Below are 60,948 nucleotides of genomic sequence, written 5' to 3'. Positions count from 1 at the left end.
ATCCATCCACCCACCCACCCACCCACCCACCTACCTACGTACTTCTATCTATCTATCTATCTATCTATCTATCTATCTATCTATCTATCTACCTACCTACCTACCTACCTACCTACCAGTCTATCTATCTATCTATCTATCTATCTATCTATCTATCTATCTATCTATCTATCTATCTATCTATCTATCTACCTACCTACCTACATCTATCTATCTATCTATCTATCTATCTATCTACCTACCTACCTACATCTATCTACCTACCTACATCTATCTATCTATCTATCTATCTATCTATCTATCTATCTATCTATCTATCTATCTATCTAATCTACCTGCCTGCCTGCCTGCCTGCCTGCCTGCCTGCCTGCCTGCCTGCCTGCCTGCCTACCTGCCTGCCTGCCTGCCTGCCTGCCTGCCTGCCTGCCTGCCTGCCTGCCTGCCTATCTATCTATCTATCTATCTATCTATCTATCTATCTATCTATCTATCTACCTACCTACCGACCTACCGACCTACCAGTCTATCTATCTGTCTGCCTGTCTGCCTGTCTACCTACCTACCTATTTATTTATCTATCTATCTACTTACCTACCTAGGGAGGGAGGGAGGGAGGAAGGAAGGTAGAAAGAAAGAAGGAAGGAAGGAGGGAGAAAGAAAGAAAGAAAGAAGAAATAAAAAAGGAAGGAAGGAAGGAAGGAAGGAAGGAAGGAAGGAAGGAAGGAAGGAAGGAAGGAAGGAAGGAAGGACAATGTGAGCCAAACGGCTCATCCCTTCCCAAGAACTAAGTAACCCTTGCTCCTAAGTGCCACCCCCGGCATTCCAGATACATTCATCCTCTGGGATTATATCAGCATGGAAGAAGCTAAGGCTTAAATTTAGGAGCCACCTCATTGTCCGTCCCTTCGGCAATCCTGTTTCTCACAAAAGGCAAGAATTGTGCAAGGTTATCTGCACCGCACGGAGCAACGTCCTACTAGCATGTCCATCTGCAAAATCCATTTTTCTCCGGACCACCCCGGCTTTCCTCTGGAGCGAAACTGATTCAGCCAGTAGCTCCTTAGGGCTAAAATTAGTTTAATTGCTCTTTCTCTCTCTGCTCCACTGTGAAAATGAGCCAAGATGACTCAAAAGGGGGGTTGAGAATAGAAACACAGAAACATAGAAACATAGAAGATTGACGGCAGAAAAAGGCCTCCTGGTCCATCTAGTCTGCCCTTATACTTATATCTTATTCCTTTATCTTCTCTTCTATTCTTTCTTAGATATGTTTTACTATGAGTATATCCTCTATAACCTTCATTGTGTATTTTACTATGTGTATACCCACTAAAACCCTCATTGTGTATTGGACAAAATCAATCAATAAATAAATCAATCAATAAATAAAAATAAATAAATACTATTTCCTGTATTTTATCTTAGGATGGATATACGGTATATTTGTCCCAGGCATGTTTAAATTCAGTTACTGTGGATTTACCAACCTAGTCTGCTGGAAGTTTGTTCCAAGCATCAACTACTCTTTCAGTAAAATAATATTTTCTCATTTTCCTTTTGATCTTTCCCCCAAATAACTTCAGATTGTACTCCCTTGTTCTTGTGTTCACTTTCCTATTAAAAACACTTCCCTTCTGAACCTTATTTAACCCTTTAACATATTTAAATGTTTCGATCATGTCTTCCTCTTTCCCTTCTGTCCTCCAGACTATACAGATTGAGTTCATGAAGTCTTTCCTGATACGTTTTATGCTTAAGACCTTCCACCGTTTTTGTAGCCCGTTTTTGGACCCGTTCAATTTTATCCATATCTTTTTGTAGGTGAGGTCTCCAGAACTGAACACAGTATTATTCCAAATGTGGTCTCACCAGCGCTCTATACAGCGGGATCACAATCTCCCTCTTCCTGCTTGTTATACCTCTAGCTATGCAGCCAAGCATCCTACTTGCTTTCCCTACCGCCTGACCGCACTGTTCTGTTTCTTTTTCTAACCAAGCTTCTTGGCCTTCTTCTTTGTGGGATAGATGTCATGGTAACAAGGAGACCACCGGTGGCAGCGGAGTGTGTAGCCTCGTTCCATTGCTGCAGGGAGGCATGCACTGTGCATGCGCAAGCAGAGCGATTCTGGCAAAAATGCGCGGAAGCAAAGAAACAGGCAATTTTTGCTGCCGGAAGGATGTCCAAGCATGAGATTTCGGCTGCTGCACATGCGCAGCAGCCGGAATCTCGCTGTGGCACCTAGAGCAGCTGCTGGCAAAAGCAGCCTGCCCAAGCTCCGGCCACGTGCCTGCTTTCTCTCGGCGCAGGAGAGAGATGCCTGAGGTGCAGGAGAGCACAGGGCAGGCCGCATAGCCGGAGCTTGGGGCCACCAACCCTGTATGCTCTCGGCGCCCCGGAGCAAGGTAAGGGCCGGGCGTGCATGTGGGGAAATGGCGGTGAGCAGGCGGTAGTGTAGCAGAGTGGGCAGTGGGGGAGGGAGGATCAAAAACAGGGAGGGAAATCAGAAATTTTACACACACATTTTCTTGAACGATTCGTCTTCTGCGCACGTGCGCAGGGTGCAGGGGGCAGGGCATGCTTCTGGCCCATTCTGATAGGGTCAGGAATGGTAGCCCACCCCCTACAATGACTATTGTAGCATCCCCTTCCCCGGTCACACGATTTACATTGGGATGCTTGACGACCGACTTACATTTATGACAGTTGCAGTGTTTCCTAGATGGGATCTCCTTTTGCAAACCTTCCAACAAACTCAGTTACAATGTTGTTACTAATGTAACAATTGTAGTGATTCTTAACAAATGTGTCCAAAAAAAAAGTCGCAAAATGGGACAAAATTTAATGATATTCTCAATAACATAAATTTTGAGCTCAGTTGTGGTTGTATGTTGTATTCATGAATGGGTTATTTGGTTATTTGTTATTTATTAATTTATTTATTAAATAAATTTATTTATTAATTATTGGGGTTTTAGATTCTTAATTAATTAATTTGATTCAAAATATTGTATACTGTGTATTATATGTTGTGAGCTCCCCCGAGTCCTCGGAGAGGGAAGCATAGAAATCAAATCAGATAGATAGATAGATAGATAGATAGATAGATAGATAGATAGATAGATAGATAGATAGATAGAAAGATAGAGATAGATAGATAGATAGATAGATAGAAAGAAAGACAGATATAGATAGATAGATAGATAGATAGATAGATAGATAGATAGATAGATAGATAGAAAGAAAGATAGAAAGATAGAAGATAGATAGAAAGATAGAAAGATAGATATAGATAGATAGATAGATAGATAGATAGATAGATAGATAGATAGACAGACTAGATAGATAGATAGATAGATAGATAGATAGATAGAAAGATAGATAGAAAGATAGAAAAATAGAGATAGATAGATAGATAGATAGATAGATAGATAGATAGATAGAAAGAAAGACAGATATAGATAGATAGATAGATAGATAGATAGATAGATAGATAGATAGATAGATAGATAGATAGATAGATAGAAAGATAGAAAGATAGATAGATATAGATAGATAGATAGATAGATAGATAGATAGATAGATAGAAAGATAGAAAGATAGATATAGATAGATAGATAGATAGATAGATAGATAGATAGATAGATAGAGATAGAAAGATAGATATAGATAGATAGATAGATAGATAGATAGATAGATAGATAGAAAGATAGAAAGATAGATAGATATAGATAGATAGAAAGATAGAAAGATAGAAAGATAGATAGATAGATAGATAGATAGATAGATAGATAGATAGATAGATAGATAGATAGATAGATAGATAGATAGATTTTTATGCCATCCCTCTCTGAGGACTCGGGGCAGCTTACCACATATGTCCATGCATTCCCAACTTTCAATATTTGTCCTGACAGTAGCATTTGTTTTCCAGGCCTAAAAATCTCCATTTGATGCTCTTTTGACCACAGCTGAATAATGTCCACCTCCTCTTTTCTCTTTCTTTAATGGTTTCCAGGAAAGGGATTCTTACTGCAGGCTGATGTCCTCTTAACACGGGTTAGACCTCAACTCCCACGAAAAAATACCAGTTGGGAAATTATTGGTGTTACAACCCAGAAATCTAAAAGGACAGACCCAGGTCAGACAATCCATCTGGAAGAGCAGCAGAACAATGCCTTTTCATATCAATTTGACCAAAGTTATTTATACCTCCCAAATATGGAATTTGGTTTATCCCAACGAGTGCCAAGTTCTGGATATTGGCGCGCTGTTGCAATAACTTGGAACCGAGATGGAATCATCCCACTAACTGTTTGTAGAGTCATAGAAAATAAGAAAGAATTATAGGGGTTGTGCTCTCAAACTCCTCTTGAATTTATGATAGAAAAATTACACACGCAGACTTCAGGCGAAGACAAGTTTTTGTGAATTGTCTCTAACTGGGTCAAGTACAGTACAAGCTGTACCTTGTTGGTTTTTATGCCTCGAGTCAGGCCAATTTTTACCTGTGGCAGAAAAGGAATATTAAGAGGTTGCTTGGGTATGAGAGTCGCTTTCATAACTGGCATCCAGCTGGGTTTGGAAAGGACGATCTATGCAGTGGAGGGCTGCAAACATTTTTACTACCATACTGTGGGCGTGGCTTATTTTGTGGGTGCGGCACGCTGGCCATGTGGCCAGGCGGGAGTGGCTTGATGATCATGTGACTGGGGGGGGTGGCTTAAAGATCATGTGACTGGCTTAAGAGTGGCCAACTTGATGTCACTCACGTCACGGGTTTGGGTTAGGGTAAAGGTGTCTGGCCTCTCCTTGCCTCAAAGAGATACAATTTCCCTATCCATTTACTATTACTGAGCATGCAAAATATACTCTTTAATTCTATGTAGATATGCCATATGTTTATATACATTATTATTATTATTATTATTATTATTATTATTATTATTTATTAGATTTGTATGCCACCCCTCTCCGTAGACTCGGGGCGGCTCACAACAGTGATAAAAAACGGTACATAGAGACAAATCTAATAATTAAAATCTAAAATAGCAATTATACATATAAAAAATCTAAAAGAACCTAGTAAATAAAAACATACATACAGTCATGTTGTGCACAGAAACTACATAGGCAAGGGGAAGATGTCTCATTTCCCCCAAGCTTGACGACAAAGATGGGTTTTGAGAAGTTTACGAAAGGCAAGGAGGGTGGGGGCAGTCCTAATCTCCAGGGGGAGATGATTCCAGAGGGTCGGGACCGCCACAGAGAAGGCTCTTCCCCTGGGGCCCGCCAAATGACATTGTTTAGTCGACGGAACCCGGAGAAGACCAACTCTGTGCAACCTAACCGGTCGCTGGGATTCGTGCGGCAGAAGGCGGTCTCGCAGATAATCTGGTCCGGTGCCATGAAGGGCTTTATAGGTCCTTCCGGTCAACGACTACTTCAGCTTCAACGGCAACAACACAAGAGCACGCAACAGATTCAAACTTAATATTAACCGCTCCAAACTTGACTGTAAAAAATATGACTTTAACAATCGAGTTGTCGAAGCGTGGAACTCATTGCCGGACTCAGTGGTGTCAGCCCCCAGCCCCCAACATTTCTCCCTTAGACTCTCCACGATTGACCTCTCCAAGTTCCTAAGAGGCATAAGTGCACTGATGTGCCTATCGTCCTCTGTCCAATTGTCTTTCCTTATCTCATATCTCATATATCTTCTCTCCTTCCCTTCTACTTCTCTTCTTTCTTACTTTCTATCTTTATATATATTACTAAATGTCTATTCTCTTTCATATGTATTGTATATTGGACAAAGAATAAATAAGTAAGTAAGTAAGTAAGTAAGTAAGTAAGTAAGTAAGTAAGTAAGTAAGTAAGTAAATAAATAAATAAATAAATAAATAAATAAATAAATAAATAAATAAATAAATAAATAAATAAAAAAAAAAAACCAACACTTTGAATTGTGACCAGAAACTGATCGGCAACCAATGCAGACTGCGGAGTGTTGCTGTAACATGGGCATATCTCGCAGCTGCATTCTGCACAATCTGAAGTTTCCGAACATTCTTCATACATATTACACACAGGCACACAGAAATATACATTATCTACCATATAAACTGTATGTGTATGTACACAGACGTGCACCGCTCTTATAAAATTATACACATTCAACCTCATTTATTGCGATAAGAAAAACATACCCAGAGCCCAGAAGGGGGGGAAAAAAATCAATTTTTTTCTACTGATTCTGTGTACCTGGCTGGGTACCCGTAAGAGCCCGTCACAGGTTCTATGTAAATGCAATTGATTAAAAAAAAAACATCTTTTGCAATCGAAACTGGTCAAACCCAACTCACATGTTCATGCAGATCACCTGTTTGCTCATTGCAAGTTTGACTGAATCTTGGACAAAAGTGATTTGGACTGACAAGGGTGGATCAAAGAATATAGAATGAACTGTCTGATCCTGTGCAGAACGGAACATTTGTTTGTCCACCATCATCACTAAGCGCTATAAGAGCTCAATCTTAGCCTTGTATGAATGTGCGAGAACTTTTTAAGAATGGGAAGAAAATGCCCCGCCCCCACCGCGTATTTCTTTTATAGACCATGAGAGTTACTACCTTTGAAAATTCCTAATTAAGAAGAGAAGCAACCTAGAACTAAAGAGAAATTTCCTAATAGTGGGAACAATTAACCAGTAGAACATCTTGCCTTCAGAATTTCAGTGTACTTTATCATTAGAGAATTTTGATAATAATAATAATAATAATTTATTAGATTTGTATGCTGCCCCTCTCCGTTTCTTTCTTTAATAAGAAGAAACTGGACAGCCACTTTCAATCAATCAATCAAAATAAAGCTGCAAGGGATCTTGGAGGTCTTCTAGTCCAACTCCCTCCTCAAGCAAGACACCCTACCGGTGAAACTCAAAAAATTAGAATATTGTGCAAATGTTCATTTATTTCAGTAATGCAACTCATTGCATGCAAGGCAAGATAGTTCAAGCCGTGATTGGTCATAATTGTGATGATTATGGGGTACAGCTCATGAAAACCTCAAATCCACCATCTCAAAAAATTAGAATATTTGATAATTTGTACAAACAAAACATTAGATAAGTAATGATAAAAAGTAACAAAAGGAGACAATAGGACAGGGACGGTAGGCACAATGGTACGCTTATGCACGCCCTTTACAGACCTCTTAGAAAGGGGGAGAGATCAACTGTAGATAGTCTAAGGTTAAAGGTTTGGGGGTTAGGAGTAGAAACCACAGAATCAGGTAGTGCATTCCAGGCGTTGATTACTCTGTTGCTGAAGTTGTATTTTTTGCAGTCAAGTTTGGAGCGGTTGACATTTAGTTTAAATCGATTTCATGCTCGTGTGCTGTTGCGGTTGAAGGTGAAGTAGTCATTAATAGGTAGGACATTTTGGTATATGATTTTATTAACTATAATTAATATTACGTGCGATCAATAAAACAAGGATTGTACATAGAACAATATGGGGCCTCTGAAAAGTATAAGCATGCATATGTACTCATTACTTCGTATGGGCCCCTTTTGCAGCAATTACTGCCTCAATGCGGTGTGGCATGGAAGCTATCAACCTGTGGCATTGCTGAAGGGTTATGGCAGACCAGGAAGCTTCAATAGCGGCCTTCAGCTCTTCTGTATTTTCAGTCTCATGCAGGGATAGGCTGCTGCCCAGACGGGAGGGGGGCGGGAACGCAGTGGGGTAGTGAAAATGGAACTCCACCCCAGAACATCCAATTTGCATTGAAAGGTGTTGAAAGAAAATGCATAAGCCACGACCACAGTATGGTAGTAAAAATTTTGGCAGCCCTTCACTGGTCTCATGTCTCTCATTTTTCTCTTGGCAATGCCCCATAGATCCTCTATGGGGTTCATGTCAGGCAAGTTTGCTGGGCAATCAAGGACAGTAATCTCACAATCATTGAAGCAAGTATTGGTGCTTTGGGCAGTGTGGGCAGGTGCCAAGTCCTGCTGGAAAATTTAAGTCACTATCCCCATAAAGCTCGTATGTGGATGGAAGGAAGGGCTGCTCCAAAATCTCCTGGTAGGTGGCTGCATTGACCCTGGACTTAATGAAGTACAGTGGACCAACACTAGCAGATGACACAGCTCCCCAAATCAACACCGACTGTGGAAACTTTACACTGGACCTCAAGCATCTTGCAGGGTGTGCCTCTCCATTCTTCCTCCATACTCTGGGTCCTTGATTTCAAAATAAAATACAAAAGTTTCCACAGTCGGTGTTGATTCGGGGAGCCATGTCATTTGTGATCAAATAATCTCAAATAATCTTCAGAAAGGAACCAGACATGATATTCGTCCATCATGTTCAAACGTTGACATCTAACAGGCTGCCGACCATGTGTCTGCAAGTGGCTGCTGAGGCCTATACATTCGCCTCTACTTATGAACATTTCTAGATAATAACCAGATGTTCAAGATTTTTTGCCTCTTCTCAAGAGCCATTTTCCACTTACAAAACCAAGCCTCCGAAACTATAACCGGAAAAGGCAGGGAGAAGCCTCTGTGCGGCCTCTCTAGGAATCTCCTGGGAGGAAACAGGGCTGAAATAGGCAGGGAGAAGCCTCTGTGGGGCCTCTCTAGGAATCTCCTGAGAGGAAACAGGGCTGAAATAGGCAGGGAGAAGCCTCCGTGGGGCCTCTAGGAATCTCCTGAGAGGAAACAGGGCTGAAAAAGGCAAGGAGAAGCCTCCATGGGGCCTCTCTAGGAATCTCCTGGGAGAAAACAGGGCTGGAAAAGGCAGGGAGAAGCCTCCGTGGGAACTCTCTATGAATCTCCTGGGAGGAAACAGGGTCTCCACCCTCCCTCTGGTTTCCCCAATTGCATGCATTATTTGCTTTTACATTGATTCCTATGGGAAAAATGGCTTCTTCTTACAAGGTCACAGAATGAATTAAGTTCATAAGCAGAGGTACCACTGTCCAGGCATGAAATGTTCTGACACATGTTGGGCAGACATGTGTGAGCACCATTGTCGCAGCATTTGCCTCTCTAAACCAGACATAAAGCACCTTTGGAGTTAAACACTTGGTTAGAGAAAGCCTTTGCATAAGGAGGCTTGCAAACTTTCAAATCAAAGTTAGCTTGCTGCCCACCTCTGCTTCTCCCCCCTTCTCTCCCCCCCCCATCTACTTCAAACTGTTCAACTTTCATTGCACAGAGCTTTGGACGGGAAGTGTACTGTTGTTTTGGCCTGAAGTCCGTTTTGGACTTTTCAATGCCTGTGATCGGAAAGTGATTGTCCCAGAGGTGCTCTCTCATAAAGGTTGCTCTAGAACAGATCTGAATCCCTAGTCATTAATTTTCCTTATCTCTTTGGATCACTTTTTTTTTTTTTTGCTTCTTGCTCCCCTGTTTCCATTCTCCTCCGCAGATGTTCCGTACAAGGGCCATCCAATAATTGATTTTGCAAAAGGGAGTTACTTTTGTTTCACTTTTTTGGATCCAAGACGTTCAATCATCTCCGTAGGAGAACATAAATATGTCAATTGAACTTCAAAGCATTGGGTTGTGTGGTCTGTTATGTCCATAGTCTTACCAGATGTATGTATGTATGTATGTATGTATGTATGTATGTATGTATGTATGTATGTTTATTTTTTATTTTATTTATTTATTTTGTCCAACACACAATACATATTGAAGAGGATAGCAATGAAGTATTATATATAAATAAAAGATATAAAAGTAGAGGAGAAGATATATGAGAGGAAGAAAAGATATATGAGATATGAGATAAGGAGAGACAATTGGACAGGGGATGAAAGGCAAGCTAGTGCACTTATGTATGCCCCTTACTGACCTCTTAGGAACCTGGAGAGATCAATCGTGGATAGTCTAAGGGAGAAATGTTGGTGGTTAGGGGTTGACACTACTGAGTCCGGTAATGAGTTCCACGCTTCGACAACTCGATTGCTAAAGTCATATTTTTTACAGTCAAGCTTGGAGCGATTAATATTAAGTTTGAATTTGTTGCGTGCTCTTGTGTTGTTGCGGTTGAAGCTGAAGTAGTCATTGACAGATAGGACGTTGCAGCATATGATTTTGTGGGCAATACTTAGATCGTGTTTTATGTATGTATGTATGCATGCATGTATGTATGTATGTATGTAACATATTTTGCTGATAATGAAAAGGAAGGAAGACTATTTCATCCAAAATAGATCTATAGTAGTCTCCCTTCCTTTTCATTATCAGCAAAATACAGTATGTTACATTTATAGATTATGGTTATCAGCTATTAAAAACAAAACAAAACACTTATCTGCTTTGGAATATGGCCCCTAGCACAGCCGAGAGGCAAAAAGGAAGCTGTGATGCTCCTTCAATATACTAGGCTGACTCAACAACAACAACAACACCAAAATCACAAACACACACACACAAGTATGTATGTACGTATATGTGTCACATATTTTTGCTGAATTTGAAAAATAAGGAAGACTAGGATAGATCTATTTCGGCCTCATTTTGGCCTCATCATATACATACATACATACATACATACATACATACATACATACAAACATACATACATATATTATAATGTTATGTTATGTTATGTTAATTAATTATTATATTACATTACATTACATTACATTACATGTGTATCTATCTTCAGAAAAGTTTCCAAACACTCAATATGGATACTTTTAAAATGTTGCCATACAAAATACTACTTCAAAAATCTTGAATAGACAAAATTATTTTGTGTTTCTTATTACAGCATCTTTTGAAGTTTCCTGTTATTATTCAAGTGCATGGAGGAACCTCAGTAAGAAAAATTCCCGATCGATCACTCAATATAGGTAGTCTATACACAAAACCATAGAAATGGTGGTAGACTTTAGGAGAAATCCTCCCATTCTACTGCCTCTTACAATACTAGACAACACAGTATCAGTGGTAGAGATGTTCAGATTTCTAGTTCCATTATATCTCAAGACCTAAAATGGACACCTAACATCAAAAGTGTCATTAAAAAAAAAAAAAAAAGAATGTTCTTTCTGTGCCAACTCAGGAAGCCCAAGGAGTTGCCCAAGACAACAGTTCTACAGAGGAATTATTCTCCCATTCGCACCTCTATAACTGTCTGATTTGGTTTTGCAACCCAATAAGACAGACACAAACTTCAGAGGATAATTAGAACCTGTATACTTCATGAGTCAAAAAGAGAGCCATGAAAATAAATATTTTTTTTATTTTTATCATATCCTGGACATAAGTTATTTCAAGAGGACAGAGAAGAGAAGACAAGAGAGAGAGAAGAGAAGAGGAGAAGAGAGAGAGAAGAGGAGAAGAGAGAGAGGAGAGGAGAGAGAGAGAAGAGGAGAAGAGAAGAGAGAGAGAAGAAGAGAAGAGAGAAGAGGAGAGAGAGAAGACAAGAGAGAGAGAAGAGAGAGAGAAGAGAAGAGAGAGAAGAGAAGAGAAGAGAGGGAGAGAGAGAGAGGAGAAGAGAAGAGAGAGAGAAGAGGAGAAGAGAAGAGAGAAGAGAAGACAAGAGAGAGAGAGGAGAAGAGGAGACAAGAGGAGAAGAGAAGACAAAAGAAGAAGAGAAGAGAGAGAGAGAGGAGAGAGAGAGAAGAGGAGAAGAGAAGAGAGAGAGAAGACAAGAGAGAGAGAAGAGAGAAGAGGAGAAGAGAGAAAGAAGACAAGAGAGAGAGAAGAGAAGAGAGAGAAAAGGATAGGGGAGAGAATATCTCAAAGTGCCCCCATCCTTCAATTTCTCAAAGAAGAAAGTTCAAAGCCAGACAGCAGGAAAAACATTGCCAAAGCAGACTATCAGGATGCTGAACTGCCTTTCCCCAGGGCTTTGCAGGAACAACAAAGGACATTAGCATCATAAAGCAAGCCGTTAAATTACCATAACAAACCCCCTAATAATTAATTACTGCTAGCACAAGTTAAACTTTCTATAGGAGACACACAGACCAAATTTCAGGGGGCTCCTTTTGGCTAAAAATAGGCTGCCAGCTCAGAGTCAGGTGATGCAGCTTTTTTGATCCAGGGAAAAACACCCTCATGTGGTTTTTTGGGAGGGCTGGATCATTGCAATTTTGTTGTCTTGATTGCATTAGCAAGGTTTACAGAATGTCCAGCGTCCTGACTAGGTTTCTTAAGCTTAAATCTGTTCTCCTATCAAGGGTTCTTGCCTGTTGGTTGCAATTGGAGGCTAAACATGTTTCTGGCTTCGGTTGGTGAGTGTATTGATTGATGGTGAACTTTTAACAGAATTGTAGCAGTGCAACAATAACTTTGGCAAAGCCTTCCCGCCTGGATGGAGACTCTTTGGAAGGAAAACCCAGCCTAGACGGAATACACAGGTTGTTCTGTTTCTAATGTGAAGGGAGCTGTCATTACACACCCATTTGGAAACAGGCTTTTGAAACGTGCGTTTATTACTTTTGGCTTCCTGTATCCTTTTGCATCGGCAGCCACCGGTTGTGTCTCTGAGATCATTACAGCAAAATAATAAAACAAATATATACTGCATATATATTTGTTTATATATGTGTATATATCTATATCTATGTTTGATTTTCTGTCGAAATATAAAGCAAAAATATGTAACCATGTAAATTATAATATGTAGCCATCTATATCTGTCCGTCTATCATCTACACATCTCTCTCTCTCTCTCTGTATGTATATACAGTATGTATCTATCTATCTGAGAGCATGGGCACTAAAGACAAATTCCTTGTGTGTCCAATCACAGTTGGCCAATTAAAAATTATATTCTTTCTTTCTATCTATCTATCTATCTATCTATCTATCTATCATCTACATCTGTCTATCATCTACATCCATCCATCTATCTACTTACCTACCTACCTATGTACCGATGCATCTATCTATCTATCTATCTATCTATCTATCTATCTATCTATCTATCTATCTATCTATCTATCTGTGCTATCTATCCGTGCTATCTATCCGTGCTATCTATCTATCTATCTATCTATCTATCTATCTATCTATCTATCTATCTATCTATCTATCATCTACATCCATCCATCCACCTACCTACCTACCTACGCATCTACCTACCTACATCCATCCATATATACATTTAATGGACTTCAGAGGATGGTAGAGGACAGGAAGGCTTGGAAGAACGCCCGAGACCACGGAGAGGGGCGGCAAACAAATCCAATAAATAAAATAAATAAATAAACGTTGTCCACGGGGGTCAGACACGACTTCTCAATTAACAACAACAACATATTACAAAACAAATGGTCCCAGTCCAACACCCCCTTGCTGTCTTCCCAGACTGCAAAGATACATAATTTCCTCCCCAGAACAGGCCCCGAAACGCGACTTAGCGACCTACAGATTTGGAAGGCTGGCTATGTTCCGCGTTTAATCGGTGGTGCTTAAAAAAGCTCCGGCGGAGCGCAGGGGGGGGGGGGGAGCCAGCAGCTTCCCGACATCTTCCTTTAACTGTGGAGGGTCCTCTTTTGCCGCAGGGATTCTCGCTCAGTTCCTTTCAAATGTCGCCTCCGCTACATCCAGCAAGGAAGGAAGGAAGCAAGAAAGAAAGGTAGGAAGGAATCAAGGAAGGAAAGAAGGAAGCAAGCAAGGAAGAAGCAAGGAAGGAAGGAAAGAAGGAAAGAAAGAAAGAAGAAAGGTAGGTAAGAAGGAATGAAGCAAGGAAGGAAGGAAGGAAAGAAGCAAGAAAGGAAGGAAGGAAAGAAGCAAGAAAGGAAGGAAGGAAGGAAGGAAAGAAGCAAGCAAGCAAGCAAGCAAGCAAGCAAGCAAGCAAGCAAGCAAGCAAGCAAGCAAGCAAGCAAGCAATAAACAAACAAACAAACAAACAAATAAACAAAGGAGTGAAACCCCCGGGAGCCCTCCGTCCCTTGAGTGAGGGGGCTTCCTCTCTGCCACCCAGAGACGAGGGGGTCCCGCAGTCCCACGTCGCGGGGCAGGCCAGCATCCCAACCGCCTCGCCTGCTCTCTCGCTTGGCACCCAGAGCGCAACCAAGAGCCGCTCTGACCCCTTCCTCCTTCCCTCCTGTCCCACAGCCCGGGGTCGGGGAATCCCAGTCCAACTCTCCCGGGAAGGACTCAGACGTCCAAAAAGGCGTCCCGGACGGAGGCCAGCCAAGCGGGGATCCCGCGCAGCCTGGCAGCGCGGAAAGTGAGCTTGCTGGCGCGGCCTGCCCTGCCCGATTGCCGCTTCTTCTCCCAGCGGAGGGCGGCCCGGCCAAGCCGGAGAGGGGGCGGACTGCTGGCCCGAAGGGAGGAGCCGCTGCCCAGCGCTGGGGTGGCGGGAGGGGAAAAGGGGAGGGTGGCGGCCCGCCTGGCAAGAGGGGGCGCTCTTGGCCCCTCCTGCTGTCTGCCAGCCAGCCAGTTCACCAAGCCAGCTCCCCCCCCTCCTCCTCCTCTCTTTCCCAGCGCTGGGAAGGGCGGGGCGCCGGGCGGGCCTCCTCCTGGGTGGAGGCGCTGAAATAGAGGCGGGCGGGCACGCGCCGGGGTCCGCCAGGAGGGAGGGTGTTCTCGGCCAGGTAGAGGAGCCCGATGCGCGCTGGTGGCGGAGGCAACAGCAGCAGCAGCAGCTTTCAGCAGGAGCAGGAGGCGGAGGGCGTGAGCAGCGCCAGGGCGGGCCAGGCGCCTTCTTCCCGCGGAGCTGCCCTCGCCCCATGGCTACTACCCGGGTCTTGAGCATGAGCGTCCGCCTAGGGCCCGAGGAGCCCGTCTTCGCGCAGCTCAAGCCGGTGCTGGGCGGCAGGGAAGGGTCCATCTTCGCGCCGCCGGCTCCCGAAGAGCTCAAGCCGCCGCTGGCTCCACCGCAGCAGCAAAACGCTACCCGGATGCCCGGCGAGGAGATGGTGCAGGTGAGGAGGAATCCGCCTCGTAGGGATTGGCGTCGGCGTCGGTTCTGAGACGGAGTTTTCCGGGGCATGGGCAAAGGGCGGGTGGCAGGCCCCGGCCGCTGGGCTGCTTTGGGTGTGTCCCGGCCTCGGGCGAGCCTCGGGCTGGGTGGGGCAGGCGGGCGAGCGGAAAGGAAAGGGAAGAAGGAAATGAAGGAGGGAAGGAAAGAGAAGAGGAAAGGGAAGGAAGAAGAGAAGGAAAGGAAAATAGGAAAGGGAAGAGGAAAGGGAAGGAAGAAAAGGAAAGGGAAGGAAAGAATCAAAGAGAAGGAAGAGAAGGAAAGGGAAGGAAAGGAAAGAAGGAAAGGAAAATGAAGGAAAACGAGAGGGAAGGGAAGGAAAGGCGGGAAGCAAGGGAAAAGAGAAAAGAAGGAAAGGAAAGTTAAGAAAAAGAGAAGGGAAGGAAAGAAGGAAAGTGAAAGAAAAAGGGAAGGAAAGGAAGGAAGGAAAAAATGATGTCCCTTCGGAGCCCCTCTGGTCTTCCGCGCGTACAGGAGGCTCGTTCCCCCACCGAGCAGCGGCTGCTTTCCTGGGCCTCGTCCCCAAAAGGGCTGTTCGGGGACCCCCTCCCCCCCACCCGATCGGGCAGCGCGCTGCGCCAGGCTCCCTTCTCGAGGATGGCCGGACGGGGCTTTCCCTCTGTCCCATCCTAGCCTCCCCTCTTCCCCTCTCCGTTCCAGCCACTTTGGGACCTGCGTGGGCAACCCGCCAGCGCGCCCGGGCTCCGCGGCTCCTCTTTACGCACGTGGCCGGGCGCGCGGGGAGCTAGCTGGCCGGCTGGCTGGCTGGCAGGCGGGCCGGGTTTCCCCTTCAAGCTCGGCCCGGGCCGAGTGCTGTCGCTGGCTGCCCCTCCCTCCGGCGGGCGCGGGCGGAGAGAGCGAGCGACCAAACGGCAGCAGCTGCCACCTTGTGCGCCCGGCTTGGCCGAGCGAGGCAGAGGCGGAGCGCGGCTCCCGTGCGCCCACGCAAAGAAGTCATTTTAGACGGGGCCGGGGGTGCGAGCGCTTTTGGAAGCGGATCCCCGGCTCAACAGCTGCCCGGGCTAAAGTGGGGAAAAAAGCCGCAACCCGCCAGGGAAGCTTTCCACTCGCAGCGCCCGTTGAGGAGTTCCCCACCCCCGGCTTTCTTTCTGGAGTGGGTGACGGGACCCCGAAATAGTTGCGGAGGAATGGACAGAAAAGCCATCGGGTTGCTTGCCTAGCGGTGCCAAGCGAAGAGGTTTGCTAACTTTTGTTGGACACCCCCTTCCCTGCCCCTATGAATAGAATAAAATAGAAGAGAAGAGAAGAGAATAGAAGTAATAGTAGGGCAGACTTAGTAAATAGTTTGACAGTGTTGAGGGGATTACTGTATTTGTTTAGCAGAGTGATGGCGTTCGGGGGGAAAAACTGTTCTTGTGTCTTGTTGTCTTGGTGTGCAGTGCTCTGTAGCGACGTTTTGAGGGTAGAAGTTGAAATAGTTTATGTCCAGGATACGAGGGGTCAGTAAATATTTTCCCCGCCCTCTTTTTGACTCGTGCAGTGTACAGGTCCTCAGTGGAAGACAGGTGGGCAGCAATTGTTTTTTGGGGGTTTTTTTTGGTTTTGCAGTTCTGATTATCCTCTGAAGTCTCTGTCGGTCTTGTTGGGTCGCAGAACCAAACCAGACAGTTATAGAGGTGCAAATGTCGGACTCAATGATTCCCCTGTAGAACTGTATGAGCAACTCCTCGGGCAGTTTGAGTTTTTTGAGCTGGGAGAATCGTGCTCGGGGTGGGCCACACGCTTTCCTATTTTTCTCTGTCTCCCACCCCCTTCCACAAAATAATACCAACTTTGCTGGAGCGGCGGAGGACGGCGGGTGGTCTCGGGTCGGAGGGAGAGGGAGCCGCGAGGAAACCCGAGGCTCGGTTGTAGTCCGGAGGGGGGCGGGAATGCGAGGTAGGACACCCACGTGGGTTCGTCCATCGTTGCTGGCTCTGCGGGTCGCGCCGCGCGTGGCTGCGCGGAATCTCTGGATCCGCGCAGCGTCTTGGAGTGGTTGAGGACACGAACTTTCGGGAGCATCGGAAGTTTGTGTGTGTGTGTGTGTGTGTGTGTGAGAGAGAGAGAGAGAGAGAGAGCCTCTATCCCTCAAACGGAAGGGAATGTAGGGACCCCCGTGGGCACCCTCTTCTGAAATCCTGGTCGTCTCAGGCTTCGGGATCTCTTCCGCCCGTTGCGCGTTCTTTCTCTGGAAGCTGAACCCCCCAAGCCCGCAGGTCTGGGAGGGAAGGAGGCGGTGTGAAGAAGGAGTCCTCCCGTCCGGGGTATCCCGGTGGGTGGGGGAAATCTCCAAAAGAGAGCCTGCTGCCGCGCGGCACCACCCCTGTCCTGGGCCGTCGTGGGCAAAGCGAAAGCTTCTGGATCTCGGTGGCATGCGGTGACCTTTGGCTTAGCATTGTCTTTAGTTCTCTCGAACCAAAATGTTTGGAGACTGGCGGATCCACTTGTTTTGGCGAGATTTTCACCCATGGCTGTTTGCCTTTCTCCCTGTGGGAAAAACGCAAGACCCCCGCCCATAAAAAGTGACCCAAAAGTAGTCCTACCTCACTCCCGTGTGTTCCTATTTGATTTTATTTCTTCTTTCCTTCTCAGATATAAATCATCTCTCTCTCTCTCTCTCTCTCTCTCTCTCTCTCTCTCTCTCTCTCTCTCTCTCTCTCTCTCTCTCTCTCTCATCCTGTCTGTCTATTGTCTACCTACCTACCTACCTACCTATCTATCTATCTATCTATCATCTAAATATTTATCATCATTGTCTATCTAACCTCATACAGAGAAGATAGATGAGAGAGAGAGAGATTATCATATGTCTGTCTATCTGTCTGTCACTCTATCTATCTTATCTTTCTTTCTTTCTATCTATCTATCTATCTATCTATCTATCTATCTATCTATCTATCTGAGAACAAAGATTGTGGGGGCAATATGCTGGCTGTGTTAAAAAGTGCTATTGCTAACATGTTGCAAGCCACCCTAAGTCTAAGGAGAAGGGTGGCATAAAAATCAATCAATCAATCAATCAAACAAACAAACAAACAAACAAACAAACAAATAATCTATCTATCTATCTATCTATCTATCTATCTATCCACCTGTCCATCTAGCATCCATCCATCTGTCTGTCTGTGCCCCCCCTTCCCGTTATCTATCATCTATCTATTTGTGAGGAAGGGGACCATCTGAATGGCTGAAGATGCCAAAGCATCCAAATCTGCATTCTTGGAAGCCTTGATTTAAAAAAAGAATGGGAAAAAGTCCTTCAGAGGAAAATGGCACGTGGGGCTTTTTTAGAGCTAAATGTTTTGCCACCCGTTTGTATCACTTGCTATATTTAGCCTTCCAGGATAATGTATCCAAGAGTTTAATTTTCACTTTTGATTCTTATGCCCAGGAACAGCTTTCATGAGTTATTCTTATCTTTTTCTCTGCCTCTTCTTGAAGGTGTAGTCTGGGTAGGTAGGCAGGTGAAGCATGCATCTATCCATGTGAGATCCTTTGACCTCTGCTCACTTTTCTTGAAAAATAAATAAAAACTTTCTGATTGGACCGGATGGCGGGTCTCCTTTTTGCGGGGGATGAATGCAAAACTTAATTCAAGAGCTGAACAATTCCCGAAAACGAGTCCTGCTGGTGAATTTTAATTTTAATCTCTGTTCCTCCTGCTCAGGCTGCTATGTTCTCAAGGCAGAGGAATAGACTAGAGATTCTTTGACTAACTTCTGGGTGAATTTTCCCCATTTGTAATACTTCTGGATCACAAAGGTGGCTTTTTGAAAGTATGGTGTAAATTTGTAAAAACTCTCATCCTGGCCTTGAATTTTGTAATTGCGTTGGAGATTCACAGTGGTTCCAGTTTGTAAGCTTATGTATGTCTGTCTGTCTGTCTGTCTGTCTGTCTGTCTGTCTGTCTGTCTGTCTGTCTGTCTGTCTGTCTCTCTCTCTCTCTCTCTCTCTCTCTCTCTTTCTTTTTGGCTTTTTTCCTTTTCCCAAGTTTATTTATTGGTTTTCACAAAATATTAAAAAAGAAACAAAATAAATCTTTAAAAATTCCATAGATCATAACTTGTGTCTATTGCATTTTGTATTTGTAGTTCATTACACGTTATATTCAATTCAATATATGATCTTATTAATATATATAAATATATATAATATGTGTTTTCGTAGATTTTCACGGGTACAGGTATGACGGTCTTGGTATATTCAGGTTTCTTCCCATGAAGGATTTAGACATTTCTGGCGACGTTTCGACGAGGTCCCACTCGTCATCTTCAGGCTGGTGCTTCTGTCCTTGTTCTTGTTCGCCCTAGAACAAGGACAGAAGCACCAGCCTGAAGATGATGAGTGGAACCTCATCAAAACGTCGCCAGAAATTTCTAAATCCTACATGGGAAGAAACCCGAATTTACCAAGACCGTCATATATAATATATATGTATACTTTTGTGATATACTGTATACAATAAAAAAGAAAGTAATATTTATGTTAATATCTCCTATTGCATATCCATAAAATGTTTACCATATATATGAAATTACAATTTCCGTCTATTAATACTGCCCCATTGGGAGTGAGTAATTAATGCTGGAGATTCGCAGTGGTTCCAGTTTGTAAACTTATGTCTCTCTCTTTGTTTTTCTCTCCTTTTTTTTTGGCTGATTTTATTCTCATCCAGACTCGATGCGAGATGGAGAAATATTTGACCCATCAGCTCCCCCACTTACACCCCCTCCACGAGCAGAAAAAGTACCGGCGGGATAGTGCCTCAGTGGTGGATCAGTTCTTCACCAATGGTGACGGGGTGCCTTACAGTGTCAACATGAACCTCTACCTACCGGATCTGTCCCAGCTGAGGACGGGCCTCTTCAAAGCCCCAAGAGGCCCTGCAACACACATCAAGACCGAGCCGGTTGGTGCCTTCAACCACCAGAGCGAGACAACTCCTGGGGTCCCCAACTCTGCCCAGGCCCTCCCCGAGTTTACAAGCATCTTCAGCCCCCACCAGGCGCCGGATGTGAACAGCCTCTTCATCAAGCAGGAGATGTCTCCATCAGATCTAGGCCTCTCCGTGCCTGGGCCGCAGCAGGGCCAGCTGTACCAGCTCCTCAGTTCTCCTGATTTAGACCTGCCAAATGGAGCAGGGATGGACCCCTTAAGCAATGTCTCCCTGTCTTCTTCCATGACCGGCCTCAACACCCTCTCTCCCGCCATGCCCCAGACCTCCATGAAACAGTTCCATGGGGTGCCCCCTTGCACGTACGCCATGCCCGGCCAGTTCCTGCAGCAGCCAGCTACCTACTTCCCGCCATCGCCCCCGAGTTCGGAACCTGGCAGTCCCGACCGGCAGGTGGAAATGATGCAGAATTTAACACCGCCTCCGTCTTACGCTGCCACCATCGCTTCCAAGTTGGCCATCCACAACCCAAATTTGACCGCCAGCATCCCCATGAATTCGCCGAGTGCCCCAACCATCAGGTATAATCGGAGGAGTAACCCCGACTTGGAGAAGAGGCGGATTCATTACTGCGATTACCCCGGTAAGATTGAGGAAGGCGGGGCCATGAGCGATGAGATTATTATGAATGATTGAATTCGATGAACGTGCATGTCTGTATATGGGGTTTTAAATATGTTTAGCAATTTGCATCATTCTTTTAAAGTAAATTAGATTTCTTTTATATATTGTTGCATTTTTTAAATTTTTTAAAAAATATTTTAATAATGAACAGACAAAACAAGACATACAGACAAACTTTCAGATAAAAACACACACAAAATGAATTAGCTTAATACTTTACAATTCTGTTTCCATTGATTCATTCTTTTTCTTAAACGTTAGTTCAATTCTTTCTTCTTTTCTATCCAACTATATAATTTCCCCCAAACTGTGTAGTAATCTTTATTTTGTTTATTCTGTAATTTGTATGTTAATTTGCTTAATTTGGCACAATCGAGCATTTTCCTAATCACCATTTCTTCATTTGGTGTATTTTCCTTTTTCCAAGTTTGTGCAAACACCAACCTTGCTGATGTTTATATATGTGTTATCAAATAGTAATGTTCCTTACTATCCCGTCCTCTAATTATTCCCAAAAGGCACATTTCCGGGTTCATTTCCAATTGATATATTGTTGCATTTATAACATTGTACACTGCCCTGAGTCGCTTTGAGAAGGCCGGCATAGAAATCTGATAGATAGATAGGTAGATAGGTAGGTAGGGAGAGAGAGAGAGAGAGAGAGAGAGAGAGAGAGAGAGTGGTAGGTAGGTAGGTAGGTAGATAGATAGATAGATAGATAGATAGATAGATAGATAGATAGATAGATAGATAGATAATTTTTTTAAAAAAAATAAACTCCCTGACAAACAGGCCTGGCCCTATTCATCGCTATTGTCCTTCGAGAAACCCTTCCAAATATTTTCTTTCTCTTGTGCAACGTGCCAGATCTGGTCAAATAGCATTTCGCATCTTGTTTCAAAAGAAGGAAACGTTTAATAAAATAACGTGCCTTAAGCGCATGCAAGGTTTGAACGTAAAAACCTTGCACATCTCAGACCTGAACATTCCCGTGAGCTTGTTGGCTCAGAATGATGGGAAATGTAGTTCGCTCAGTAGGGTGGGGAAGACCAGCAGTCATAGCTCCTTGAAGAAAAGTGTGCTCACCGCTTTCTTCAAGTTTCGGCTGCGTTTCTGCTCCTTGATGTCTTCTTCCCCCACCGCAATTTAAACTAAAAATAGGTTGAAATAAAAGTTGTATGTCGTTCCAGATAACAGACTGTGATGTGTTTATAACTGATTTTGCGGTTGAACACACAGCTTATAAAGGAAGTGGATAAAATGCGAGATGCATAATTATAAGATTCTTGATTGATTAATTCAGCTTGCACTTTTAGGGCAGTAAATGTATTGAACTGAAAATTTAGGGGTGGTTGATTGTGATTTGTGTGTATTACTAGCAGCTTTCTTTTTTGCTCTGGGCAATTTGAATGAATTTCTTAAATATATATATTTTATTTATTATTATTTATTTATTTTAGATTTTTTTTAAAAAAAACCCAGATTTTTATTGAAAGTTTTTTTTAAAAGCTGGCATTTAGACATATACAAAAAAAGAAAACAATAGATAGAAAATAGAAAACAGAACAACAAAAAGAAAACACACACACACACACACGTTTTTGTCAAATCAGGGTGATTCAACAAAAAAACCCATATGGCTCTTCCCTGGTCCAAAGCTGAGCAGAATAGATTATTATTATTTATTATTATTTATTAGATTTGTATGCTGCCCTTCTCCGGAGACTCAGGGCAGATTCTGTGGTCTAGAGGTTAAATCTGCTGACCCCCAGGTTCAAATCCTGGTAAGGGTATGACTAGCTAAAGAGAGCAAAAGAGCTGAAAATAGATCTATACTAGTCTCCCTTCCTTTTCATTATCACCAAAAATATGTAACATGTATATGTGTAACACCGATACACACACATACATAACTACAGCATTTTACAACTCGGCATACTTAAACCAGAAAGAGAAAAACATCACAGTTCTATCATATCTTCCTTTCATACATCAATATTCGCCGTCTAATTTATGCAGTTTTACATATCGTCTTCTTTTTGTACTTTAAAAATCGAATTTCCTAAATATATTAAGGCTGTCCATTAGAACTACCAGCACTGTTACACAGTTTTATGGTGAATGTTACCGTTTTCTAGACGTAAACATACTTGATATTGTTGTGAGCCGCCCCGAGTCTTCGGAGAGGGGCAGCATACAAATTTAATAAATTGAAAATTGAATTGAATTGATAACTTAATGTCTCTTTCTGATTTTCTATCTTAGGTTGCACTAAAGTGTACACGAAATCTTCCCACTTAAAAGCACACCTGCGGACTCACACTGGTATGTGGTTTCCCCCCCCCCCCTTTTTTGCTGGTTACAATTTTTTTAATGCTTAAGTTAGCCATCCTGGTTTTTTTTCTCTCTCTCTGCTTCGCTTGAAAAGGTTTAACTTGATTTGTTTGAAATGGAGAGTTATAAATCAGCCACGCTGGTTGCTAAAATGTAGAAGGGCAATATTTAAGCTTCGGAAAATAAAAGAGGGGCAATTTGAACGGCGTATAAATACCCTCTTTGAAGCTCTATTACTTTCCATTCACCCCGCCCCGAACAATCCTTTCCAGATGAATTATGCTGTCGCTTAATGCGTGCTGTCATCTTTGGATCGAATCTCTGTGTATCAAACCTTGGTTTAACTCCCATGAAAGCTACGATTGCGTCACGTGCTTAGGTTAGGTTGCAAACCTGAAAGGCCCTTACCTTCACTCATTTTGCAAAAGTGTATTTCGAAAAAAAGTTGATTTTCTGCCCAGCAGTCTGCCTGTGGCCTTCTGCTCAGCGATAAGGCCTCTTACATCAAATTAAATAAATGATAAAGCATTCCTTTTAAGTTCCGTTCCATGAGAAACCTGACTTTTTTCCCCTCTCAAGTTGACTGGCTACACTCAGCATGCGATAAACTTGATAAGTCTGTTGGTGAGATTGCATGTATTATTGTCAAACAGGTATCGTCGGTCTGTTCCAAACACGATTTGGAAGCTTAGCAGCACTTTTTCTGATGAGAGACTTTTATTTGGTGGAGATGGAAGAATAAGATGGCAGCCAGGCACTGTGGCCAGTTGACTCTGCATATGTAGGTTTTTCAGGGTTTATTGAATCAATCTCTAGGATAAATGCCGTCTGGCGGGACCCAGGGAAAGAGCCTTTTCTGTGGTGCCCCCGACCCTCTGGAATCAACTCCCCTTGGAGATCAGGACCGCCCCCACCCTCCTTGCCTTTCGTAAACTCCTAAAAACATACCTCTGCCGCCAGGCATGGGGAAATTGATTCCCCTTGGCCATTCCGTTTTATGTATGGTTTGTTTGGGTTGCATGAATGTTTTTAATCAAGGGCTTTTTTTAACTGTTCTACTTTTTTGGATTTGTATTTTGTGTTCCTGTTGTGAGCTGCTCCGAGTCTTCGGAGAGGGGCGGCATACAAATCTAATAAATAAATGTTAAAAATACTTTTATAACTGATTTTGCCGAACGTTCTTTTTCACGAAAAACAAGCCCGATTCATTCTCTGAAATATGTGGTCAGATCAACCAGGAGTAGAAACTTCTTGTCAGCTTATGATTCAGCACAGATTTGTTATAACGCCTAAAATTAAAACATTTGACTGACAAGTAATTTTGAGTTGTCGGAACGGCTTGGTTGCTGCAGGTTTTTTCCCCTTTTTTTATATAATACTGGGTTTTCTGGTGAAATGGTTCCCTTCTTCACCCTCCTTCTGGTTTTTAAATGGGGAAAAAGATTCAAGTTTGACTTCATCCATAAAACAAGGGCCCGTATTCAGCGTTGAGCTCATTGTGGAATGACTGAAATATCTTCGGGCAAAGAGTTACTATGGGAATGAAGTTTTTGATAAACGAAGTCCACCCCCCCTTCTCTCTCAAAGCACAGAGAAAAGGTTAAAAAGCAACAGTCATAAAACAAGTTTTCCAAACGGTTGGAAAAGGTTTGCCGAGCCTCGTTCCTCCTCGGGATGGAGGAATTTTGTTCATCTAGGCTTGTCTCTCTTTGCTGTGTAGTTTCAGGTGGGTTGCTATTAAAAAGGTGGGGTTATTCTCCCACGGGTGAAGATTCCCGGTGGGCCTAGGCTTGTGTTGACACCCAGCGCAGCATAAATGTGGTCTTATTGTTGTTTGGCACAATCTTATTTTACTTGGGTTTAACACGGCCTTCAGATGAGGCCAAGTGGTGTTATTTATTTGTAAAATGTATTGGCCGTCCACCACAGGGTAACTCAGGGCGTCTTGCAATATGATGGTTAAAAAATACCTAATTTGTCTTTTTTTTTTTTAAGGTTTGGGGTACAGTTTATTATATTTACACTTCTGTTTGTATAATTGATTGTATGTCATCAGATTTCTATTGACTTTTAGCTACCATTTACCTTACATAGATGTTCTCCAAGAGAATCTGTCCCAACCTAATGAATTAGATATAATAATAATAATTCAATTCAATTCAATTCAATTTATTGGATTTATATGCCGCCCCTCTCCGAAAACTCGGGGCGGCTAACAACAGTCATGAACAATATACATGAATAATATACAGTAAAAAAATCCAATACTAAAAACTAACTTAAGACCCCTTAATGTATAAAACCAGCATACGTACACACATACCATACATACAGTTGTATCAGCCTAGGGGGAGAAGAAGTCTTAATTCCCCCATGCCTGGCGGCAGAGGTGGGTTTTGAGTAGCTTACGAAAGGCAATAATAATAATAATAATAATAATAATAATAATAATAATAATAATAATATAATAATAATTTATTAGACTTGTATGGCACCCCTCTCCAAAGACCCAGGGCGGCTCACAAAATACAGTACAAAAAACAACATTATATAAATCTAATAGTTAAAATTATAATCTAATATCCCATTACATTAAAAAGCAGTCAATTTACACAATCACATCCACACATAACATTTAATGGTCAGAGAAAAGGGGGCAAGATCTAGCTGCCCTGTGCCTGGCAACATAGATGGGTCTTAAGGCTCTTGCGAAAGGCGAGGAGAGTAGGGGAAGTACGGATCTCAGGACGAAACTGATTCCAGAGGGCTGGGGCCACCACAGAGAAGGCTCTTCCCCTAGGCCCCGCCAGATGACATTGTCTGGTCGACGGGGCCTGGCCAACTCTGTGGGACCTAATCAGCCACTGGGATTTGTGCGGCAGGAGAAATAATGCTCTTCCAGCTACTGTAACGGAGACAATCCACTTTGCTGCTGGCTATCTTCTTCCCTTCTGTTTATCTATCTATCTATCTATCTATCTATCTATCTATCTATCTATCTATCTATCTTCCTTCTATTATCCTACTTTTACTATTTTTTTATTTTAAAAAAAATAATCTTTATTAATTATTTACATTAAGAAAAATACACAAATACCATAAAACAAACAAAAACAAAAACAGAACACAACTTATACAGATTTCACCATTCGTAATTACAGTTATATATCAAGTCTTAAGCACTCAACAATTTGCACATTTACCTGTTGACATTATTGCTACAGCTTTTTTTATTATTTTATCAGCCTACTAGTTATACATTGCTCTGTTATATCATTGTTACCTAAATCTTAATCTTTATGCATTTCAATCATATTACCTAAATCATACATTGCCCAACGTTAATTGTTAGACAGTATCACTTCTTATATTGGTGATCTTGGGTCCCTGGAGAATATTGGCTAGAAGTCACTGATCTGTGTGGCCCATTCACTCTTGTCTCACATGAATTGTCCAAGAGGCTTCTGTCTATTTTGGTAATGCTCAAAATTGAACAACGTCTCTCAGTATGTAGAGAGGACTGAGAACGGCACCCTCTGAACATTTTTTTAGAAGAGCGAAGGTGCCTCTGGCTTCTGTTTAACATGCCTTCTGCAAAGAGCCATTGTACCTGGGTTGTATTTGCTCGCTGGAGGCTTCTAAAATTTGGGAAAGATTTTACCCCTCCCTCCTTGGCAATGGCAGGGCAGAAACTACAGTCTTTGAGTCATTATGATTCCAAAATTATGTGTGGGAAATTTGTATGTCTCTCCTTCCCGGTCTGCAGATCCCATCATCCCCGGTCCGGAGCCCTGTAGTTGGGGCAGGAACAATTTCATAACATCCATGCCCTGAATTAAAAGCTTCTACGAGTGATTCCTTTACCCGTGGCTACTGATATAAATAATTGGGTGCAAAATGTAGTAACATTTTTTTTTTCTAAACTTGAACGTTGTGTCCTGCACGCTAGAAAAATGTTTGTTTAAATATAGTGGTCTCCAAACTTGGCAACTTTAAAGGCTGGTGGACTTCAGCTCCCAGAATGCTGGCTGGAGAATTCTGGGAGTTGAAGTCCACAGGTCTTTAAAGTTGCCAAGTTTGGGGACCCCTGGTTTAAAGAGTTGGCTAAAAAATAAACGAGTGTTGGGTTGTTTGGGCAGCCTGGTAGACTAACTGTTGGAATGTTAAAATACCTTACAGGTAGTCTTTGACTTACAACAGTTCACTTAGTGACTGTTCAAAGTTACAACGGAACTGAAACAAAATAATGTCATCTGGCGGGCCCCAGGAGAAGAGCCTTCTCTGTGACGGCTCCAGCCCTCTGGAATCAACTTCCCCCTGAGATCAGGACTGTCCCCACCCTCCTTGCCTTTCACAAACCACTGACAACCCACCTATGCTGCCAGGCTTCGGAGACATAACTGACCCTTGGCTGTTTCATTTTATGTATGGTTTAATTGGATGGTATGACTGTTTTATAATGGGTTTTTATAATTGTTTATAATATTAGATTTGTGCTTTGTATTTTGTTGTGAGCCGCTCCGAGTCTTCGGAGAGGGGCGGCATACAAGTCTAATAAATAATAATAATAATAATAATAATAATTATTATTATTATTATTATTATTATTATTATTATTGGATAATAATAAAGCTCAGGGTTGAAACCAGGGCTCCTTGGTGCTCTCTAAGCTTGGTTGTTTCCTTGCAGGACATTTCATTACCAAACTAGGTAACATCCTCAGTGTTCCTACTAGTACCGATGGTGTTATCTACTTTGGCTAGTGAAGCATCTGCAAAGAAACAAACCAACCTCAAATCTGTTTGCCTAAATGCACCGCCGTTCCACAGATCCTCAATAGCTGATATAAACGGGGAAATCATCATGCAGAAAACAAATATTTTCTAGGAGAAAAATTGGAGCTTTCAGAATAAAGCTGGGTTTAACCGTTTCTACCAAATGCCAATTTGTCCGGCATATTTGCTTTTCTTTTTCCTTTTCTTAACGCGGTTCTTAATGAAGCCCTGCAACTTGAAAGCTTTAATGAATGTAGGTCATGAAATACAGGTTATTAAAAGTTTTGTGTGATACTCTTTCCAATCTCCCGAGGGCTTTTGCAGACCTGTTTATCCGGCTCAACCTGTTCTGTAGTATCTGTGGAGGTCCATGCATAGTTCTCGGTCTTCCGAACAATTCCTCTTAAACCTACTGTTATCCGCCCTTCTTGGCAATCTTTTTCTTTCTTTCTTTCTTTCTTTCTTTCTTTCTTTCTTTCTTCCTTTCCTTCCTTTCTTTCTTCCTTCCTTCTTTCTTTTATTTCCTTCTTTGTTTCCTACTTTGTTTCCTTCTTTGTTTCCCTGTTTCTTGATTGCTTATTTGAACCCTATGACAATCATTAAGTGTTGTACCTCATGATTCTTGACAGATGTATCTTTTCTTTTATGTACACTGAGAGCATATGCACCAAAGACAAATAACTTGTGTGTCCAATCACACTTGGCCAATTAAAAAAAAATCTATTCCTTCCTTCCTTCCTTCCTTCCTTCCTTCCTTCCTTCCTTCCTTCCTTCCTTCCTTCCTTCCAAAAAATTAAGCCCAGAGCTGTGACTGAAGACTTGTTTGGAAGTGAAATGGAAAGTGTGCTGCTTTCTTTGTATATTAGAAATCCTGTAACCCTGTATTTATTTAGGAACCTGTCTCCACCTGAATAGCTTTCAAGGGACGTCAGTGGCATTCTTTTGCGCATGAAGGAGGCTGAAAGGCCAAGCAGTGGGGTGGAGTTGGGGAGCAGGAGGGAGGGCAAAGGGGCTGCAGAATCTGAGGACCAGTCACATTGGCACCTTGATTTACTGGGTGATGGGGGTGGTGATAGACATGGGCTTTGAGATGGCAGCTTCCTGCATCAAGTCAGCCAGTTTGCAGATGTTGGCAACTGGTCTCTGCCTCCCAATTTAATCTCCTAGGAGTAGCAACCAGTGCCTTATCTTCAGGAGCTAAAACACTTCCCTCTGATTACATCTCCCCTCATCCTCAGCCAGCAGAGTTGTGGAGGCTGGAGGGTGATGGGGCACCCATCAACATCTCTGATAAAGGGCTTCACACTGGGAAGGGCGGAGGAAGACATTTTGATTTTGGAATCAGGTCACCAGAGAGGGAAGTTGAATTTCAGCAACATATTGAGTGGGGCTGTTTTTAGGATTTATGGTGTGTTTCTAAAAAGCGTTTCCACCTTAGTCACTGGAACAAATGTTTTCTTGTCCAAAAATGGTCCTCTTTGCCTAAGGCAATGAAAGGTAAGAGCTATGGCTTCACCCTGGTTCAGAACTAGCAGGGCTGGGCTGGATTCAGAAGTCACCCAAAGTTGTGGTTAGTTTAACCCTGGTTTGAAGTCCCCACTCTCTCGAGTCACTTACTAGAGTTTAATAATAATAATAATAATAATAATAATAATAATAATAATAATAATAATAATAATAATATTATTATTATTATTATTATTATTATTATTATTTATTGGATTTGTATGCTACCCCTCTCCATAGACTCGGGGCGGCTAACAACAATGATAAAAAATGCATGTGACAATCCAATAATAAAGCAACTAAAAACCCTTATTATAAAACCAAACACATACAGAGACATACCATGCATAACTTGTAATGGCCAAGGGGGAAGGAATATCTCAACTCCCCCGTGCCTGGCAGTATAAATGAGTCTTGAGTAGTTTACGAAAGACAGGGAGGGTGGGGGCAGTTCTAATCTCTGGGGGGGGAGTTGGTTCCAGAGGGCCGGGGCCGCCACAGAGAAGGCTCTTCCCCTAGGGCCCGCCAAACAACATTATTTAGTCGAGATAAAGCCTATGATAGCCTAGTGTGCTGTACAAGCTTTTGCATGACTCTTGGGCTTGAAGCTTTCAATTAAAAAGTTCTGAATTCCCCACTGGGACCCACCAGAGAAGAGTGCAAGGCATCGGATGTGTCATTCTGTCCTTCCATGCAATAGCCTTTCATTAAGAGGCTAGAACTGCTTAAAGAAAGTCAGTTGAAAAAATAATAAAATCTGGAATTGTTACGATTATTGCTGGTTGCACATTCAGCCAGATCAGCAGTGGCTTGCTCCCAGTTCGGCCCAGTTCTACGAACTGGTACCAGCAGGAAACTCTACCTGGAACACTTCTATAGATGTGTATGAGCATGCGTGCAAACCGGTAGCAAAGGGTTTTACAATCTACTTACTACTGAGCCAGATGCCTAGACTGAATTTGGCCATTTTTTATCCATATATTGAGTTGTTTTTGTTGTTTATTATTTATTTATTTATTTATTTATTTATTATTTAGATTTGTATGCCGCCCCTCTCTGCAGACTCGGGGCGGCTCACAACAAAATAAAACAATTCATGACAAATCTAAATTATAATTTAAAATATTTTTAAAAACCCATTTACTAAGCAAACATACATACAAACATACCATGCATAGATTGTATATGCCCGGGAGAGATGTCTCAGTTCCCCCATGCCTGACGACAAAGGTGGGTTTTAAGGAGCTTACGAGAGGCAAGGAGAGTAGGGGCAGTTCTAATCTCTGGGGGGAGTTGGTTCCAGAGAGTCGGGGCCACCACAGAGAAGGCTCTTCCCCTGGGGCCCGCCAACCGACATTGTTTAGTTGACGGGACCCGTAGAAGGCCCACTCTGGGACCTAATCGGTCGCTGGGATTCATGCGGCAGAAGGCGGTCTCAGAGGTATTCTGGTCCAATGTTGTTGTTGTTTATTTATTTATTTATTATTTAGATTTGTATGCCGCCCCTCTCCGCAGACTCGGGGCGGCGCACAGCAGGATACAACAATTCATGACAAATGTAAATATAATTTAAAATATTTAAAAAAAACCATATTGTTGTTCTTGTTGTTCTTGTTGTTCTTCCTAATAATAATAATAATAATAATAATAATAATAATAATAATAATAATAATAATAATAATATGTTTGTTCATTAAACATGAAACTCAGTCAATTGAACATTTAAACATATGTCATAAATATTATTAACTGGCTCTGATGGTTGATATGGATTGCTGCCAGCAGCCTAGATATCGACCGAGTGTTTTCTTAAAAAATATACGATGTTCCAAGTAGTGCAGGGTTTTGGGGTTTTTTTTTTGCATTTCTGCTGATGTTATTGCAGGAAGCTGCAATTTCTTGATGTACTGTGTAAAATTCTTGGACATGGTGCCAAGTACCCTGATGAAAATGTCACATGTTTCATCCATAATTGGGTAGTTTGGATGGCCAGGTTGCAATGTTTCGTTATTGTTTTACTAGTTCTTTTTCTTTGACTCTGTGGCATCACCTGGTACAGCAATATCAATAAATTGTATGTTTCGGTCTTTTGACAAACTGCGTTATCTGGTGTGTTGTGTTCCAAATGATGATCCGTCTGTATTCGAAAGTTCCACAAGGTATTACTATTATTATTGTTATTATTATCTCTTTTATTCAATAAATTTGAAAGTCAGTCAATTGAACGTTTAAAAATGTGTCACAAAGATCATTGACTGGTACTGATGGTTGATACGGGTTTTCCTTTCCCAGAGTCCTTGATCATTAATAGTTGTCCATTTGAAGCCAGAAGCTCTTCTGCTATTTCTTTGTGGACACCAGTTGGGAAACTGAGGCTTTGAGTACATACAAGGGAGGTGGCATTTCTTGAAATGAGGTGTGAACTGCTCTAAATCTATGGTTTTGCATTAAGCTTCACAATGTAAACTGTTTCTGATCAACGCATCAATATTGATTTTTCTGGAGTGGGCTAGCACCCTTTCAAGAAGGCTGTAGTGGATTTTGAGCAGAAACAACGTGGTTGAATCATAGTTTTTATTAGTTTGATTTTAAAACAGATCTACTTTTCTTTCCCTTGGAGTTTGAACAACCAAGGTTCCAGAGGCTGCAAAAGCTAAGCGACAAGGTAAACCTGGTTAATTTTTGGTTTTGGGGGTTTTATGCCTCCTTCAGTTGCTAAATAGCTTGGATGAATTGAGATTATTGTAGGGGACCTTTATGAGAAAAATCCCTGAATTCATAAGATAAATGCAGGGTTGAATTTGAATACTGTTTAGCGTTGATGGGCTGGTTTTGTAATCTGGTTCCTTCTGCTTTCTTTGACAATGCTTGATAAATTTTAGCCTTTCTGCTCTTAGTCATCTGCGTCCCATGACCCGGTTCAAAGGATTTGAAGATTAATTCGTTTCAATCTTGTTGCAAACTGATTCCTCCCTGTTTGCTATCAATTCCTTCTTTACCCTGAGTTTTATTCCAGGACCCTTATAAGATAGTGGTAAGCCAGACCCACTGGGCCTATGAGGGAAAGTCCCAACACTTCATTGCAAATCGTAAGATATAACAGGTCTTCCATAAAAGTTGGAGGAGGAGGCCTCCCTAGTAGTTTTAAGACACTTTGGTGCTCCTGTGCTCTCTCTCTCTCTCTCTCTCTCTGTGTGTGTGTCTCTTTCTCTCTCTCTCTCTCTGTCTCTCTCTCTCTCTGAATATCACCTCTGCTTATGAGCACAGTTGTTGGAACGTCAGGCAGGAAATTAGAAAGCCCACGTTTGAGACCCAGGAGCTACTGTGGGGCGGGGTTGAGCACCTGTCCTTCACTCCAGCTTCTGCTGGAGACATGAAAAAAGCCCACAATTGGGCATCCCCAAGGCTTCCTGGTTGATGCCACCTTTCAATCCTTTCAACCTTCAAACTTGACTGCAGAAAATACGATTTCAGCAATAGAGTGGTCACTGTCTGGAACTCATTGCCTGACTCTATTGTTGCTTCCCCCAACCCGAAAATCTTCAACCTTACATTATCTACAACTGACCTCTCCCCTTTTCTAAGAGGTCTGTAAGGGGGGTGCATAAGTGCACTTTTGTGCCTAATGTCCCTGTCCTACTGTCTTATTATCCTTTCTATTACTACGTTCTACTTATGTTAATATGTACTATAATACTATATTTGTTTGACAAATAAATAAATAAACAAACAAACAAACAAACAAACAAGCAAACCGGGAAGTATCTCAGAGCTTCTGACAGGAGTGTAAACATTCTTTCTTTCCTTTACACTCATATCAGTAGCGGGTTGCAGCTAGTACAGGGCAATACGGCATTCCGGTAGCAAAAATGGAGCTGTGTACGCAGCTCCAGCTAACCGGCGAGTGGGCATGTGCGTCGGTGTAAGATTTGGGTTCTGCACATGTGCCAGAAGTGAAATCTTGTGTGAGAATATGCGTATGAGTGAGATTTTGGTGATTTTTGGTGATTTTTTCTTTCCACGCATGCAAAAAACAAAAATATGAACCATAGAATCATAGAGTTGGAAGGGACCTCCAGGGTCATCGGGTCCAACCCCCTGCTCAATGCAGGATACATTAAACCATCCCAGAAAGGATGACTGTCCAGTCTCTGTTTGAAGACCTCCAGTGAAGGCGAGCCTACCACCTCCTGTGGCAAACTGTTCCACTGGTTTATCATCCTTAATGTTCGAAGGTTTTTTCTGATATCTCATCTAAATCTACTCCCGTGCAGTTTAATTCCATTGTTTCTAGTCCTTCCATGTGCTAATGAGAACAATGCTGATCCCTCTTCAGATATTTGTAGAAAGTTATCAAGTCTCCTCTCAGTCTTCTCCTTTGGAGACTAAACATCCCTAGATCCTTTAACCATTCCTCATAGGACATGGTTTCCAGACCACTCACCATCCTTGTAACTCGACAAAACAATGTCGTTTGGCGGGATCCAAGGGAAGAGCCTTCTCTGTGGTGGCCCCGACCCTCTGGAACCAACTCCCCACAGAGATTAGGACCGCCCCCACCCTCCTTGCCTTCCGTAAATTACTGAAAACTCACCTATGTCGCCAGGCATGGGGAAATTGATTCCCCCTCGGCTGTCTCGCTTTATGTATGGTATATTGAGTTGGGTGATCGTTCTTAATAAGGACTTCTTAATTTGTTTTTTAACATTGGATTTGTAGACTGTATTGTATTGTTTTCTGGGAGCCGCTGTATAGTATGGGGGCAGTATGGGCCTCTGGAGGCAGTTGGTGCCACAGAGAGGGCCACCATAGAGAGGGCCCTCAACCAATATTCTCAATAAATGTGATGTATGGCTGCGATTGAATTGTTTAATTTTAATTATACTGGGGTTTTAGCATACATAGTTTTTAAATTAATTAGATTTATTTTGTATTCAGTGTTTTATATTGTATCCTGTGAGATGCTCTGAGTCTTCGGAGAGGGGCGGCATACAAATCTAATAAATAATGAATAATAACAACAACAATCTAATAAATAATGAATAACAACAACAACAACAATAACAATAAATAACTCTCCTTTGAATTTGCTCTAGTTTATCAGTGGCCTTTTTAAATTCCAAGTGTGGTCGTACCAAAGTACTGTAGAGAGGAATAATTAATCCATGCACAGAAGCAAAAATATTGGTGAAAATAGCAGAAATCTTGCTCTCGTGTGCATCCTCACACAGGATTTGGCTTCTGGTGCATGTGCAGAAGCCGAATCTTATGCCGATGCACACATGCGTGTCTACAGAACATGCCCGCGCCGGTCCCCAAGAGCGTTCTGGTAGCACCGATGATGAGGAGCCCTTGCCTGACCCATATATAACGCCTGGGTGTTTGTTGGGCCCGTAACTGTACATATGTATCATTGCTTGTGTGTTAGAATCTGCATTCTCTATCTCCATCTCCTAGATCAGTGATGGCGAACTTATGGCACGGGTGCCACAGGTGCCACAGGGAGCCATATCTGCTGGCACACGAGCCATTGCCCTAGCTCAGCTCCAATGTGCATGTGTGTGCCAGCCAGCTGATTTTTGGCTTGTACAGAGGCTCTGAGAGGGCGTTTTTGGCTTCCAGAGTCTCCAGAGGGATGTGGGAGGATGTTTTTATTCTCCCCCGGCTCCGGCGAAGCCTTTGGAGTCTGGGGAGGGCAAAACATGAGCCTACTGGGCCCACCAGAAGTTGGGAAACAGGCCATTTCCAACCTCCAGAGGGCCTCCGGGGATGTGAGAAGCTTTTTTTGCCCTCCTCAGGCATTGAATTATGGGTGTGGGCACTCATGCATGCACAATAGTGTGCACACATGCTCTTTTGGCACCTGATGGATAAAGGGTTCACCATCACTGTCCTAAGAGGTCAGTAAGGGGCGAGTACAAGTGCACTAGAGTGCCTTCCGTCCCCTGTCCTATTGCTCTCCTCTATCTCCTATATACCTTTCTTCTATTCCTATATCTCTTCTTCTATTCTTTCATTGATATGTTCTATTACTATATCTTCTTTTCTATTCTTTTCTATTCTTTCATAGATATATTTTACTATGAGTATCTCCTCTATAACCTTCATCATGTATTTTACTGTGTGTGTGTGTGTGTGTGTGTGTGTGTGTGTATGTATATATATATATATATATATGTATGTATGTATGTATGTATGTATGTATGTATGTATGTATGTATGTATGTCACATGTTTAAGCTGAATTTGAAAATTAAGGGAGACTAGGATAGATCTATTTCGGCCTTATTTTGGCCTCATCAGCTAGCCATACCCACTGGGACTTGAACCTGCAACCTTTGCCTTGTAAGGCAGAGAATTAACCTCTAGGCTACAGTATCCAATCCCTTCAGCTAAATAGATGATTTCCTTAGTCTCCTGCACGCCTTGCCAATCTCTTTCTGAATTGGGGATGAAATGGCTTCCAAGAATTCAGTAGTTAACTACTGCTTATTGTTGGCTTCCCATAGAGGCGATCGTGCCAGCTCCGAAAGGGTTTTTCCCCCTACTTCTTACAACTGACAGAATTTTCATTTTTAATTAAGTGCCCAATATATCTCCTGGAAGAATGTCCCTCCCTGCCCCAGAGGGATTAAATAAAGTAAAGTTCTGTCCGAGATATTGGATGTCTGATCAGGAAGACGATTCTTCTCTGTGAACAGAGCCACTTCTGAAAGATGCTGGAGTGGGTACATCTGGTTCTGACATTGTAGCTCATCTTTTCCAAGGTTTGCTTACTTTGGCAATGGGAACTATTTCCCGAGCTTTTGTTTGAAAACAAGTGTTCCTTCCATGGATTGGTTTTTTTTTGGGGGGTGGGGAGGTGTTACATTGCAGTGCAGTTAACTTAAACAGAGGTTTCCAACCTTGGCAACTTTATGAGGGATGGACTTCAAATCCCAGAATTCCTCAGCCAGCCATGCTGGCTGTGGAATTCTGGGAATTGGAGTCCACCCCTCATAAAGTTGCCAAGGTTGGAGACCTGTGATCTGAAACACCTCACATCCAAAGCATTGCCAGTTTCAGCCAAAGCATATGAAATAATCAGTAGGCCTTTAAACTTCAATACCTTTTGCCAGACTCAAATCTTGGTTAAACATCCCTAGATCATTTAATCGTTCCTTGTAGGACATAGTTTCCAGACCATTCACCATCCTTGTAACTCGACAAAACAATATCGTTTGGCGGGACCCAGGGGAAGAGCCTTCTCTGTGGCGGCCCCGGCACTTTAGAACCAACTCCCCCCAGAGATTAGAATTGCCCCCACCCTCCTCGCCTTTCGTAAACTTTTTCAAACCCACCTCTGCCGTCAGGCATGCGGGAACTGAGATATTCTTTCCCCCTAAGCCTTTACAATTTACGCATGGTATGTCTGTGTGTATGTTTGGTTTTTATAATAAGGGTTTTTTATTTATTTTAGTATTGGATTGGATTGTTACATGCTGTTTTTATCATTGTTGTTAGCTGCCCCGAGTCTACGGAGAGGGGCGGCATACAAATCCAATAAATAAATGAATGAATGAAGGAAGGAAGGAAGGAAGGAACGAACAAAGAAAGAAAGAAAGAAAGAAAGAAAGTTAAGATGTAAAAAAGGCGGCCAGAATACTATGGCCATCCCAAAGATGGAGTATTAAAATTTTAAAAAAATAAATTTAAAATTAAAATTGGATTAATGTTGATCTGTCTTGATGTGTGTGTCTTTGATAGACAAAGATATGAAAAAGAAATACAAGAAAAATCTTATAGGTAAAACTAAATTATTTCTCCCCCCCCCCAATCTGAACTGAGTTGTTATTTTGTAGTCCCTTAGCTGGACCACATACAATATCCCCAGAGGTCAGTATTGGGCTGCTGGTCAGTACAGGCCATAGTGCCTGCCCATAGCAAAAATGTCGCCGGTGCGCATGTACGCACCCCGGCAACATTTTTCTTCTGCTCAAAACTGGAGGCTTTGATTCCTCTTCTCATGTCAGGGGAGGCGCAGTGGTTAGAATGTAGTAGAATTCTGCTAACTGCTAGTTGTAGTTCAGCAGTTCAAATCTCACCACCGGCTCAAGGTTGACTCAGCCTTCCCTCCTTCCAAGGTGGGTAAAATGAGGACCCAAATTGTTGGCGACTGTTCTGTCAGGCTCTCTGGCAGACTCCTCCCAAAAATTCACAGGTACAAATTTCAGACACACACAGGTTTGAAAATTCAAAACAATGTTCTTTATAATGAAAATTCACTTAAATTAAGCCCTCTTTTGGTATAGCAAAGAGCACTCATCTCCAAACAAACATTGGTACAAGTTGTACAAGTCCCTTATCAGTTCTGTGATACTTAGCTTGCAGCTGTGAGACAATTCACAGTCCTTCTTCTTTCACAAAGTGAAACACACTTTGCTCTGGTTTAGTTTCAAAGCGGGGAAAAATCAGCACACAAAAAGTCAAAGTCAGTAAAGCAGTCACGAAACACAAGGATCAGATAATCCTCCACAATGGCCAAACCCACAGGCTGCTATTTATAGCAGCCTCACTAATTACCACAGCCCCACCCAACCACAGGTGGCCTCATTTTCTTTGATAATAATCTCTCAGTTGTTGTTGCCTATGCATTGCTCTCCGCATGCGTGGCTGTATCATTAACTCTTGTTCTGAATCCAAGGAGGAGCTAGATAATTGATCTCCTTCTGAGCTGTCTGCCACACTCTCCTCCTCCCTGTCACTCATGTCTTCTTGCTCAGAGGAGCCTTCATCAGCAGATTCCACCGGGGGGGGGGGGGCAAAACAGGCCTGCAGCATGTGGATGTCTCCCCCACATCCACAGTCCTTGGGGCAGGAGCAGGGCCAGAGCTAACCACAACAGCGACGATATGCCGATTCTGTAAACTGCTTGGAGAGGGCTGTAAAAGCAGTACAAAGTGGCATATAAGTCTAAATGCTATTGCTATTGTCCTGGAGGTCCTGAGGACTTCTTCTCATGTCCTGGAGCCCTGGTGGCTCGGTGGTTAAAATGTAGTATTGCAGGCAAATTTTGCCTACAGCCTGGAGTTCGATCCTGATGGGGCTCAAGGTTGATTGATCCTTCCGAGGTTGGTAAAATGCCGACTTGGATTGTTGGGGGGCAATGTGCAAACAACGGTTCTACATTGTACATTGTTACAATGCATTTGCATTGCATTGTAAATGCTCTCGATATTGACTACACTTTGCATCCCACCCTGTGCTGCCGCCGCTTATAGCCTGGTCCTTAATCCTTCCCGCGGAGAGGAGGAAGTGGGAATAAGCTCCCTGATCCACTCATGTTTCGCCTTTCCCTTTTCCGTTGCCAAATAACTGTAGTAAATGTTTTTATTTGCTTTTATGGGTGTGAAAGTGGCTTTACCAGATGGTCCTGATAAAAGTGCTTCCTCCTTATGTCTTTAGGCCTGGTGCCTATTAAACAGCTTTTAACTCCGCGTCACATAACTTCCAGGATTTGTCGTCTTGGCCATTCTCCACGAGGACAGCCTATTCCAAAGTTGCAAAAAAACAAACAAACCATCCTGCAGGGCTGGCTGCTGGCTTGAACAAGACTGAATAATCCTAGCCAGGAGCTTCAAGATAAGACCTTCTCCCTTGTTTAGTATCTGTGGGCTGCGTGGTGTCCTCTAATAGCCTTGTTGGTAATGGAGACAGCAACTTCTCTGGCTAAGAAGTTCATACGCTGGTCGGGCGGTAGGAAAAGCAAGTAGGATGCTTGGCTGCATAGCTAGAGGTATAACAAGCAGGAAGAGGGAGATAGCTAGAGGTATAACAAGCAGGAAGAGGGAGATTGTGATCCCGCTGTATAGAGCGCTGGTGAGACCACATTTGGAATAATACTGTGTTCAGTTCTGGAGACCTCACTTACAAAAAGATATTGACAAAATTGAAAGGGTCCAAAGACGGGCTACAAGAAGGGTGGGAGGTCTTAAGCATAAAACTGATCAGGAAAGACTTCATGAACTCAATCTGTATAGTCTGGAGGACAGAAGGAAAAGGGGGGCATATGATCGAAACATTTAAATATGTCAAAGGGTTAAATAAGGTCCAGGAGGGAAGTGTTTTTAATAGGAAAGTGAACACAAGAACAAGGGGGCACAATCTGAAGTTAGTTGGGGGAAAGATCAAAAGCAACACGAGAAAATATTATTTGACTGAAAGAGTAGTAGATGCTTGGAACAAACTTCCAGCAGACGTGGTTGGTAAATCCAAAGTAACTGAATTTAAACATGCCTGGAATAAACCTATATCCATCCTAAGATAAAATACAGGAAATAGTATAAGGGCAGACTAGATGGACCATGAGGTCTTTTTCTGCCGTCAGTCTTCTATGTTTCTATGCTCTCTTATCAAAAGAAAATGGCTCAATGCCCTGTGTAGGTTTCTATCTCTATGCCACAATTTAGAACAGGGGCGTCAATCTCAAGGTCCAAGGGCCAGATCCAGCCCATGTGGTGATAGGTCTGGCCTGTGGGGGCAGTATTGGGTTCTACCTGGATGGGAAGGTAGCGAAAATGGAGCTGCGCGCACAGCTCCAAATGATCAGTGTGCTTGCGCCTGAGTGAGATTTTGCACAGGAAACAAAATCTCATGAGAGTATGCGCGGGCGTGAGAGATTTCAGCAATTTTTGGTTGGTTATTTTTTTGTTTCTGTGCATGCGCAGAAACAAAAAACAACAACACCGAAATCTTGTAAGTGCGCATATCCTCTCATGAGATTTTGCATGCTGTGAATGAACAGAAGCAAAATCTCGCTTGGATGAAACAGGCACGCACTCCGGGGTCACGGAGCTCCATGGGAAGCGCACGGGTCGTGGCGGTAATTGGAATCTGCCCAGGCTAGTGATGGACGGGAGGAACGCAGTGGGGCAGTGAAAATGGAGCTCCACCCCAGAGCACCCAATTATTATTATTATTATTATTATTATTATTATTATTATTATTATTACTATTACTATTACTATTACTATTACTATTACTATTACTATTACTATTACTTATTAATAATAATAATAATAATAATAATAATAATAATAATAATAATAATTAGATTTGTATGCCGCCCCTCTCCGTAGACTCGGGGCAGCTCACAGCAATAATAAAAACAATGTAGAACAAATCTAATATTTTAAAAATATCTAAAAAACCCTTATTTAAAAGCAGGACTTACACACAAACATACCATGCATAAACTATAAACCTGGGGGAGATGACTCAATCCCCCAATGCCTGATGGCAGAGGTGGGTTTTAAGGAGTTTGCGAAAGGCAAGGAGGGTGGGGGCAATCCTAATCTCCGGGGGGAGCTGGTTCCAGAGGGTTGGGGCTACCACAAAGAAGGCTCTTCCCCTGGGTCCTGCCAGACAACATTGTTTAGTGGACGGGACCCAGAGAAGGCCAACTCTGTGGGACCTAACCGGCCACTGGCATTCGTGCGGCAGAAGACAGTCTCGCAGATATTCTGGTCCGGTGCCATGAAGGGCTTTATAGATCATAACCAACACTTTGAATTGTGACCGGAAACGGATCGGCAACCGATGCAGACTGCGGAGTGTTGGTGTAACTTGGGCATAACTGAGGAAGCCCATGATTGCTCTCGCAGCTGCATTCTGCATGATCTGAAGTTTCCGAACACTTTTCAAAGGTAGCCCCAATTTGCACTGGGAGATGTTGAAAGAAAATGCATAAACCATGCCCACGGTGTGGTAGTAAAAATTTTGGTAGTTGGCCACCTTTAAGCCAGTCACATGACCTTTAAACCACCCCTGGTCACATGGCCATCAGCCCACTCCCACCTGGTCACATGGCCACTGAGCCACGCCCACAAAATTAAGCCACGCCCACAGCGTGGTAGTAAAAACTTTTTGCAGCCCTTCACTGGACGTTTTCTCTTGGATCTTCACTGTTCATTGCATGGGTGATAGGAGCGATGAGAAGTCTATTAGTAATAGTAATGCAGCCTTAGTGAATAGATTGACAGTGGTGAGGGAATTATTTGTTTATCAAAGTGATGGCATTTGGGGAAAAAGTGTGTGAGGGGTCAGAAAATATTTTCATGGCCCTCTTTTTGATTCATGCAGTATACAGGTCCTCAAGGGAAGGCAGGTTGGCAGTAATTGTTTTCTCTGCAGTTTCCTCTGTCCCTCTCTCTCCATTCCTCTGTCCTTCTCTTCCTCCTATCTCTCTCTGTCCCTCTCTCTCTTCTCCTCTCTCCCTCCTCTCTCTGCCTGTCTTTCTCCCTCCCTCTCTTTCTCTTCCTCTCTTTCTTCCCCTCTCTCTATCCCTTTCTCCCTCCTTTTCTCCCTCCTTTCTCCCTTCTTTCCCTCTCTATCTTCCCTCCTTCTCTCTCTCTCCCTCGCTTTCTCCCTCTCTCTCCCTCTCTCTATCTCTCCCTCCTTTTCTTTCTCCCTCCTCTCTCCCCTCTTTCCCTCTCTCTCTCCCTCTCCCTTCCTCCCTCTCTCCCTCCCTCCCTGTGGTGTTTTAAATAGATAAAACAGGTTTTATTTAATGGCTCCTGTCCCTGTGACAGTTTCTATCAGATTTTACTAAGATGAGATCGTTCCCAGACCTGCAGGCTAAACTTTACACAGGGTGTAAAGTTAATCTGATGGCAAGAGGAAGGAAGGAAGGAAGGAAGGAAGGGAGGGAGGAAGGAAGGAAGGAAGGGAGATTTGATGAACTAGACCTCATTTGAAAGAGGAGGAAAACTTTCCTTGTGGCAAGATCTGAAGAAGGGCCTGGTCTTGAACGGGTGCTCCTTGATGCTCTCTCTTGCAGGAAACAACTCCACTTCCTTTCTTGATGGACTCTGCCACCTGCCCCCTCCATTTCCCCCACCACCACCACCACCACCCCGGCTAAGACCAGAATCTGCCCAGGAGTTCTATTCATACTTGGAGCCGATCTCTGCTTTTCTTGTTCCTCATTCATGCATGACGTTAAGCCGTGAAGTAGTTTGTTTGTGGCTGGCCACATATGAGCCCCCACCTCTGGTTAAGTGTGATTTATTTTTTTTCCTGGGATGACAAATATGCCAAAAACCCAATCACAGTGACTCTTTCCTTCACCCTTGGGGTGAGATCTAGTGTCGAAGCGGTTTCTCAGCTTCCCCGGTTTTCATTCATGTTAAAAAGAAAAAAAATAAATGGCCCAACAAGTCAACTCCTCCTACGAAGTACTCCTTCTCCTCGCCTCCCTATCCACCTCACTTCTCCTGTAGGGGTCAAAACTATGCCGATCCCCCTCCATCATAATCAAGCTGGAATTTCGGTCCGAGGATCTTTCTTTTTTTAATTGGAGATTTCTAGCTCCCATGACAACATCCATTGTTGATAAAACAACATCCTAGGCGAAATTATGGTATAATTATAGGGCAAAGCACGTAACGTATTTTTAGTCTCCCTTGGCATGGTGCAGAAGCTGAAACCGAGCATGGTCAGTATCACAGCACCAAGGGGATATTTATGGGCTGGATAATGTTTGGCGAAAGAAAACCTGCACGCAAAGTATTCTGCACTCTTCATCCAAGGATACATTAAAAGAAAAGAAAAGAAAAAGAGCCGTGTTATTAGTAACTTCAGTATTTGCTTAATAAGTAAGAAGATGGTTAAAGATAGCTTATTTTTATTTCCTCCCCGTTTCCTTCTCTTATCTTGTTCAGTTCGGGCTTGCTCTAAACTGCTTCCAAACACAATGTTGGTCTTTCAACCAAAAGTTATTCCTAAATGTATTCCACATGCTTTCTCGAAGCGTTGGTTTTGAAAATAAAAATAAATCGACTTGCAAGTTGGGATGCATTACGAGCAATGTCAAAGGACTTGGAAATACATTTGTTGATTGACTTAAGCCTAACCAAATATTTGAAATCGGTGAGATTGGATGAAGATGATGCAAAAATCCAATTAACGTTATGAAAAAAAAACTTTTAAGTTCTGTTAAAACAGAACTTAAAAGGAAAGTAGTTCTGTTTTCCCAGAAGTGATGTGTATAATATTTCTGGCGCGGGAAGAAAGCACTGAAGTCTTGCTGTTTCGCCAGAACTTGGTACCAGCTTCCTCCATGCTGTTTTATTTGAACAGTGTTGACATTTTAACAAACTCCGAAGCGTCCCGCTCGTGTTTCTCAGAAGTTTTTAGTAATCCTTTTACAGTGCAGTATCTGTTTGAACTTGAGACATCATGTTCCAGTGCGCGTTGCATTTAATGGCCAGTTGCATTCTTGGGTTTCACGACCTCTCGGTCCTCATTTTTCAATTTCTGGAGGAGAATCAACTATTTTCTGAAAACTTTGCAGCTTCTGTATTTTGTGCAAATGGTTAAAAGTTAAGCCACGCTCGCAGCCCTTAGACACAGAATAAAGAATTCAGTGTCTTGTTGCTTTTTGAGCAAATAAACGTCGTTTTCATCGGGAATCCCTCTGCTTTATAAAGTTCGGCATCGTGAATCAAGGGAAATGAGCTTTAAAATAACTTCTTTAAAAAACAGTTCTTATGTTGGAAATTGTGCCACCTATTTTTGCTGAACCGAACAAAGGGAAAAATATGTGGCAATGCAAGCAAGATACAAACAAGATACATTTTCTGCTTCATCTCAAGAGGTTTCATTTCAGCCCTTCCATTAAAGCCGTTCCTTTTAAGAAAATCATCACAGGTGTCATCCCTACTCACCTAAAGTAACTTCGTACTAGGGGGAGGATGGGAATGGTAGTCCAAAATAGAGCATCGGTGGTGCAATATTTATTTATTTTATTTATTTATTCAATTTTTATGCCGCCCTTCTCCTTAGACTCAGGGTGGCTTACAACATTAGCAATAGCACTTTTTAACAGAGCCAGCATATTGCCCCCACAATCCGGGTCCTCATTTTACCCACCTCGGAAGGATGGAAGGCTGAGTCAACCTTGCAGTACTGCAAGCTACTTCTGCTGATCACTGGCTGCCAGCAGTTTGCCAGATCGAATCTCAGTAGGCTCAAGGTTGACTCAGCCTTCCATCCTTCCAAGGTCGGTAAAATGAAGATCCAGCTTGTTGGGGGCCCTCTGTAAACCGCTTAGAGAGGGCTGTAAAACACTGTGAAGCAGTATATAAATATAAATGCTAACTGCTGTTGCCATTAGATGAAAGGCAGAACAAGCAAAATTCACCACCACCACCGTCACTCTAGCCATTGTCTATTCCCAGTAGGGTGGAGACCTCTTCCACATGTCCAATACAGTCCTGAGCTTTCTTTTGCCAATTGGGCCCACAATACTTGCTGATGTTCTAAATCCATCTTGTTTTAGATCTGTTTCATGGATGCTTTGGATCAAGTGGGATCCATTCTAAGGCTGCCTTGATCCACCTGCCGTTTATTGTCCATCCCATTTCCATTTCAATTCTTTTGTTCAGTTGATGGCATCATACACTTTCTTTTGTTCTCTAAAGCAGTGTTTCCCAACCTTGGCAACTTGAAGATATTTGGACTTCAACTCCCAGAATTCCCCAGCCAGCAAATGCTGGCTGGGGAATTCTGGGAATTGAAGTCCAGATATCTTCAAGTTGCCAAGGTTGGGAAACACTGCTCTAAACCACATGTCTTGTGTGATATGGTCACTCCCCATGGTTGATGCTGGTGGCTTTTTGCTGTTTGGCTGATTCTATCACACCTTCTTCCAAAGCTTTAGGAAACCTGGATGAATTGTGATCGTAGAGAGGTGGTTTACGTTTGGCCATATCCCTGCCAGACCATTTTCAACAAGGGTTGCACAGCTTCTTCTAGAAATTTAGCTAGAAATTTTCCTAAACGGTGAGAAAACTTTAAAACAATAGAACGTCTTGCCTACAGAAGTTGTGGGTGCTTCATTACTGGAGGTTTTAAAGAAGAGACCGTCACTTGTCTGAAATGGATGTGGCTTATTTTGTGGGTGTGGCTTAATGGGTCATGTGACTGGGTAGGAGTGGTTTGCCGGTCATGTGATCAGGTGGGAGTGGCTTGAATGATCATCATTGTTCAAGTGAACTGTTAAGTCCTTGACATACAACCTTAACAGTGTCGCTCGCTGAGGTGACAATTTGCTTCGTTTTTCGTGCGTTCTCCTTCCTGGGTTGCCCACCCGCCTCAGGATTGGTAGGTAGGCAAACGGGTGCTGCCAGAAGGTATAAATGCTGCCAGCGCCGCTTCCACCCACGCTGTCTGCTTGCACCTCAGGTGGGAGGTGGCTGCGTGAGGCTAGAGGGGAGCCGGGCAGGAAACTGGGAAGCTTGTCTGAGGCCAGGAAGGAGGAAAGAGGAAAAAAGCAAGGAGCACAGACATAGCAGCAGCAGGGGAAAAAAGGAGAGCTGAGCCGAGACCAGTAATCCAGGAAGTGACAGCCGGCGATCAGCTGGAGCTGTGCACACATCTTCATTTCCACCGGTGGAACTGTGTTCCACCCAGTCCTGCCTGCTGCCCACCCCTGGACGCGTGGGAGATTTCAACAATTTTTTTTGCTTCTGTGCATGCATGTAAGCAACAAAATCACCAAAATTTCATGCGCACATGCATCCCCTTCCGAGATTTCAGTGCATTTTTTCTTCCTGCACATGTGCATTACTCCTGGACTGTGTCTGCAGTTTTTAACCTGTGGATGGTATGTTTTCAATCAGAATAGAGCTGGGAGGGATCTTAGAGGTTTTCTAGTCCAACTCCCTTCTCAAGCAGGAGACCATGTACCATTCCAGATATATGACTGTCCAGGCTCTTCTTAAAAACCTCAAGTGATGAAGTACCCATAACAGGAGGCAAGCTGTTCCCCTGGTTAATTGTTCTCACTTTTTAGGAAGTTTCTCCTTAATTCCAGGTTGCTTCTCTCCTTCTATTAGTTTCCGTCCATTGTTTCTTGCCTTGCCTTCTGGTCAGTGATGGGTTCCTACTGGTATGGTCAGGTATGCAGAACCGGTAGAAAACTTTTGGTCCGGTATGCAGAACTGTTAGAAAAATTTTGAATTTTTTTCTTCCTTTCTGGGCTCTGGGTATGTTTTTCCTATCGCAGTAAATAAAGCTGAATGTGTATAATTTTAGAAGAGTTGTAAGTGTGTATGTGTAATATGTAGACTCCGTAGACTCGTAGACTATATAGACTTACATATATAGTATATATAGTAGATAATGTATATTTTTGTGTGCCTGTTTGTAATATGTAAGTACATGTATGGCATATATACACAGAATTAAGTAGTACATTTTGGACGTTCAGTAAATAGATAGAGAATTTGTATCTCATTGAGGCGAGGAGAGGCCAGGCACCCTAATCCTAACCCAAACTCTTGATGTGAGTGACATCAAGTTGGCCACCCTTAAGCCAGTCACATGACCTTTTAAGCCACAACCTGGTCACATGATCGTCAAGGCGCCCCCACCTGATCACATGGCCAGCAAGCCACACCCACAAAATAAAGCCATGCCCTGCACAGTGTGGTAGTAAAAAATTTTGCAGCCCTTTACTGCTTTGGAAAATAGGTTGACCCCTCTCATCCTTCTAGGAACCTCTCAAATACTGAAATATTTGTAAGTTGTGAAATGACCAGCAATTCCCATGCCTGGAAAGCAAGCAGTATGCCAGGCTCTGTTGTGATTCAGCCTGAGGATCCTCAGGGACCGGCTGCGTCTCTGCTGGATCCATGCCCAGAGGAGGAGGACAGTAAACAGGAGGGGGAGGACCAGGCAGACGGGGGAGAGGAAAGTCAGGAAGAGGAGGAGGGAGAGCAGCCTGAGAGCCCCGGGGGGGGGCTCTCCCCAGCTAGTAGCCTGGACTCATTGGATGAAGAAGCACAGGCTATAATTGACATGAGACAGCGACGTGCAGCTCAGAGACGGGACCAATTAGAAAGGTATTTGCATCACTGAATTGGCAACAGCTGGGTTTGGGTGTGGTTCTCCTCAGCAGGGTTTAAAAGGCAGGCCTGCCCTTGCAGCCTTGTGGAGCGTTATCAACTGGAAGTTCTGTGACCCTGCTTTGCTTCTCGGCGTCTCTGATCTTGGCTTGTGGCCTAGAAGTCTGGAAGACTTGGGGGAGGCGTGGGTTTGTTATCTCCAGCGTTGTTTTTGACAGCAAGAATCCTGTCTTATTTCATGGCCTTCATGAAACCTCTGTGAAGTTCCAGCGTGTTCCTGTCTGTAAGAACAGTTTCTGTTACCTGTGTTTGCTTTGAATTATATAAACTGCCTTTGCTTTTTACCAGTGTGTCTGGATTCTCTTTTTGGTTGGTGTTGGCTTCTGGAGGGACCCAGACAGAACAGGCTCAAATTTAGCTTTATTTTATTTTTCTCTCTAAGTTTCTCAGTTACAAGGAAATGGTTCCTACAAATCCTCCTACTTGCTATCATAGCTTAGAAAGATTTACCACCTCATGCATTTTTTCCCCTGAGAACTAAGTCCAAGTTCAGAGCCCTCTAACAGCTCCAGTTGACAGTTACAACCGATAAAAAAGAGTTTTGGGTGTGTTCAGGTTTTATGACAATGCACTTCGGTAAACTGTGGAAATGACCTGCGAGCATAGATTTACATGAATGAAGTTTGGCCACATAAATAACATTTTTTTTTTTGGAGTCACACTGAACAGCCGCCTTCGTTCTTCAGAGAGCAGACATTTTATTCCTGCCTCTGGTTTCTATGAATACCCTTCCATCATTTCAACAGACATAGTTATGAATTTTATAGGTATGTTTAAAAATATCCCACTTAAGGCTGCTAAATTAAATACCCATCTATTTAGCTATCTGTGACAGTATGTTCCAAACGGGACTGTGGAAAGCCATGCAGTTAAATCTATATTGGGCCGTTACATAAATCTGTGGTCAAAATTTTCAAGGTGTTAAGTATCTCGTGTGCCAATTGAAGCCACGGATAATTTCAGGTGTTCATCACCTTGGGTGGCTGGTTGGGCTGAAGAAATGTGCTAGCAGCCGGATACATTTGGTGCCTAATTTTTTTTTGCAGACGAGCCTAATGTTTGATAAATTAGTCATGTCAACGGTTTCCAAAAACACTGGCATTAAATGCAAAGGATCTCATGCATTTGGAGAAATAATAATAATCTGAACAGCTTGTCTAAGCCTTAGAGCAGCGAGGGGGAAACTATGGGCCCTTTACGGTTGATGGACTCCTAACTCCCAGAATTTATATATTTAATTGTTTGTTTGTTTACTAATTGATTGATTGGATTTATATGCTGCCCCTCTCTGAGGACTCGGGGCGGCTTACCCATAAAGTCCACGGGTCATAAAAGGACCATAGTTGTTCTAACTTTGAGGAATAAGAAGAATTTTTTTTAATTTCCCCTATGGGGACTGGGGTCTGTCTGTCTGTCTATCGTCCGTCCGTCCGTCCGTCCGTCCGTCCGTCCGTCCATCCATCCATCCATCCATCCATCCATCCATCCATCCATCCATCCATCTATCTATCTATCTATCTATCTATCTATCTATCTATCTATCTATCGTCTGTCCAATGAGATCCAATAAGATGAACTGATATTATAACTGGTTGAAGCCCTGTTGCTTTGTATGGACTTGATGTTTCCTGTGTTTTAACTTGGGAACTTAACTCACAACCAGTTTTAGTGAGGTTGTGACCTGCTGTGTTCACGTATTCTCCTTTGCTGGATGTCCTGTGTTTCTGTGTCTCTTCACCCTTTATTTATTAATTGGACTTTTATGCCACCCCTTTCTGAAGACTCGGGGTGGCTTACAACATATATAGGAACAATATAGCATCCTAAATTCAATTAATATAAATTACTAGTCTAAAATACCCCAAACCATAAAAAAACACTCATTCCCATCCAAACAACGAACTCACAATGCATTCATTGTCCAGGAGCTAGGGTCCAGTGAGCCCAAGCCTGGCGGCATAAATGAGTCTTGAGAGTCTTGCGGAAGGTGAGGAGGGTAGGTGCAGTGCGGATCTCTGGTGGGATCTGATTCCAGAGGGCTGGGGCCCTCATAAAGAAGGCTCTTCCCCTAGGCCCTGCCAAGTGACATTGTCTAGTTGATGGGACCTAGAGAAGGCCAACCCTAGTCTACGGAAAGGGGCGGCATACAAATTTAATAAATAAATAAACTCTGTGGGACCTAACTGGTCACTGGGACTCACACGGCAGAAGACGGTCCCGCAAGTAATCTGGCCCAATGGCATGTAGGGCTTTATGGGTCATTACCAACACTTTGAATTGTGTCCGGAAACCAATTGGCAGCCAATGCAGTCTGCAGAGTGTTGGAGAAACATGGGCATACCTGGGCAGGCCGATGACTGCTCACACGGCTGTGTTCTGCACAATTTGCAGTTTCCGAACACTCTTCAAAGGTAGCCCCATGTAGAGAGCATTGCAGTAGTCGAATCTCGACGTGATAAGGGCACGAGTGACTGTGAGTAGAGACTCCCTATCCAAATAGGGCCACAACTGGTGCACCAGGCGAACCTGGGCAAACGCCGTCCTCGCCACAGCCAATGACGATGATGTTCCAAAGTCAGCTGTGGATCGAGGAAGATGCCCAAGTTGCCAATCCTCTCTGAGGGAGTCAAAATTCCCAATAGCCCCCGGGCTATTGGATGGACAGATGGAAGTGTCCTTGGGAGGCAGAACCCACAATCACTCTGATCCTAACAACCTCCAAACACCAGCACATTACTTCCTCTGCCTCCCCAGATCTTTTGATCTTAGTTGATGCCCAGTTGGGAGCTCCTTTGGAATATTCACATTTGGAATACTATGTTCAGTTCTGGAGACCTCAGCTACAAAAAGATATCGATAAAATTGAACGGGTCCAAAGACGGGCTACAAAAAGGGTGGAAGGTCTTAGGCATAAAATGTATCAGGAAAGATTTCATGAACTCAATCTGTATAGTCTGGAGGACAGAAGGGAAAGGGGGGAACATGATCAAAACATTTAAATATGTTAAAGGGTTAAATAAGGTTGAGGAGGGAAGTGTTTTTAAAAGGAAAGTGAACACAAGAACAAGGGGGACACAATCTGAGGTTAGTTGGGGGAAAGATCAGAAGCAATGTGAGAAAATATTATATTACTAAAAGAGTAATAGATGCTTGGAACAAACTTCCAGCAGACGTGGTTGGTAAATCCATAGTAACTGAATTTAAACATGCCTAGGATAAACATATATCCATCCTAAGATAAAATACAGGAAATAGTATAAGGGCAGACTAGATGGACCATGAGGTCTTTTTCTCCCTTTCAATCTTCTATGTTTCTATGTTTCCTTTCTTGTGGGTCTTGAACATGGGCTTGTTAACCTCCAACCCATTGTCCTAGCGATGTGAGCCACCGTGTTCGTAGGGTGCAATGATTTAGCCCAAAGAAATTCTCCTATAAAAGTGTGAATTGGTTTTGAGCATTGCCTGTTGACCAAGGAGTATTGACTGACGTTTTCTGCCTTTTGAATGTTTTCAGGAGAGAAGCCATACAAATGCACTTGGGAAGGATGTGACTGGAGATTTGCTCGTTCGGACGAGTTGACCCGCCACTACCGGAAGCACACGGGCGCCAAACCCTTCCAGTGTGTCGTCTGCAGCCGCAGCTTCTCTCGCTCCGATCACCTGGCCCTGCACATGAAGCGCCACCAGAACTGAGCTGTCTTCCACAAGGCAGCGGGCACCTATGCAACGTGCGGGCAACCCAAGTATCCACCCCCTCCCTTCCATTAGAAATAGCTAAGGGTTTGCCTGCGTACGAACTCTTCCTTTTTTAGAAGCAGAGAAATAATAATAATAATAATGCTACAAGAAACTGGAAATGTATATTTTGTATATTTATGAGGAAACAGGGATGACACTATCCAGAGAGATACGGATTGTTTCACTGCTTTAATGCCCTGTGACTTACCCTCTTTTGTATCTTGGACTTACAGTCCTACAGGTTTCATCTCAGGGCTGCCTGTCATGACGTTTTGCAGATGGGGTTGGGCGGGTGGGTTGGATAATTGGGTGGTGGTGGGTAGGCAAAAAAGGGACTCTCCAATTTGATCATGGGGCCCTAGGTCGCTCCATGGCGGAGTAGCAGCACCATGGGTCTCCAAGTCACACTATTCTCAGCCAACGGCTGTGCATGTCCGTACATCAGTAAAGGGCCGCTCGTCTTAACCTCCTGCCAGTGCGCCCTCCAAGGCCATCATACGTATGCGCCCAATGTGTGTATCGGTGTGAGATTTGGCTCCTGCACATGCGCACCCAACAAAATCTCACATGAGGTCATGCGCACAAGTGAGATTTCAGAAATTTTTGCCGATATTTTTGCTTCTGCGCATGTGCAGAAGCAAAGAAATGGTGAAAACTGCCAACATCTCACTTGCGCAAGCATCTTCCTGCAATATTGTGTTTGCTGTGCATGTACAGAAGCCAAATCTTATGTGGGGGCAACTCGGGGGCATACAGCTGTGCATGCATCCCAGAATTTCCTACTGTTGGGCACCAACACTGCCGTACATCAATTTCAATCATAAATGTTGCCAAAATAAAATCATTTTTTTAAAAAAATTGAAGCTTCAGTGCTTCACTCCTTTTTTCTCTCTCCTTGTCCCTCCTGCTCTGGGAGAGTGGGAAGAAAGAGAAAAGAGAAGGGCCATTTGACCCCGCAATCATGGTTTTGCAGTGGCCACAGAAACCAGGATAATTAGCCACTTTTCAGTGGATAGTTTTCAGATCCTGGTTTCTTCGGCCATAGGAAGCGCTACATTCTGGTTCAAGAGCTCTTATTCCTGCTCTTGTGCTCATCTACACAAAAGGAGGGGAGAAGGAAGAGGAGGTGGTCTCCATGGCCCACTGGGTCTCCACCTTCTGATTCTGGAAACCATGGGTGACATGGAAGCATGGCCAACTGGCTCTTTTTTGTCCATGAACCTCCAAAAGAAACATAGAAACATAGAAGTCTGATGGCAGAAAAAGACCTCATGGTCCATCTAGTCTGCCCTTATACTATTTTCTGTATTTTATCTTAGGATGGATATATGTTTATCCCAGGCATGTTTAAATTCAGTTACTGTGGATTTATCTACCACAAAGATTCATCCTGTTTGGACAAAGAGTTTCTGAGTCCCTGGGGATTTTGTGCACTGGTTTTGCACAAATTGTAGTTGTAATCTGGCAGTTAATTGATGTACGGCAGATAAAAATATTATTGCATAAATATACTTTACTCATGTTTCCAAAATACAATGTGAGAAGCCGGTCCTTAAATCTTAAGTTTGAAAAATCTGCATTATCTGTAATTTTAGAAGCCTGACCAAAACACTCTTAATCAGATGGTGTGTTTTTTTGTTTTTTTTAAAATAATTTAATATAAACTGACAGCCAAAAGAATCCAGAGAACAACCCGCAATTTATTTTCTCTCGAAACTGTACTGGATGTTTTTTTAAAAAAATACTTGTTATATTTTATATTTTTTTTTCTGTGGAGATTAAATATATAGAGATGAAATTCATAAATAGCCATAGAACAAAAATGTTCCATATGTTGCATGTCTACCAAGACAAAGATTTTGTAAATATGCAAATCAGCTCTTAATGTTTTATCACAAAAGGAATTTTCTACAAATCAGTGAGGATAAGTGCCAAGCATTTGACACGGGACAGTTCAATCAGGCACGTCTAATATTTAGCGTATGCGTTCATACAGATCTGATCTGCCAAGTATTTAAAAATTTGGAGTCCATATTTCCCCCCCTCTCCCCCAGTTTTGTAAAAGGAAAACTGTTTTGCACAATGCGAGCTATTCAGCAACTGTCAAAAGCTTTAAATAACAAGAGGATCTAAGACTAATAATGTTAAACCTTTTAATATAAGCTAAACTTAGTCCTGCTTTAAAAAGAAGGATTTAGAACATGATTTTACAATATCAGAACTCTAAGCTGGTGAAACACTAGTGTAACGCCTTGTGAATTTTGCTCACCCTGATTCAGTGGGTATCAGGAACTTGGTGAAATTCTCCTGGTTTGCTTGTGCCTGTCGGTCATTGGAGAGGCGGTCACAAAGGGAGCACGAGGCTCCATCCACTTGCCCAGATGCCGCCATTTGGGTTCTTTTAGTTATGTTATTTTACAAAGCCTTCTGTGCATGCACAGAGTGTAAAAGAACTCGAATGGTGATATCCGGGCAGGTGGGTGGAGTCGCACGCTCCCTTCATGACCAATAGGCACGAGTGAACTGGGAGCATTTCACTCCTGGCCTTTCACCCTTGAAAGTATTTTGGATTGCACAGAGGTTGGGAAAATAGAAAAGAAGGCCAATCAGCTTGAAGTGGGCCAGCTAATAGGAATGAGACTTTGTTGTGTCTTTTTAACAAAAGGAAGTGTACCCCCCCAATGTCTAGTCAGACAAATGTTGAAATTGTCTGGGCGTTCATCTCTATAAGGTACATCGCTGGGTATGGGAGACTCAGCTTTTTTCCAAGTACTGTAATCTTTAGAGGAAAACAGTGTAATTAAAATGAAAACATCCCCCCTGTTTGCAAAGGCGAAAAATCTGACATGGGAAAATGTCTTTTTAGCTAAAGATGGGCTAAGGAAGGGGAAGGCAGAGTTGGCTCTTGTGCGACATGTGGACTTCAACTCCCAGAATTCCTGAGCGAGCATAACTGGCTCAGGAATTCTGGGAGTTGAAGTCCACAAGTCATAGAAGAGCCAATTTTGCCGAAGGGATCCAATTCCAGGGTGACCAGATCCGGCCTGCAGAAATCCAAGTGACCACTAGGTGGAGGAGAATGACGAATGTTGGTGACACCCTCTAGAACAGGGGTGTCAAACTCAAGTCCTAGGGGCCAGATCCCAGAATATATACAGATTGCTTAGATCTGGCCCGTGGAGCCATGCTGGAAACAGCAGAAGACTGGGTCTCGGTGCCTTTGCCAGCAAAAAAAGACCTCAGGAAGGCAGCCCTCCCAAGCTCCATTTTTGCTGGCAGAGAGATTGGGCCCCCAACATGAGTGATGTTGAGTTGGCCATGCCCACTTTGGCTAGACCCCTCTCCCTGAGGTCAAACTCAACTCTGATGCAGCCCTCAACGATATTGACTTGGACACCCCTGCTTCAGAGGTTGCCAGCTTTCCACAGGTTATACTTGGGAGTCCTGGACAGAGCTTCACCATTATTCTTGCTTGAAGCATCTTCATTTCATTCTGCGGAGATGCTACTGTTTAGCTAACTCCCACCTTACTGTTCCCATAAAGCCTATGAAAGCTGGATTAAATGCCTGCAGGGGCACCAGTATCAGGTTCCTACTGGGATGGGGGGAGGAATACCACACCGTAATGGTGAGCTATGAGCCGGAACACTAAATTGCGCTCATCGCCATGGCTCATACAGCGCGATTATGCTTGCACACCTGTGGAGATGGCAAAATTGCGCACAGAGCCGCAGGTGTGCCCGTGTTTTGGCATGTGCGGAAGCAAAAAAACCTCACCGAAACATGGGTGCACCTGTGGCTCCGTGCACGATTTTGTTATTTTTCATCGAGTTTTTTTGCTTCTGCGCATGCACTAAAGCAAAAAAAAAAAATGCCCAAAATCTCACCCATCTGCGCATCTTCTTGCAAGATTTGTTTCCTGTGCATGTGCAGAAGCCAAATGTTGCTCTGATGCATGCACATATGTGCCGGTCACCCAGAGCTACGCGGACATCAGCACCGGTAGCGGCGGTAAGTTGGAACCGCCGTCCGAGGGGCACCCAATGGAACAGCAGAAAGATGGTGAGACAAAACCACATTGAGTACAATTAACAGGCTGTTGCTAATTTTTTTCAAGAGGGCAAAAAGGAAACTGCGGCCAGCCGACCCAAGATTTAATCTCAATCCTTGTTCTTAGATGCAAGTGACCAATTAGGTGAGCGAAACAATCAGTGTATTTATTGGGAAACAAATCTGTTCATTTCTTCATGGAGCAAGGTGTGAACAGGTTGACTCACCCAGCACTTCCTGGTCCTTAGGTGTTTAGAGAGGGAGGGAGAATCTAATACGTGCTGCCTGCCATACTCACAATTTCGGCCCTTGCAGTTCCACAGTTCCTATTTCTCACCAAATTTAATCTTATCTGAACCAATAAGAGCAAACAGATATTATTATTACAAAAGAAAATCTTGAATGGATTCTTCTTCAGGTTCCTTATATTGACTACCATATTTTTGGCGGATAAGACACAATTCCCCTCCCCTTAAAAGAGGCTGAAAATTTGGGTGCATCTCATACTCCGAATGTAGCTTTTTTGAAGCTTTTTTCCCATCCCTTATGAGGTGTTGGTGAGTGAAGCGATCTGGGCTTTGCCTGCTTTTTTCATTGCTGCTCTCTCCAACAATCAGCTGTGCTTTAGAAGCTGTTTTTTTTCAGCACTAACAAAGCGCTAGCGAGCTTTGCCTGCTTTTCTCATTGCTTCTTTCTCCCACAATCAGCTGTGCTTTAGAAGCTGTTTATCCCCCAACCAGAGGATAAAAAGCATGCACGCTCAGAACCAGCAAACTAATGTGCTGAAACTGACCGGACTAAGGAGGCTTGCCAGATTAATATCAGGTAGGGAGAATCTCCCCCATTTTCCTCCTCCAAAACTAAGGTGTGTCTTACACTCTTGAAAAATATGGTATGTTTGTCTATTGCATAAGGATTTGCTATAATTGCGGTTTGTTGAACAAGCTAGGAGCGAGCCTCAATGTAGCCTGTAGCCTACCCAAGTAACATTGACTTAATGGGACATTGCCTAGTTTATTTTCTTTATTAATATTCAGAAGTCCCGGAATAAGCTATTCCCAACATAACAAACTAGGATTTGTAAGCCATCCACCAACCACGTCATGCAGTATTTTTTTAAAAAAAAAATAGTTTGGGGGTTTTGTTGTTATATTAAGCTGACAACCAGTGACATGATGATCTAGAGCTGTGAGCTAAGTAGCCTTCCCTCTGAATAGATTGTGTAGATTTCATAACAAACCCCTCATTGGTTGTTTTTGTTGTCTTTTAAAAATTATCTTTTTGCCATTCATTCTGGGTCAATTATGTGACTAATGAGTATTATCTGTAGGACACTAGGCACAAGAGAATAGCTTCCAAAGAGCAAGGTTCTAAAGAGCATTAAAAAAAATAAAAAGCAGGAGAATGTGTCAAATTCTTGAAGACTCAATTCCCCAAAATTTGGGGAATATTAATTCAGTCCTATAAACATTTTTGAGATTCACCAGCCAGATAGGTAGAGATGATATATAGCCGGTTTGGACTGGTTCAGGTGAACCAGTAGTGGTGATCTATGGGTGAGCCCACTCCTATGCCCCTGGTGCTAAGCTGTCCTATTTAGGCAGGTTTTGAACCTGCACACATGTGTGCAAGCCACACACACACGATCAAAGCACATGCACAGAGAGCCACACACATGCACTGGCAAAGATACACATGCGCACTCACTTTTGCGAACTGGTAGGGAAAGTAAGTGAATGACCACCTCTGCAGATAGGCCCATGCATACCTGCAGAACTACATGTTTTGAGAGAGGACAATCAAAGTGGCTGCTTTCTATGTTTTCAGTTGTACTTCTGGCAAAAAGTGAACATTTTTTAGTGTAGAACTGGGGTTCTTTTCTGTGGACAAAGTCCACAAGGTAGAGAGGGATATTTTGCATTTTTCACCCAACCCTCTGCTGAGGAAGCCCTCTTTAAAAAAAGCCCACCCAAATTTCATTCTAGAAGCTGTTTTGACATTAAAAGTTACTTGGAAATGGAGTGTTGTCCAATTCTGTTGAGTTACATTGCTGCAACCTTCCTGAAGAAGAGTCCCAAATCCTATGTTTCGTAGGAAAAAGTTAGCACTCTTGCATCGTTTTGATAATCATTGGATATTTTGTTCAGATTTCTTCAGAAAAGAGTGTGACATCCTTAAATTTTAAGTTTTACCCTTTGTTGGACCAAATGTTTGGTTTGGTTCCTAGTATAGGATGAAGAGTGGAAAGGGAGAAGGCCTGATTTTCACAATACAGTTAAAGAATTTGGGTCATAAATAAGCAATTCCCATGAGAGGAGCCTTAGGATCGAGGCCGCTTATAAACTGTTTTTCCCCCTTCCTGATGTTTGACCAACAAACTGTTCCAGATCAGAAGACAACAGAAAACTAACATTCTGCATGTGTCAGTAGAATATTCCCAACCATATTATAAAACAGAATGGCTGAGCCAAAACCAAATAGATTACACTGGTTATGTGAACGTAGCTCTTTGGTTCTGGCTCACCAACTCTTATGAACAGAACGGTGGTGAATGTGGCTTCAGTCTGCTAATTTGTTACCTTGTGCAACCCAATCTTTTTAACCGTGGTGGCGCAGGTGATTACAGTTCAGCACTGTAGGCTAATTCTGCCAACTTCCAGCAGTTCGATTCTCCCTGGCTCATGGTTGAATCATTCTTCTATCCTTACAAGGTGGGTAAAATGAGGACACAGCTTGCTGGGGGCAAGATGCTGACTCTATATAAACTGCTTCAAGAGAGCTGTAAAGTACTATGAAACGGTATATATATGTCTATTGCTTATCTTGTCTATCTTGACTCAACTCTTCTTGAGTTCAGTTGGACATTCTCACTTGGGTCATATAGAATTGCAGCCATAACCTGATAGGGTTGAAAGATTTTGGGAGCTGATCCACTCTTCGTTCCCAAGTTCAGTCTAAGGAATAAAATCCCTTCTTTTAGGCACAGCTATGGCACAGGGGGTGAAAACAAAGCAGGTTGTAACTTGTACAGCTCTCAAAAAAAATTCATCACATGGGTGTAGATGGGACTTTTTGGATCACAGCTATTAAAACAGTAATACCATGCTGTCAACCAAAGGGTAAAAAAAAAAATTTAAATAAACTGACATGCCAAAAAAGAAAAAAAGCTCACAGCAAAACTTTGTTCAAACTAGTGTTTGCATCTTTTTATTTATTTTTGTGGTATATGGTAGAAACTTTTTAGGAAACAAAATTTCCATAGACTTGATAAATTAAAAAAAAAAAGGTTTGTTATAGGTTTTTTTTAAAGTGTTCCTCTGAATTGTAAATAGATGATGTACATATGTTTTTTGTAAGGCTTCAAATGTTTAATCCTGAAAAAAAAATTACCCGACAGAAACTCGAGCATATTCGTTGCTGGTTTGCTGGTTCCCTTCAGTTCTCTCTTTTTCATTCCCTCTCCTTAATTTTTTTTTAATATGATGACATATCCTCTGCAAATGATCGAGCAAACAACGGTATTATTGTTGAAAGATATTGAAATGGTTTATATATAAAAAGACAAACAATTTTTGACAATAAAAAGTGCCTAAAAATGTGGTGTGGAGTTCTTTGTACCCAATGTGAGAAAATTAGTGTGTGTGTTTGTGTGTGTTTGTGTGTGTTTGTGTGTGTTTGTGTGTGTGTGTGTGTTGCGTTTAGTTTATTGTCATTGCACCTGGTACAACGAAATTAAATGCCATCTTCAGTGTACCTTATAAATAGAAAAATAAAACACAAATGCACATCCTTCACATGCTACACAATTGAACTGAAAACCCAATAATGCATAATACTATATATTGCGGGACCGCCTTCTGTCGTATGAATCTCAGCGATTGGTTAGGTCCCGCAGAGCAGGCCTTTTCCAGGTCCCGTCAACCAGACAATGTTGCTTGGCAGGGCCTAGGGGAAGAAGGCTCTGTGGGGAGGCCCCTCTGGAATCAGCTCCCCCCAGAGATTGGCACTGCCCCCCCTCACCTTCCACAAAAGTCTTACGATTCACTTATGTCTCCAGGCTTGGGGCAATTAGATCTTGGATCCCTGGCTGATGAATGTTATGTATGGCTGAGGTCTGAATGTGTATGACTGATTTTTAAAATATGGAGGATTTTAGGTTAGTTATCAAGTTTAATTTATTGGATTTGCCATTTTATTTTATTGTTTTTTATTATATGATGGTAAACCACCCTGAGTCTTTGAATGTGTATTTATCCCCAATACAGTGGTAACCGGAAAAGGCAGGGAGAATCCTCTGTGGGGCCTCTCTAGGAATCTTCTGGGAGGAAACAGGGCCGGAAAAGGCAGGAAGAAGCCTCCGCGGGGCCTCTCTAGGAATCTCATGGGAGGAAACAGGGCCTCCACCCTCCCTGTGGTTTCCCCAATCGCATGCATTATTTGCTTTTACATATGGGGAAAATGGCTTTTTCTTACAAACTTTTCTACTTAAGAACCTGGTCATGGAACAAATTAAGTTCGTAAGGAGAGGTACCACTGTATTTTAAAATTTAATCGTACACGTTTGATTGCTTTTATTGCAAACAAATAAAATCAAATACAAAATAAAATAAAGTAAAGTAAAATAAAATTAAAATAAAATAAAATTTAAAAAAAGTTTAAAAGATAAGGAAACATTTGCTAGGTGTGGGATCGACAGGTGGAAGAAAAGTTTAACCTTGCTGCTTGTTCTGTGTTCGGGTGTAATTCTCGGTACAGAAAACCAGCTTTGAAAAAGAGGATTTGATTAGCTCTCTACCAGAGGGAGAAAGGTTAAAGTCTCTGCCACCAGCTGCCTTTGCAGTCAAGATCTGGGTTGGTTGGGAGCGAGAGGAGGAGGAGGAAGAGAAGAAGAGGAGAACGAGAGAGGAAGGGGAGGAGAGGAGAGGAAGAGGAGGAGAGGAGGAGGAGAAAGAGGAGGAGGAGGACGAGAAGGAGAGGAGGAAGAGAGGAGGAGGAAGAGAAGAAGAGGAGAAGAAGAAGAGGAGGAAGAGAGAGGAAGGGGAGGAGAGGAAGAGGAGAAGAGGAGGACGAGGACGAGAAGGAGAGGGGGTAGAGAAGAAGAGGTGGAGGAGGACAAGAGGAGCAGGCCAAGGAAGGAGGGGAGGAGATTGGGCGGAAAAGAAGAGGAGGAGAAGATGACAATAGGAGAAGACAAGGAGGAAGGGAAGAATAGGAAGAGGGCGAGAAGACTAGGAGGAAGAGAAGAAGAGCAGGAGGAAGAAGAGCAGGAGGAAGAAGAGCAGGACGGAGGGGAAGGAGGAGGACGTTAATGCAAAACTACATCTAAGCCAAAATCTATTTGAGCCTTGGCAGGGACTTAATCTGATTTTCCACACTTGAATAATAGGCTTTTCTCCACACAAATCTCATTTTTCCCAACTCTGTTCAATATCTTGAGATTCACCCACACCTCCTTTTCCATCCAAAACCCACCCACCCCCCAAAACCCCCTTTGATCCACTCAGTCTTGCTGGGGATGGGGGGAGTTCACATAAAATGATAAAGCCCCCACCCTCAGTAAGGGAAGGGCCTTGCTTCAATCTTTGAAATATTAACAGCCGCAATCAAATGAAATGTGAGCATTTCAAGAGGACACAGCATGCCTCCGGATGTTTTCGGCTAATTTCTGTGATATAAAAGGGCTTTTCAGCCCTCTCAAAGAAGCCAGCCCTCACAAAGAGGAGAGAAACTTGATTATCAAACGATGTTAGCCGGGGCCATCTGCAAATGCATCCGTCACGGTGATGGCAAATGTTATTTTGCCTAAGCTGAAAGGCAGAGGCTGCCCATAGACATGCCTGGTGCAAGGGCCCAAATCAAACTCTTGCATCCATACCAGAAGAGGCCTTCACTCCTCTACCCGGAACAGAATACCCTACGAAACTAGACTTACAATCCTGGGTCTTGAAAGCTTAGAACTACGATGCCTTAAACATGATCTAAGTATTGCCCACAAGATCATACGCTGCAATGTCCTGCCTGTCAAAGACTACTTCAGCTTCAACCACAACAACACA

At 42.9% G+C, this 60,948-nt stretch overlaps 1 protein-coding gene across 2 annotated transcripts; it reads left to right on the top strand.

The window, feature by feature from the left end:
- Window positions 1-14,559: 14,559 nt before the first annotated feature.
- KLF5 (KLF transcription factor 5) lies at window positions 14,560-58,488 on the top strand. Of its 2 annotated transcripts, none has more exons than XM_070751357.1 (4): window positions 14,560-14,905; window positions 19,640-20,501; window positions 22,808-22,867; window positions 50,619-58,488. In XM_070751357.1, exons 1-4 carry the CDS (start codon window positions 14,711-14,713, stop codon window positions 50,795-50,797), a joined length of 1,296 nt encoding a protein of 431 aa, XP_070607458.1. In that variant the 5' UTR covers window positions 14,560-14,710; the 3' UTR covers window positions 50,798-58,488. The 2 variants fall into 2 exon arrangements, with proteins under 2 accessions (XP_070607458.1, XP_070607457.1); XM_070751356.1 differs by lacking the exon at window positions 14,560-14,905 and adding an exon at window positions 16,034-16,159.
- Window positions 58,489-60,948: the final 2,460 nt, after the last annotated feature.

This window comes from Erythrolamprus reginae, chromosome 4 (genome assembly GCF_031021105.1).
Source record: "Erythrolamprus reginae isolate rEryReg1 chromosome 4, rEryReg1.hap1, whole genome shotgun sequence".
Classification (NCBI taxonomy): Eukaryota; Metazoa; Chordata; class Lepidosauria; order Squamata; family Dipsadidae; genus Erythrolamprus; species Erythrolamprus reginae.
Note: the sequence above shows the minus strand (reverse complement) of the source record. Positions and strands in the feature narration are given on the sequence as shown.

Coding starts and splice junctions, on each gene's coding strand:
- KLF5 (XM_070751357.1), top strand. CDS start 14,711: ATGGCTACTACCCGGGTCTTGAGCATGAGCGTCCGCCTAGGGCCCGAG. Junction 20,502..22,807: donor TCATTACTGCGATTACCCCG/GTAAGATTGAGG, acceptor TTTCTATCTTAG/GTTGCACTAAAGTGTACACG. Junction 22,868..50,618: donor ACACCTGCGGACTCACACTG/GTATGTGGTTTC, acceptor GAATGTTTTCAG/GAGAGAAGCCATACAAATGC.